The 72089-nt window shown below is 34.7% G+C and overlaps 2 protein-coding genes and 1 non-coding gene across 8 annotated transcripts; all 3 read right to left on the reverse strand.

The window, feature by feature from the left end:
• Window positions 1-13898: 13898 nt before the first annotated feature.
• On the reverse strand, window positions 13899-14005 carry LOC112535038. Its single transcript, XR_003079242.2, has one exon. It is a non-coding gene; the product is annotated as a small nucleolar RNA R71 (small nucleolar RNA).
• A 20347-nt stretch (window positions 14006-34352) lies between these two features.
• On the reverse strand, window positions 34353-47058 carry LOC8277782 (probable protein phosphatase 2C 8). Of its 6 annotated transcripts, XR_007216999.1 has the most exons (12): window positions 46659-47058; window positions 46463-46571; window positions 45914-45950; window positions 45785-45829; window positions 44823-44875; window positions 39200-39367; window positions 37323-37406; window positions 37140-37148; window positions 36538-36627; window positions 36397-36444; window positions 34618-34798; window positions 34353-34512 (listed from the first exon to the last, which is right to left on the reverse strand). XR_007216999.1 is itself a non-coding variant. In XM_015719939.3 (11 exons), the coding sequence occupies exons 1-11, from the start codon at window positions 46940-46942 to the stop codon at window positions 34691-34693; spliced, it is 1035 nt and encodes a 344-aa protein (XP_015575425.1). In that variant the 5' UTR covers window positions 46943-47058; the 3' UTR covers window positions 34353-34690. The 6 variants fall into 6 exon arrangements, 4 of the variants coding, with proteins under 4 accessions (XP_015575425.1, XP_015575427.1, XP_015575426.1 ...); XM_015719939.3 differs by having other exon boundaries at window positions 34353-34798; XR_003079239.2 differs by lacking the exon at window positions 34353-34512 and having other exon boundaries at window positions 34696-34798; window positions 37132-37148.
• Window positions 47059-56261: 9203 nt separating this feature from the next.
• Window positions 56262-59677, reverse strand: LOC125370826. The gene is made up of 2 exons (XM_048377686.1): window positions 59007-59677; window positions 56262-56302 (listed from the first exon to the last, which is right to left on the reverse strand). The coding sequence occupies exons 1-2, from the start codon at window positions 59371-59373 to the stop codon at window positions 56262-56264; spliced, it is 408 nt and encodes a 135-aa protein (XP_048233643.1). The 5' UTR covers window positions 59374-59677.
• Between the last annotated feature and the right edge of the window lie 12412 nt (window positions 59678-72089).

Genomic DNA, 72089 nt, shown 5'->3' on the forward strand with positions numbered 1-72089 from the left:
TCCCAACACTTACCCTATGCGTTTGTTTGTGTGCTTTAGGTCCAAAAGAAGTCAAAGAGTGATAAAGGGAAGAATTGGAGTAGAATTAGACGTCAAAGTTGCCGAAACAAGTCGAGTTCGCACATCCCTAATCTGAACAGGGCCGTGTTGGTTTTAACACTGGCCGTGTTCCCAACACGGGCATAAAAATGGGTCGTGTTAGGTGTATTCGACATTAAAGAAGAAGAGGCGTTAGGGAGCACGACCATAGAGAGTAACACGGGCATTAGCACGGGGCCGTGTTCCAAACATGCCCATCAACACCAGCCCGTGTTCCCAACACGAGCATAAACACAGCCATGTTCGCGGCGACGGGATGAATTAATTAAAAGAAAGAAGAGAGGCAAGAAAAAAGAACAGGGGGAGAACGTCCCAAACCCAAATTTTTCTCTTTCTAAGGGTTCTCTGAGCTGAAACCAAGGAAAAAGGAGACTTGGACCAGGGTTTCAACTGGATTTCCTTCAAAGATTGAAGATGGGGTGAGGTTCGTTGATTGGTTTCAATTTGAGCAAGAGGAATGATGTGTGCTACTCGTGTTAACTACAATCTAAGGCAGTGTACCTATCGATGCAGTCTAGCACTAATGGCGAGTATCAAGGTCGTATTCCTCGGGAAAGCAAAAGCCCAGAGTTACTCCTTTGTTCTTTGTTATATTAACCTAAAATGGATGATGAATAAATTCTAAACTAACTATTAACTACGAGCTAAGTTCCGAGGGAGATGCAGGAGTAATTGATAAGTGAAATAATCAAGACAAGAAGATAAACCCAAAGAGAATCTAAACTAGTTGGCAATCAAACAAAAGATAAAGGATCGGTGAGTCTAATTATGCTACCCGTGGGCAGATTTATTCTTAACTCAATTCGGTTTCTCTCTCGAGATAACCGAATTCCTAAACCTAATAACCTGAAGTTGGAATCTCTTCCTAACGATTGATTCTTAAATTAGCTTTAAGCTTTAATCCGCCTCTATTAAGCTTTGTTAATTCTTAATCCGGCTAGTTAATTATCCTTATCTCTAAGCGATTATTAACCAGTTCTTGTTATTCAAAATTCCAATTGCCAAACGGATTTCTCAATCTCATAAAGCAATCTAAACATCACAATTCACAACGTCTCATGAATAATGCATAATCTTATTAATACTGAAAACAAGAAGAATACAAAACCAACTCAAACAATCCAACAATATAATATCAAGCCAACATAGTAAAGAAATCCCAATGGATTAAATCAGTCTAGCTAAACATGTTCATATTTAAAACAATCTAGGAAATCAATTACAATGAAAGAATAATGAAAATAAAACATGTACACCCTTTTCTCTCGAATTGGATGAACTGCTCCAAATCTGGATCTACACTTTGATTAATCTCCCAAACTGCCTCTTGAATTGCTCCACTACTGTTTTGCACTCGGAATCTTACGATTCCGGGATTCTTACTCACTGCAACTCTCTCTCGCACTCAGTATTGTGCATAAACCGAACCAGCCACTAGGGCTCAATATCACTCTTTGTCCTCTCTCTCCCTTAGAAAAATTCATTTTTTCTTATATATTTAACTCAGCACGGCCGTGGTCAAGTCCGTGCTGACCAGCACGGCCGGAGTCCATGCCGTTTTGATGGTTGGTCACGGCCAGAGTCTAGGCCGTGCTCAATGTGTGCAACGCGGGCTCTTGTCCGATCTTGATGAATTCTCGTCCGTTTCCACACGTATTGATCTATAATTGCTTAAACACCGATGATGGTCCTATAAATGTTCCTGAAATACAAAAGAACATAAAACACGGGTGATCTGGGGATAAAAGCATAATAATTGCTAAGAACATACGCAATAATATGCAAGCAAATATGTATAAAACTATGCTCATCAAATTACCCCACACTTAAGCTATTGCTTGTCCTCAAGCAATTAACAACTCACCTCATAAAACTACAGTTAGCAATTCCTTTCAGTTTATGCCCCTAGTCCACAACAAAGAGTATTCAACACATCTCAAAGGATACTCAATCATAAATCAAATTACAAATCATTAACAAAGAATGGAAATAATATTAATGCATGAGTAACTTAAATGACAACTCAACACAAACATCATGAACCAATGCCTCACAGAGATCACTCAAGTCGCTCAAAGTGTATATTAGGTGAATAACAAATCCCTCAAAGCAAATGCACAAGACCCGCTCACCATAAGCTTGCTCATAAATCATATCTTCGCTACTGTGAATAAGTAAATACCAAAATCAAAGGGTCTTTACCAAGGTTGTAATGGGGCTAGGGTAAAGGTACGGAGATTTGGACAGAAGTATGAAAATGCTGGAATTCGTGCGATAAACAATATTATATGCTCAAAGGATTAAATGCCTAAGATCACGAAAAGAATCATTCACTAAAATCCCTACTTCATAGAATAACGCTCGCAAATGCTCTAAATCCAATAAAAAAATAATTAAAGAGATTTGTTTATTATATATTCTTTTTTTTTCTTCTTCTTCTTCTTTTTCTCTTTTTTTTTTATAATAATGAACTAGCAGCTTATTAGCGACCGCTGCATACAACTCGAATAAACATAAAGAATAACAAATACAAATTGGATCAAGGGGAGCATTTAAAATATCAAAAAGATTTAGTGAATTTACCAACATAGCAACTAGCATTTTAATCCCACATCAAGTCGAACATATCACAGAAAGAAATTCCAGCATAAGGGTAAAGGAAAGATAAATGTAAAGAATGGTATAATTGAAGTGTATAGGTGTAGATTATGAAGAAAAGGTTAAGGCTCAAAAATTGGCTAACTAATGGAAACATAAGGTGGTAGGCTTTTGGTCAAATGTGGGGAATCCTAAATCGCCCAAATCATCTCATGGTATTCACAATATTCATGTAACTTCAACATGCATTACAAAGCAAGTTCTAGAAGCAAAGTCAAGTACAATGCACACTCAAACAAGAAATATAAAGAGCATAAGCATAATGAATGCTCAACTGGCTCAAAATCTCACTTTTAGGTGTGGTATTAGGTGCAGTTGGTTCGCAACATCATTAATTGAATCATTATTTAAGAAACACATGCATATGATATTATCAACGTTCTAAGTTAAAATTCGACAATTCGAAAAACAATTAAATAACACCGGTTTAACCCGGCAGGGTTGATGTGTAAAACACCATAAATTGTTTTCCAAGGACAATGAACAACAAAGAAAAGTAACTACAATTCTATAAATCAAGTCATCAATCAGCTCAAAATTAGCATACTCAAGTGCATAAAAACACAATGTCCTAACATCTCCTAAAAATACACAACACCTAGCCATAGCAATTAAAAATCCATATGAGAGATTAGGGTTTACCCATAAGCACCCCACACTTAAAGAACACACTGTCCTCAGTGTAAAATGTTATGGATACCCCGCATGGAATGCTCAACTAAGAGAACAAAAGCAATACAATCCAAGTGCATGACATGTATGAAAAATAAAGTAAATAAATACAGAAAAATAAAAAGATCTAGGGAACTGCCCTGATCATCCATCGAGGCTGATGTTGTGGAAATTCAGTGCCTCCTTGGTACAATCTGAAAATAATAAAATAAAGAAATAAAATCAAAACTGAAAATATGAAAACTAAAACTAATAAAATGTTTCAAAACAAAAAGGTTAAAAAAAATTAGAAATTAAAGATAAAAATTGGGGTGCCTCCCAAAAGCGCTTCTTTTTGATGTGATGAGTCTTCTTAGCTGGACTCATGGTGAAAGGCAAATGGGCGTGATCGACGACCATCCATCCTTCTTCCAAGCAAATAGCTTTAAGTATCCGCTTAGAGGGATAATCGTCAATGTCCTCTTCCCGACTATCAAGCAAGCTGCCAGTATGATGGGCAAGACTCGCTCCTCGTATAATTGCATGTAGTCATGATGCTCTAGGGGCTCTTCCAATTTGAAAGCTGAAGTTTCACCAATTGGAAGGATTGACGGTTGGGCAATTTCTTCAGGAACGTCAATGGTTTCCTCTAGTCCTTGTCTTGGTTCACTTGCTAGAAGAAACTCGAGCTCCTCCAAGACTTCTTCATTGGATAACTCATGCTCATCTTCCATCATCGAACGGACTTGTGGAAAATCCACCAAAAATTCCTCTAACTGCAACTCAGCATCATCAACTGTACATTCCAGTTGGTAGTCTTTCAGAGGGATTATGTTTGCCTCTTCCTTTTCTGGTTCCATCTCCATGTTCAAGAAATCGTCCTGCACATAAGCATCATCGTCAAACATAATAGATAAACCAGAAAAATTCTCACCTGAACGCAAAGTGACGGCGCTCAAATGTTCCTCGGATTCAGTAGCGTTTGATAGAGTTCTCGATTGCTCTTCAGCTAGTAACTTGAAGATTAAGCCTACTTGATGCTCTATGTTATTAATCGAGGCTTGTTGATCTTCAAGTATCCTCTCTGTTTGTTGGAATCTATCATCAAGACTTGTAATGAACCTCATCATCAGCTCCTCCGACACTAACTCTTCATCTTGAGTTGAAGGTGCAAGAGTAGGCTGCTGATGTGGTTGCTGAGATTCTGGTGGTTCTGGGCCATCTAAGCTCCATCCATAGGGTGAATGAGTACTCCACTCTTGATTATAGGTGCTTCCATACGAGTCACTTGGCCAATTGCCCGTATAATTCACCTGTTCACAGTTATAAGAATAAGGAGTAAAATCAGTGCACAATGGACAATCATTACTCAAATGTAAACCACAACAAAATTCATAAAAGACTTGAGATGAAAGGATAGGAGAAGAGAGTTGATCGGTAGCCCTGCAAAACGATTCCACTCGAGCATCTAAAGATGCACGGGCATCCCAATTTTTAGCACTCTCTTGGTTCCTATTCTCATTTTCCAATGCGTCATACAAAGATTTTGAGTTTAGCATTGAACCTCCTTATCATTCACTATCTGAATCATAAACTTAAGCTAAATAAATATGTACAAATAAAATAAAATAAATAAACAAATAAAAATAAAAATCATAAAATAATAAGAAAGAAAAAAAAATGGCTAAATTAACAAATAGCAAATTTCACTCTAGTTTTCAAACAATTCCCCGGCAACGGTGCCAAAAACTTGATGTGTGCTACTCGTGTTAGCTACAATCTAAGGCAGTGTACCTATCGATGCAGTCTAGCACTAATGGCGAGTATCAAGGTCGTATTCCTCGGGAAAGCAAAAGCCCAGAGTTACTCCTTTGTTCTTTGTTATATTAACCTAAAATGGATGATGAATAAATTCTAAACTAACTATTAACTACGAGCTAAGTTCCGAGGGAGATGCAGGAGTAATTGATAAGTGAAATAATCAAGACAAGAAGATAAACCCAAAGAGAATCTAAACTAGTTGGCAATCAAACAAAAGATAAAGGATCGGTGAGTCTAATTATGCTACCCGTGGACGAATTCTTAACCGAATTCGGTTTCTCTCTCGAGATAACCGAATTCCTAAACCTAATAACCTGAAGTTGGAATCTCTTCCTAACGATTGATTCTTAAATTAGCTTTAAGCTTTAATCCGCCTCTATTAAGCTTTGTTAATTCTTAATCCGGCTAGTTAATTATCCTTATCTCTAAGCGATTATTAACCAGTTCTTGTTATTCAAAATTCCAATTGCCAAACAGATTTCTCAATCTCATAAAGCAATCTAAACATCACAATTCACAACGTCTCATGAATAATGCATAATCTTATTAATACTGAAAACAAGAAGAATACAAAACCAACTCAAACAATCCAACAATATAATATCAAGCCAACATAGTAAAGAAATCCCAATGGATTAAATCAGTCTAGCTAAACATGTTCATATTTAAAACAATCTAGGAAATCAATTACAATGAAAGAATAATGAAAATAAAACATGTACACCCTTTTCTCTCGAATTGGATGAACAGCTCCAAATCTGGATCTACACTTTGATTAATCTCCCAAACTGCCTCTTGAATTGCTCCACTACTGTTTTGCACTCGGAATCTTACGATTCCGGGATTCTTACTCACTGCAACTCTCTCTCGCACTCAGTATTGTGCAGAAACCGAACCAGCCACTAGGGCTCAATGTCACTCTTTGTCCTCTCTCTCCCTTAGAAAAATTCATTTTTTCTTATATATTTAACTCAGCACGGCCGTGGTCAAGGCCGTGCTGGTCAGCACGGCCGGAGTCCATGCCGTGCTGAAACTGTGGATCTCACCAACTAGGGTTTCACCATGACCGTGTTGCTCCCCGTGCTGGCCACCACGGGCCGTGCTGGAGGCCGTGGTGGCTACGGAAACCGTGCTCAAACTATTGTTTTGAAGACCAAGTTTTGATGGTTGGTCACGGCCAGAGTCTAGGCCGTGATGGTCAGCACGGCCTTGACTCAGGCCGTGCTCAATGTGTGCAACGCGGGCTCTTGTCCGATCTTGATGAATTCTCGTCCGTTTCCGCACGTATTGATCTATAATTGCTTAAACACCGATGATGGTCCTATAAATGTTCCTGAAATGCAAAAGAACATAAAACACGGGTGATCTGGGAATAAAAGCACAATAATTGCTAAGAACATACGCAATAATATGCAAGCAAATATGTATAAAACTATGCTCATCAAGGAACAAGAATCGATTCAATTCGAGCAAGAGGAATTGGGGTTGTTTACTCTCATCCAAGGGTGTAATCGGGTTTCTCTACCTTTACTCATTGTTGTAATTGAATTCTTGTAGGTTTTGATAATGAACATGTTTAGCTAGATTGATTAAATCCATTGGGATTTCTTTACTATGTTGGCTTAATGTTATATTATTGGATTGTTTGAGTTAGTTTTGTATTCTTCTTGCTTTCAGTATTAATAAAATAATGCATTATTCATGAGACGTTGTGAATTGTGGTGTTTAGATTGCTTTATGTAATTGAGAAGTCCATTTGGCAATTGGAATTTTGAATAGCAAGAACTGGTTAATAATTACTTAGAGATAAGGATAATTAACTAGCCGAATTAAGAATTAACAAAGCTTAATAGAGGCAGATTAAAGCTTAATGCTAATTTAAGAATCAATCGTTAGGAAGAGATTCCAACTTTAGGTTTTTAAGTTTAGGAATTCGGTTATCTCGATAGAGAAACCGAATTCAGTTAAGAATTCATCCACGGGTAGCATAATTGGAGTCATCAATCCTTTATCTTTTGTTTGATTGCCAACTAGTTTAAGTTCCATTTGGGTTTGCTTTCTTGTCTGGGTTATTTCATTTATCCATTTACTCATGCATCTCCCTTAGAACTTAGCTTTTAGCTATTAGTTAATTTAGAAATTATTCATCATTCATTTTAGGTTAATATAACAAAGAACAAAGGAGTAACTCTAGGCTTTCACTTTCCCGAGGAATGCGACCTTGATACTCGCCATTAGTGCTAGACTACATCGATAGGTACACTGCCTTAGATTGTAGCTGCATAGATAGCAACCATCAAGTTTTTGGCGCTGTTGCCGGGGAACGTTTGAAAACTAGAGTGAAATTTGCTATTTGTTAATTTAGCCATTTTTTATTATTATTTATTTCTGTTTTTTTTGTACATATTTATTTAGTTAAGTTTATAATTCAGGTAGTGAATGATAAGGAGGTTCAATGTTAAATTCAAACTCTTTGTATGACACGTTGGAAAATGGGATTAGGAACCAAGAGAGTGCTAAAAATTGGGATACCCGTGCATCTTTAGAAGCTCGAGTGGAATCATTTTGCAGGGCTACCTTTCAACTCTCCACTCCTATCCTTTCATCTCAAGTTTTTTATGACTTTTGTTGTGGTTTACATTTGAGTAATGATTGTCCATTGTGCAGTGATTTTACTCATTGTTCTTATAACTGTGAACAGGTGAATTATACGGGAAGTTGGACAAATGACTCGTATGGAAGCACCTACAATCAAGATTGGAGCACTCATTCACCCTTTGGATGGAGCTTAGATGGCCAAGAACCACTAAGATCTCAGCAACCACATCAGCAGCCTAATCTTGCACCTTCAACTCAAGATGAAGAGTTAGTGTTAGAGGAGCTGATGATGAGGTTCTTTACAAGTCTTGAGGATAGATTCCAACAAACAGAAAGGATACTTGAAGGTCAACAAGCCTCGATTGAGAACTTAGAGTATCAAGTAGGCTTGATCTTCAAGTTACTAGCTGAAGAGCAATTAGGGACTCCATCAAACTCTACTGAATCCGAGGAACATTTGAGCGCCGTCACTTTGCGTTCAGGTGAGAATTTTCCTGGTTTATCTATTATGTTTGACGATGATGCTTATGTGCAGGACGACTCCTTGAACATGGAGATAGAACCAGGAAAGGAAAAAGCAAACATGATTCCTCTGAAAGACTACCAACAGGAATGTACAGTTGATGATGCTGAGTTGCAATTAGAGGAATTTTTGGTGGATTTTCCATAAGTCCCTTCGATGATGAAAGATGACCACGAGTTATCCAATGAAGAAGTCTTGGAGGGTCTCGAGTTTCTTCTAGTAAGTGGACCAAGCCAAGGACTGGAGAAAACCATCGACATTCCTGAAGAAATTGCCAAACTGTCGATCCTTCCAATTGGTGAAACTCCAGCTTTCAAATTGAGGAGCGAGTGTTGCCCATCATATTAGCAGCTTGCTTGACCGTCGGGAAGAGGAATTTGACGAATAGTCCTCTGAGCGGATAATTGAAGCCATTTGCTTGGAAGAAGGATGGATGGTCATCAATCCCCACTGTTTGCTTTTCACCATGAGTCCAGCTAAGAAGACTCATCACATAAAAAAGAAGCGCTTTTGGGAGGCACCCCAAATTCTATTTTTCAATTTTAATATTCTACCCTTTCATTGTGAACTTAGTTTGATTAGATTTTACAGTTTATTTTTGTTAAGTTTTATTTATGTTGAGTGTATGATTTGAGGACTTATTGGTTGTGCAGGTGAGAAAGAGTGAGAAAGTGCTGAGAATCTCAAGTTTTGTAGTTTTTAGAGCTCAACACGGGCGTGTTCAAGACCGTGTTACCAACACGTTTATCTATGTTGACCGTGTTGATTAACACGGACCGTTTTCTAATTGCAGAAATACAAATTAAAGATGGACACATTCACAGAAGGTAACACGGCCCTAAACCCTAAACCATGTTGCCAACACGCCCCGTGTTTATACAACACGGACCGTGTTCCATGTGCGCAATATCAAATTAAAAATGGACACGTTCACAGAAGGCAACACGGGAATTTATGCCCGACCGTGTTCCCAACACGTTCCCGTGTTTCCTAAACACGGGCGTTTTCATAGAAGTTGGTAAGTTAGCACGTTTAAATTCACTTAACACGGCCCGATATCTAGGGCGTGTTCCGGTCACTACCTATATATACCATTTCATTTCAAAATGGCCAAAAATTTTGGCAATTCTCTCCTCTTTTGCTCTCTCCTTTTTTCATTCTCATCTTGAAAGCTTTGGATATTGCGTTTGTCAAGTAAGTTCCCTCTAACTTCATTTTCCATTCTTTATCTTTTATTTTGATATTAGTTCGAATTTGTGTTTTCTTTGTGTTCGAATTTGTGTTTGAATTTTTTTTATGTTATTATTTGGTGCATGGATTTACATTCATATTTATGTTTAAATTTTCTTTTGTTTTCTTTAATTTAGTTTATATACTTAACTTGTTCATATTTCCCATTTTTCTTTTCTACTATTATTCATGTTTGTGATTAATTCCTTATTTTCCTCTTTCTTATTATTGTTGGCCGCTAAACAATAGGCTTTGTCATATGTAGTCGACTTTGTTTGTGTCTGTTCTATATTAACTTTATGGTTTTCCTTGTGATGGATTATGGCGAAGTTAAACTTCATATGGATGAATTGAAAATTTAATTGGTTAGCATTGGTTGGCAGTGTTGTGGATTAAATTTTCTTTGCAGGACATTGAGCGGTTTAATTTTATCGAGTTAAATCATTTGGTTTGTCCATTTTATGCCGTTATGCTGCCAGAATCTTGTTGATCCTTAGTACTAAAAAATTCTTTTTCAGGTACCATGTCCACCAGACGAGGATTAGGAGTTTACAAGAGGAGGCGGATCGATGGTTCCTCTTCCTCTCGATTGCTAGGCGCTGCACCGACTAGTTCAGGCCAAATTATATCACCGCAGCGCCATCAATTCCTGCTTTTCCAAGAGCAATCCACCTTCGAGCAGAGATACCAATCGATGAGGCACAAAGATTTGGGAAAGGGGTGTAGGATAGACTGGCCAGCACTAGAGACCGTCGGACTTGCAGCTGCAGTCCACCGATATCTTGAGACGCCCCCATTTCAGCATTTCTTTGAGATAGTTGAACCAACATATAGGGAGTTGACTGTGGAGTTTGCCAGCACTTTCTTTCTGCAGAGCCAGTTGCGGGACTTTCAACAACCGGATGCGATCAGTTTCAGACTAGCAGAGCAGACTTTCACGATGAGTGTACAACAGTTTGGGGTACACTTGGGCTTGTGGACTGACGAGGATGTAGCTGGGGAGGTTTATAGTCACTGTATACACACGCCTGGTGTGTCATATCCGCAGATGTGGGCTGAGATTTCTGATGACACTGAGGGGTAGCCAGTCCAAGGCATCTAACTTGCCTGAGGGACTGCGGTACTTGCATGCATTGCTGGCTAGGACCATCACTGGCAGGGGAGATAGCGGTGGTGTAGTTACCCAACCGGACCTGTTTATACTTTACAGCATGCATCAGCACCAGTCTGTCGACATGGGATACTTGTTGGCCAGACAGATCAGTGCCTTCTGCAACAACTCAAAGAAGGTATTTTTCTGTTTTGGGACTTACATTACTCGACTGGCTAGGAGCTTAGGAGTTTTGGAGGAGGTGATACCACATTTGATAGAGCTGGGGGTGATGGAGACGTTGGGACTTCCCCAGTTGGTTAGTATGGGGATGGTGACTCGTAGGCAGGGTCTGCTAGGACCAAAGTATAGAATGAGGAGTGCTCTCTTGGCAGCACTTAAAGAGGAGCAACCTGCACGAGCCCCTGGTACACAGAATGTTCCACCCCTTCTTCTGATATTCCAAAGTCTTTCTCCAGACCGTCTACTTCAGCTCCTTCTGGGTCTTCTTCTGATATTCCAGAGTCTTTCTTCAGACCGTCTACTTCAGCTCCTTCTGGGTCTTCTTCAGCTGTTCTAGGAGTCTCCCCAATTGAGTTTATAGAGCTGCAGCTTAGAGTGCAGAGGTTGGCAGAAGAGCAGCAGCAGCACTTCATTCTATAAGAGGCCTTTCAGTAGGACTTTTACTGCATCAGGTTGAGTTTCAGAGCAAGATGATGGCTCAGTTTGAGAGGCAGAAGGCTATGCTTCAGGCCCTGATTGTGCAAGGAGGTAGGTTTATATAACAAAGAACAAAGGAGTAACTCTGGGCTTTCACTTTCCCGAGGAATACGACCTTGATACTCGCCATTAGTGCTAGACTGCATCGATAGGTACACTGCCTTAGATTATAGCTGCATAGATAGCAACCATCAACGGTCCGTGGTGGTCAGCACCGGCTTGGGCACAGCCTAAAAGAGGTCAACACAACGGAACCCTAGGGATCAGCACAGCCTGGACTCCGCCCGTGCTGACCAGCACAGGCTTGACCACGGCCGTGCTAAAGAGAGTATTGATAAGCATCATACTACACATGTTTTCATGCCCGATTGTTTACAATTTCTATGCATGATTATCCCGTTTTATGCTAGAATCACGTGTCTTTTGTTTCCTTTCTCGTTTTAGGTCATTTTCGATGGACACCATCAATAATCAAGGGAAATACGTGTGATTACGGACCAAAATCTATCAAATTGGGCGAGGACTAGCACCCCGAGGGTTTAGCATGGCCTAGACTATGGCCGTGCTGAATTGCCAAGAAGCTATCCCCAATTGTGCCATTTCAGCACGGCTTCCGAAGCCACCACGGCCTCCAGCACGGCCTGTGGTGCCTCGGCACCGGCTTGGGCATGGCTTGGAAGGAGTCAGCACAATAGACTCCACAGATTCAGCACTACCTGGATTCTGGCCGTGCTGAATCATCACAGCCTGGACTCCGGCCATGCTGAATCAACTATATAGGCAATTTTGAGTTCTTTTGGAAAGGACATGAATTTTTGACTCAATTCCATGACACACACTCAATCAATTGTTTCCTATACCTCAATTGTAGACCTTGACAGATCAAATTCATCAATTGAAGGAGGGATTTCACTTGTTCCAACATCGAATTGAAGATCAAGACAAACTTTGGGAGCATTCAAGAGGCAACTAAGGTTTGAGATTACGAATTTGCTAAATTAGGGTTTCTCATTCAACTTGAAAGAGAAGGGTGTACATGCCTTTAATTTTCTTTTCATTATTTTGTTCCTTAATTACTTTAACCATGAACATGAGTAGCTAGATCTTTTGAACCCATTGGGGTTCACCTTTGTTGATGGATTATGCTTAATTGTTAGATTTGTAATTGTCATTCTTGCAATCTTCTTGCTATTTAGTAATAAAAGTTTGATTCAGTTAATTTGAGACGTTGAATTAATTGGTTGTGGGTTGTTTCTTGACATTGAGAAATGTTTGTTACAACTGGACATTGAATAGTAAGAACTGGTAGTTAACACTTAGAGATAAGATTGATTTACTCGCCGGATTAAGAATTAATAACTCTTAATAGTTTTAAATCATGCTTAATGCTAATCTGTAGTAATCCGATAGGAAGAGATTCCATTAGGTTAGTGTAGGTTTAGGAACTCGGTAAGCTCGAGAGAGGAACCGGGTTTAATTCAGGATTTAGGCACCGGTAAGCAAGATCGGCAATCCATAAAATCCATCTTTAGAATTCCATCAGTTAGGCCCCCTTTTGGGTTTGTTTCTCTCTTTGCAATTGTTTTTTTTTTATTGTTTGTTGTCCTTCATTTACTTATTTGCACTCATAACCATTAGCTGGTAACGTTAGAACTTTCACACCCTATTTCAGACTAGATAACATAGCAAACAGTAGTAACTCTAGGTTCACCCGATCTCCAGGGATACGACCTTGATACTCACTAGTGCTAGGCTGTATCAGTAGGTTCACTACCTTAGGTGTAAGTTGCATAAATAGACCATCGAGTTTTTGGCGCCGTTGCTGGGGAACAATAACGGTGAACTAGAGGATTGTTTTTTTGTGTTAATTTAGTCATTATTTGTTTATTCATTTATTCTTTATGTTTTTTATTTTTTTTATTGTTATATTATTTTTGATTGATTGGTGGTTGTTTGGTTGTCTGTTTCAGGTAGTATATGACCAGGAGCTCTAACCCTGATCCCATAGCACCCTTATCTAACCCGGGGTGCTCTCTCAGATTATTGAGACGATGTTTGCAGGCAGTTGAGGAGGAGGACAAAGTTACAGTTCAGGTTCAAGGAATTGACGCGATGGAGAACCTCAACCCCCAAGCTGATGAGGATCAGAGGACGATGTATGAGTTTACTCGACCATCTTTGGATGGGACGAAAACTAGTATAGTTAGACCTGCTGTAGCGGCCAACAATTTTTAAATAAAAGCCAATGTGATCCAAATGATGCAGCAGAGCGTGCAGTTTGGAGGATTACCCAGCGAGGATCCCACATATCTCTAATTTTTTAGAGATTTGTGACACATTCAAGATAAACAGAACAACCGATGACACCATTCGGCTGAGATTGTTTCCATTTTCCTTGAGGGACAGAGCTAAGAGATGGTTGCAATCCCTTCCACAGCAAACAATTACTACCTGGAGGGCGTTGGCTGAAAAATTTTATATAAGTATTTTCCTCCCGCTAAAACTGCTAAACTTAGAAATGACATATCTTCTTTTGTGTAGTTTGATGATGAAAGCATGTATGATGCATGGGAGAGGTTTAAAGATCTTTTGAGATGCTGCCCACATCACGGATTGCCAGTGTGGATGCAGGTTCAGACCTTCTACAGCGGGTTGAACCTTGCAACGAGGCAGATGGTGGATGCTGCAGCAGGTGGGGCGCTAAACAGTAAGACGCCCGAGCAGGCTCAGAACCTGATAGAGGAAATGGCCATGAACAACTATCAGTGGCAATCCTCTAGGAGCCGACCAGGAAGACAGGGAGTGGTCAACCAAGTGGACTCTACAGCAGCCTTGGCAGCTCAGGTGGAGCTTCTAGCCAAGAAGATTGACCAACTCCAGATGCCGGTTCATGCAGCGAACGTTGGCTGCGAGTTTTGTGGTGGCCTGCATTACAGTGCGAACTGTACTGCGGGAGGTATGTTTGCTTCATCCTCTACTACTTTTCCATCTAATTCTGCTATGTCTTCTGATGTTGAGCAGGTTGACTATATGGGGAATGCCCCAAGGCAGCAGAATGATCCTTACAGCAATACATACAACCCTGGGTGGCGCAATCATCCCAACTTCAGTTGGAGGAACAATAACGCTCAGGGTCCACCTGGTTTTCAGAGACTTCATCAGCAGCCGCAGCAACATTCAGCTGGGCCTGCACAAGCTCCTCCTCTACCAGAAAAGAAGTCAAATTTAGAGGAGCTTATGATGAAGTTTGTGACGTCTACGGAGATGAGGTTCCAGCAAACTGATAGTGCACTTAGGAACCAGCAGGCCTCGATTCAGAACTTGGAAACCCAAATTGGCCAAATCTCTAAGATGTTGTCTGAGAGGCAGCAAGGAGCGCTCCCGAGCACCACTGAGTCTAACCCGAGGGAGCACGTGAATGCCATCACTTTGCGTTCAGGTAAGTTAGTTTCAGCTCCTTCTAAGCCTGTTTTTTATGACGCCACTATTGATGTGCAGGTTGAGGCGAGCAGTAAGGTTAGGGAACCTGAGGGAAAAAAGGTGAAATCAATTCCAGTCAGGGAATATGAACCTAAGATTCCTTATCCTGCTAGAGCTAAACAAGCAGAGGCGAAAGAGCAGTTCAGTAAGTTTTTAGATATTTTTAGACAACTGCATATTAACTTGCCTTTTATTGATGCATTGGAGCAGATGCCGAAGTATGCTAAGTTCTTAAAGGACATACTTAGCAAAAAAAGGAAGTTGGAGGAGGTCGCCTATGTTCAGCTTAACGAGGGGTGCTCAGCGGTGTTTTAGAGCAAGTTGCCAAAGAAACGCCATGATCCAGGGAGTTTCATTATTCCCTGCACTTTAGGTAATTTGTGTGTTGATGATGCATTAGCTGATTTGGGAGCTAGCATAAATGTCATGCCCACTAGTTTGTTCAATAAGCTAGGTTTGGAGGAGGTAAAATCTACTAGGATGTGCATTCAATTAGCTGACCGTTCTGTTAAGCTTCCTATGGTAATTGTGGAAAATGTGCTAGTTAAGGTAGATAAGTTCATATTTCTTGTGGACTTTGTGGTTTTGGATATGGACAATGAGCATGGTGTACCATTAATTTTGGGGAGACCTTTCCTTGCCACAGCTAGAGCTAAAATAGACGTATTTGAGGGGAAGTTAGAACTTAATGTAGGGGATGACTGTGTCACTTTTAGTTTACCCTCATTTGATAGTTCTTCCACCGATCATGTTCATGCCATTTGTAGTATTGATGGAATTGATCTTGCATGTAATACACAACCACAAGATGTACAAATGGATGATGCTATACATGTTTCTTCCCCTATTAGTATGTTTTATTCATCCGGAAAAAAAACTTGTATCAATATGAGACTTTGTGCTATGATAGACCCGAGAAGGGTAGTTGCAAGTTTGTTTTTGACAGGTCACTTAGCCGGAATTCGGAGTGGATGAATGGACATCCCAAATCGGTCCAGAGAGAACCTTCTTGGTCATTTACCGCACACATCGGACCTCCTCATTGCACTTATATGCCTCGAGCCCCAACTTACATTGAGCCTACCTTCTTAATTTGCCTGCGATGCAGAAATGCTGATGCAGAGTCCAGCTAGACGACTCAAACAAAAAGAAGCGCGTTATTTTTCTTTGACTTTATTATAGTTGCTTAACAGTAATTAGGGTTTTTAATTTTATTCAGACTTATGTAATCGGTGAGGACGGACTATTCCGTTTGACCATATTTACTTGTTTTATAATCTAATTATGTGCGTATATATGTCAAATACAGGTAGGGAGTAAGGCGACTCGAGATGGCAAAGGAAAGCCTGGAAACACCCCGTTTCACCACAGTTTCTATGGCCATCACAGGCTACAACCCCAGGCTGTGCTCCTCACCACGGCCGGAGTCAAGCCCGTGATGAAAGATAAAGAATAAGTGGTCACGGCTTCCGAAGGCATCACGGGATACAACCGCAGGCCGTGGTCATGAGCACGGCCGTGCCACTGCCCGTGCCAAGGTGCTCACAAGAAGGTTGAAGGCTCAGCACGGGCTGAGTCCTAGCCGTGCTGGTCAACATGGCCTTACCCTCACCCGTGCTGACCCCGTGCCTATAAGAAGGGGAGCCCTCCAAAAATTTTGCTTCCCTTTTGTTTTTTTTTAAGCTCAAAGGTGTTGTTCTTATACCCTTATCTCACCCTTCTCACTTTCCTCAGCAAATTCAAGTAAGTCTCTTCACTTGTTGCTTTATTTTTTTCATGATTTGACTTTTATTTTATACATATACTTGTTAGGACATGCTAGGATATCTCGGTGGCTTTATATTGTAACAATATGACCTCGGTTAGGATAATTTACGTTAGTTGTTGTGTTTGCGGTGAAGTCAGTTATGAAAATGATAAGTGTGGGGTTTGGCAGAAATAAAATTTGCCTACAGCATGCAAAGCATGAATAATGGTTAAACTAAAGTTGCAATTGCTGGTTCACGATAAATTAGATTGGTATGTATCGGCTTATTAGTTTATACAAGTTTTCGATTAGTCGAATTATAATCATTATGCTGTTGATTTTTGGTAGATTATTTCTTTTATTAACTTGAATTCTTGCACAAAAAACTAATAATTCATTGCATTAAATGATATGACGGACCGCGATAAATCTTGTAGAAAGCAACTGAAACGCGTCGCTACCAGCAAGCGATCGCGTGGTGAAGGAACGTCTTCCTCCACAGCACCAGAACCAGCACCAGCACCAGCACTTCCACCTCCACCATAACAGCAAATAGTCCGACCTCGGAAAGCACCTGCTGTGAACCCATCCACACCTGGTCATCATCCATTGTGGACACTCCCTAATGCAGACAATGAAAGTAGATTCCAAGTCATGAGATGGAAGCAAGTGATGGCGGGCCGTTGCATAGACTTCACATCCCTGGAGAGAGTGGGATTGGCTCAAGATGTGCGCACACTGTTCGAGACTCTGCCATATGCGAGATTCTTTGACATCATTGAGCCAACCTACCGTGAGCTTACGATCGAGTTCCTCAGCACCTTCTTCCTGCAGCAACAGATCACAAACTGGCATCAGCCTGATGCAATTTATTTTAGGCTTGGGGGAAGGGAGTTCTCGATGTCGGTCCCACAATTTGGCATGCATTTGGGATTATGGACTGAACAGGAAATCTCGGGGGAGGAGTATTAGGGATGTCTCTACATCCACCCAATTTCATACGACACCATGTGGGACTCATTGGTAATGAGGCCGGAAACATACTACCCAAGCAGGTCTAAGGCGTCTAGCCTACCGGACCATCTCCGCTACCTTCACACCCTACTAGCTTACACCATTACAGGCCGAGGGGACAGTTTTGGGGCAGTAACACAGACTGATGTCTTTATTCTCTGGGCTATGCAACATCAGAAGAAGCTAGACTTGGGATATTTATTGGCTCGCCAAGTCCGTTCATTTATAGTAGACGCCTAGAAGAAGATGCATTGTTGTTTCGGTCCGTACGTGACTAGGTTAGCTAAGAGACTGGATGTATTGGACGACTGTCTGTCGGAGCTTTCAAATATTGGTGACATGACACCACTAGGGATCAGACAGATGATCAACATGCAGATGATCACGGCCACTAGACATCCACATGGTATAGAATATAGGCTCGTGAGCACAATAGTCAGGGAGGCTAGAGAGGCAGCGGCTAGAGGAGCCCAACATCCGTCGGCTGGGATTCCGGATGTTAGGATTCCTAACCCAGCTAGAGTGTTTATGCCCTCATCTGGAGCCTCATCCTCTCATTCGGCAGGGACATCGAGCGTTCAGATCAGTGCTATGGCCGACCGTCTAGATCGAGTCTGCGATCTACAGCAGCAGCAGTATACTGAGTTTGTGCGGTTTCAAGAAGAGACGAAGGCACAGTTTGGCGGTTTGAACAGTATGCTTCAACAGCTCATGAGTGGATTAGAAAGGCAGGCCACCCAGACAGACTTCATAGTAGAGCAGATTCAAAAGATGGCAGAGACTGGAGCACAAAATCAGCGGCTCATTGATGATATGGAGTTCGATCTGGCAACATGCTTCACGGACCCTGATCCACCACCGCCCCCTTCCTCAGCAAATTTCCCTGCCCCCCATCTTCCAGCAGATCCAACCAGTGAGGATACACCATCAGCAGACTCCTAGCGAAAAAAAAAATTTGTGATATTTTTCTCTTTCCTTTTTCTTTTTATTTTCTTTCAGTTTATTATCTCCTTTTACTTTTTTACTTGTAGCATGCTTAATTTTATGTTATTTCCTTGCATTTATCTTTTTATGCCTTTCTAATTATAAAAACAAAATCAGCATGATCTTCAATAACCATGATGTGTGAATCATATGCTTGCTCAGTTTTAATCTCTCTAACACTGTGGACAGTGTTATACTCAAGTGTGGGGTAGGTACCTACTGATGTTATGACTATCTTGAGTTTTGTTTCAATTAAGTAGTTGATGACTTCTTCTCCTTTGAATGGATTCCCTTATAGCTTTTATTGAACCTTGTTGGAAGAAGGCAATGAACAAATCTCTTAGTTTCAATCAAGCCAGGTACAACTGGTGTTTTTCCTTAATCCTTTCATTTTACTTTATCTTAGATATAGAACACTGTTAATATTGCTGCTTATTATTGTGATTGACTGTTTAAACTTTGGTTTGAGAATTCATGCAATTTTAACCCACTCAAATGGTGAGATTTTGAGCCAATTTGTGCATCACTATTTTTATGCTCCCTTTTGTTTCATTAGTGAGCATTGTACAGAATCTCTGTTTCTAGAACTTGCTTTACGATGTTTTTTAAGATTACATGAATTGTCAATAATCGTGAGATGATTTGGGTACTTAGGATTTACACAATTTGGCCAAAAGCCTAACCCTGTTTTTCCCTTAGTGAACCAATTTTGAGCCTTAGCCTTTCCTTTCGTGATAATAATAACAGTGACACTCATTTTATCACTTCTATTCATTTTACCATTCTTTCTACCATTGTTGCTGGAAATTATGTAAGTTTATGCTGCATTTCATTTTGGATCAATCTGCATTCATATATTTCACTAAGTTGCTAGATTTTTCATAGATGCTCCTTTCAATTCAAAAAAAAAATTTGGATATTCAGTCTTATTGTGTGTGTCAATAACCAACAACCCCTACATAAGCTATTGTAATATATATTCATAGTATATAAATTGAAAAAAAAAGAGTATTAATTTAGTTCATTTTGAGCATCATCTTATTTTTAGAGCAACTTAGTGTTCATTTTGGTACAACACTTAATCCTTCGTTACTTTCTTGCATTACCTGCTTAATTTCCAGCAACTTGTAGCCTACTTTCCATATTTATCCATACCCTATCTTAACCCCATTACAACCTGGCTCAAGACCCTTTGATCATGATTATTGATTATTTCGTAGTAGTGGAGATTGGATCTATAAGCAAGCCTATGGTAAGCACTTTTTCTGTATTTTTGTGTTGAGAGCTTGGCGATCTTCTTTCACCTATATACACTTGTGTGTTTTGAGTGACATCTTGTGAGGCATGGTTCTCAATTTCTCAATCTAGATGGTTTATCATTTTAACTTTAGCAACTTTATTAAGTTTGTTCTCTCTCTTAAGGATTTAGTCATTTGGGGATTTTGGGGAAAATTATTACGGAGTTTTGAAATTTGTTTTGAGCTAACCTCCTACAATGCATTTGATTGAGTTATTTGGTATCTGTTTGAGGAGTGAGCTGTTGATTGCTTGAGGACAAGCAAAAGTTTAAGTATGGGGTAATTTGATAAGCATCATACTACACATGTTTTCATGCCCGATTGTTTACATTTTTATGCATGATTATCCCGTTTTATGCTAGAATCACCTGTCTTTTGTTTCCTTTCTCGTTTCAGGTCATTTTCGAAGGACACCATCAATAATTGAGGGAAATACGTGTGATTACGGACCAAAATCCATCAAATTGGGCGAGGACTAGCACCCCGAGGGTTGAGCACGTCCTGGACTACGGCCGTGCTGAATTGCCAAGAAGCTATCCCTAATTGTGCCATTTCAGCACGGCTTCCGAAGCCACCACGGCCTCCAGCACGGCCTGTGGTGGCTCAGCACCGGCTTGGGCACGGCTTGGAAGGAGTCAGCACAATAGACTCCACAGATTCAGCACTGCCTGGACTCCGGTCGTGCTGAATCATCACAGCCTGGACTCCGGCCATGCTGAATCAACTATATAGGCGATTTTGAGTTCTTTTGGAAAGGACATGAATTTTTGACTCAATTCTAAGATACACACTCAATCAATTGTTTCCTATACCTCAATTGTAGACCTTGAGAGATCAAATTCATCAATTGAAGGAGGGATTTCACTTGTTCCAACATCGAATTAAAGATCAAGACAAACTTTGGGAGCATCCAAGAGGCAACTAGGGTTTGAGATTTTGAATTTGCTAAATTAGGGTTTCTCATTCAACTTGAAAGAGAAGGGTGTACATGCCTTTAATTTTCTTTTCCTTATTTTGTTCCTTAATTGCTTTAACCATGAACATGAGTAGCTAGATCTTTTGAACCCATTGGGGTTCACCTTTGTTGATGGATTATGCTTAATTGTTAGATTTGTAATTGTCATTCTTGCAATCTTCTTGCTATTTAGTAATAAAAGTTTGATTCAGTTAATTTGAGACGTTGAATTAATTGGTTGTGGGTTGTTTCTTGACATTGAGAAATGCTTGTTAGAACTGGACATTGAATAGTAAGAACTGGTAGTTTAGAGATAAGGTTGATTTACTCGTTGGATTAAGAATTAATAACTCTTAATAGTTTTAAATCATGCTTAATGCTAATCTGTAGTAATCCGATAGAAAGAGATTCCATTAGGTTAGTGCAGGTTTAGGAACTCGGTAAGCTCGAGAGAGGAACCGGGTTCAATTCAGGATTTAGGCACCGATAAGCAAGATGGGCAATCCATAAAATCCATCTTTAGAATTCCATTACTTAGGCCCCCTTTTGGGTTTGTTTCTCTCTTTGCAATTATTTTTTTTATTGTTCTTTGTCCTTCATTTACTTATTTGCACTCATAACCATTAGCTGGTAACGTTAGAACTTTCACACCCTATTTCAGACTAGATAACATAGTAAACAGTAGTAACTCTAGGTTGATCTCCAGGGATACAACCTTGATACTCACTAGTGCTAGGCTGCATCGGTAGGTTCACTGCCTTAGGTGTAGGTTGCATAAATAGATCATCAAGTATATAGGCAAAAGTTCGATTTTCTTAGAGGAGGCTCGATTTTCTCTGACCTAATTCGAGTATACACTCAATTCACTTATTTTTTGGACCTCAATTGTCGACCTTGGGAGATCAAATTCATCAATTGAGGGAGGATTACACTTGTTTTCAACATCGATTTGAGGATCAAAACAACATTTAGGAGCATTCAAGAGGCAAATTAGGGTTTGATATTTTGGATTGGAAAATTAGGGTTTCTCATCCAATTTGAAAGAAAAGGGTGCACATGCCTTCAATCTTCTTTTCCTTATTTGTTCCTTATTTTGCTTTAACAATGAACATGAGTAGCTAGATCTTTTGAACCCATTAGGGTCTTTATTATGATGGATTGTGCTTAGTTGTTAAATTTGTAATTGCCTTTCTTGTAATCTTTTTGCTATTCAGTAATAAAGTTTGATTCAATTAGTTTGAGACATTGAATTAATTGTATTGTGAGTTGTTTCTTGACATTGAGAAATGCTTGTTACAACTGGAAATTGAATAGTAAAAACTGGTAGTTAACACTTAGAGATAAGGTTAATTCACTCGCCGGATTAAGAATTAACAACTCTTAATAGATCTAAATCATGCTTAATGCTAATTTGCAATAATCTGATAGGAAGAGATTCCATTAGGTTAGTGCAGGTTTAGGAACTTGGTGAGCTCGAGAGAGGAGCCGAGTTCGATTCAGGATTTAGGCACGAGTAGCAAGATTGGTAATTTATAAAATCAACCTTAGAATTCCATCACTTAGGTCCCCTTTGGGTTTGCTTCTTTTGTTGTGATTGTCTTTCGATTGTTAGTTGCTATTTATTCCTTTAATTGCATTCATAATCATAAGTTAATTAATTTAGACTTATCACACTCTATTTCAGACTAGATAACATAGCGAACAGTAGTAACTCTAGGTTCACCCGATCTCTAGGGATACGACCTTGATACTCACTAGTGCTAGGCCGCATCGATAGGTTTACTGCCTTAGGTGTAGGTTGCATAAGTAGCCCATCAACTACCAACAGGAATGTACAGTTGATGATGCTAAGTTGCAGTTACAGGAATTTTTGGTGGATTTTCCACAAGTACCTTCAATGATGGAAGATGAGCACGAGTTATCCAATGAAGAAGTCTTAGAGCAGCTCGGGTTTCTTCTAGCAAGTGAACTAAGCCAAGAACTGGAGAAAACCATTGACATTCCTGAAGAGATTGTCCAACCGTTGATCCTTCCAATTGGTGAAACTTCAGCTTTCAAATTGGAAGAGACCCTAGAGCATCATGACTACGTGCAACTATATGAGGAGCGAGTTTTACCCATCATATTGGCAGCTTGCTTGATAATCGAGATGAGGAAATTGACAATTATCCTTCTAAGCGGATACTTAAAGCCATTTGCCTAGAAGAAGGATGGATGGTCGTCGATCATACCCGTTTGCTTTTCACCATGAGTCCAGCTAAGAAGACTCGTCACATCAAAAAGAAGCGCTTTTGGGACGCACCCCAAATTTTGTTTTTCATTTTTAATATTCTGACCTTTCATTTTGAAACATTTTATTAGTTTTAGTTTTCATATTTTATTTAATTTTTATTTTCAGTTTTGATTATTTCTTTATTTTATTATTTTCTGTTTCTATCGAGGACGCACTGAATTTTCACTACACTAGCCTCGGCGGATGATCAGGGCAGTCCCCTAGATCTTTTATTTTTGCATTTATTTACTTTATTTTTCGTACATGTCATGCACTTGGATTGTATTGCCTTTATTTCTCTTAATTGAGCATCCCATGCGGGGTATCCATTTTGTTTTACACTGAGGACAGTGTGTTCTTCAAGTGTGGGGTGGTTGTGGGTAAACCTTATAATCTTTCTCTCTCCTATGATTTTTAGATATATCTAAAATTGCTATCGCTAAGTGTTGTGTATTTTTAGGGGATGTTAGGACACTGTGTCTTTATGCACTTAAGTATGCTATTTTTGAGCTGATTGATGACTTGATTTATAGAATTGTAGTTACTTTTCTTTGTTGTTCATTATCCTTGGAAAACAATTGATTGTGTGTTACACATCAGCCCTGCCGGGTTAAACCGATGTTATTTAATTATTTTTGAATTGTCAAATTTTAACTTAGAATGTTGATAATGTCGTATGCATGTGTTTCTTAAGTAATGATTCAATTAATGATGTTGTGAACCAATTGCACCTAATACCACACCTCAAAGTAAGATTTTGAGCCTGTTGAGCATTCATTACACTTATGCTCTTTATATTTCTTATTTGAGTGTGCATTGTACTTGACTTCGCTTCTAGAACTTGCTTTGTAATACTTGTTGAAGGTACATGAATATTGTGAATACCATGAGATGATTTGGGCGATTTAGCCCTTTATGTTTCCATTAGTTAGCCAGTTTTGAGCCTTAACCTTTTCTTCATAATTTACACCTATACACTTCAATTAATACCGTTCTTTACATTTGTCTTTCCTTTACCCTTATGCTGGAATTTCTTTTTGTGATTTGCTCACCTTTATGTGGGATTAAAATGCCAGTTGCTATGTTGGTAAATTCACTAAGTCTTTTTGATACTTTAGATGCTCCCTTCGATCCAAACTGTATTTTTATTCTTTACGTACATAGTAGTTCTCTTATAAGCTGTTAGTTTATTATTCAAAAAAAAGGAAAAGAAAAGGAAGAAGAAGAAAACAAATAAAATTCTTTCATTATTTATCTCTGTATTGGATTTAGAGCATTTTCGAGCTTATTCTATAAAGTGAGGATTTTAGTGAATAATTCCTCTTGTAATTTTTAGGCATTTAATCCTTTGAGCATACATTGTTGTTTATTGCAAGATTTCTAGCATTTTCACACTTCTTTCCCAAATCTCCATACTTTTACCTTAACCCCATTACAACCTTAGTAAAGACCCTTTAATTTTGGTATTTACTTATTCACAGTAGCGAAGATATGATTTATGAGCAAGCTTATGATGAGCGGGTTTTGTGCATTTGCTTTGAGGGTTGGTTTGTAATGTTTGTATTGAGTTACTATTTAAGTTATTCTTGCGTTAATATTATTTCCATTCTCTGTAAATGATTGCAATTTGATTTATGATTGAGTTTACTTTGAGATGTGTTGAATACTATCTATTGTGGACTAGGGGCATAAACTGTAAGGACTTGCTGATCGTAGTTTTGTGAGTTAAGTTGTTAATTGCTTGAGGACAAGCAATAGCTTAAGTCTGGGGTGATTTGATGTGCATAGTTTTACACATATTTGCTTGCATATTATTGTGTATTTTCTTAGCAATTATTATGCTTTTATTCCAAGATCACCCGTATTTTGTGTTCTTTTGCATTTCAGGAGAATTTATAGGTCCATCATCAGTGTTTGAGCAATTTTAGATCAATACATGCGAAAACGGACGGGAATTCATAAAAATTGGACGAGGGCTCGCATTTCAAACATTGAGCACGGCCTGGACTCTAGCTGTGCTCAACCCATTAGCCTTTGATCCTCAAATGTGGTGTTTTGACATGATTTTCGGGGCTACCATGGCCTCCAGCACGGCCTAAGGTGGCTCAGCACCATTGAGGGCACGGTCAGGGAGAAGAGGCTGATTTTTCAGGACTCGGAGGTTCAGCACAGGCGTGAGCATGGCCGTGCTGACCAGCACAGGCTTGGGCATAGCCGTGCTTACCAGCACAGGCTTGAGCACAGCCATGCTGAAACATTTATATAGGCAAAATTGAGTTCTTTTGGAGGTGGTTCGATTTTCTGACTTGATATCACAAATACATGCATAAGCCATCTTTTCCTAGACTTCAATACTCGACTTTAGGAGACTATTTCATCTATGGAAGGAAGAATTACATTGGTTTTTACATCCAATTGAAGATCAAGAGGAGATTTGGAGCATTCAAGAGGCAATTTAGGGTTCATCAATCAGATTTGGGGATTTTGAGTTGTTCATCCAATTCGAAGGAAAAGGGTGTATCTATTTCATATTCTTTATTCTTTCATTGTTATTGAATTCCAAATTGTTTTGGACATGAACATGTGTAGCTAGATCGATTAAACCTATTAGGATTTCCTTATTATGTTGGCTTAGTACAAAATTGTTGGATTGTTTGAGTTCCTTTTTTGTATTCTTCTTGCTTTTAGTATTAATAAGATATCGCATTATTCATGAGACGTTGTGAATTGTGTTCCTTAGATTGCTTTATGTAATTGAGAAATTCATTAAGTAATTGGAATTTTGAATAGCAAGAACTGGTCAATGATCACTTAGAGATAAGGGTAATTGCCTAGCCAGATTAAGAATTAACAAAGCTTAATAGAGGCGGATTAAAGCTTAATGCTAACTTAATTATCGATCGTTAGGAAGAGATTCCAACTTTAGGTTCTTAGGTTCAGGGATTCGATTATCTTGAGAGGGAGACCGAATTTAATTAAGAGTTCATCCACGGGTAGCATAATTGGATTCATCAATCTGTTATCTTTTGTTTGATTGCCAACTAGTTTAGGTTCCCTTTGTGTTTGCATTTCTTGTCTTGATTGTTTCCTTCATTTATTCATTCTTGCATCTCATTTAGAACTCACTTTTTGGTTATTAGCAAATCTAGAATTCATCCATAATATATTTTCGGTTAGATAACTAAGAACGAAGTAGTAACTCTAGGTTTTCACTTTCCTGAGAATACAACATTGATACTCGCCATTAGTGCTAGACTGCATCGATAGGTTCACTGCCTTAGATTATCACTACATAAATAGCTTATCAGTATGCTTCAAGGTCACTTTGCCTTGGAATCTTAGAATTTATATTTTGACACCTCCTAAGTTGTTGTCTATGCACGTCCATATCTCTCTAAATTATTCATTTGGTCACCATCTTCTTAATCATCTCAGATCTCCCTTCTCCCATGGAATTGATTATTGTATGTACTATGCTCCCCTTGAGTTTGAGATTCAAACTTGTCAAATTTGTCCTCAAAGTGACTTAGTCTCTCGATGAACCTCATCTCCATCTTCTCCATCATTTGTTGGATGGACTTCAAATCTATATTCCCTTCCTCACTTAAGTGCCCTTTGCTTTATCTTGAGAGATGTTGTACAACCTGCCTAACAAGAAAGAAAATAAAAGATACGTCACCTAGTCACTCCCTTACATATTTCACTTCTTTGATAGAATTGCTTGTGTTTTCGCTCAATTTTAGGCTTTTACCCTTTTTTGAACTCACCACTCGCCTTTTACCATTCAAATTCCTTTATCTAAGTTCTTATAAAACTAAAACAAGCAAACAAACAATTGCAACAAATTACTTATCAAATTAACATAAGAACTTGAATTTTAAACTTTTAAAATTCAAATGCAACACATAAGTATCAAATAAAAGAAAGTAATTAAATGAACAAGAATTAATTAAAACAAATAAAAACAAAGTATAGGTTTCCACAATCGTGAAGGAATGGGTAACAAAAGGTATTCAACAAGGAATTACATTTTGTAGTTACAAGGCCACTTCCAACTCACTTTTGTTGCACCAAAGAGTTTTTTCCTTCTCTTTTTTTTACTAGGTGCAAACTGAAATTGCATGAACTCTTTTTTTTAATATAGGGGGAAGTAACAAAAGAACTTGCTAGGATGGTATTTTGCTTGAATCTAAACCCTTTATCAATAAGAAATCAACTTTTGGCCTTTTAGTGTAAAAAAGATAATTTTGGCCTTCTTTGAATTTTTTTTGAATAAGGTAAAGAAATTGAATGAGTAAAAAAACCAAAAAAGAATTAAAATTGGATAAGTAGACCTGATTTGAAGTCGAAGTTCGGATACCAAATAATATGAACTCTATTAACCCAAATCGAAATTGATGCTAACTTTAGAATTGTAAAATTCATATCTAAGATGAAGTAACTAAAACCCTTTGATCATAACGAATCAAGAACTTTAGTTATAACAAGATGTATGTCGCCACAATTCTAAAAGCTTAAAAGATTAAGTTTTTGAAAATTGATAAGATAAGAAATTTGTAAACAATGTAAGAAACCTTGAAAATTTCATAAAGAACAAAGTAAAGAAATAACTCTCACTTTATTAATAAGAAAATAATTCATACAAGATTGATTGACATAGGTGACCGAATACAAGATATTTATAAGCCTCCTACAACCCTAGAATGACACTAGAAAAGGAATAAAATCATTTAGGAAATAATAGATTACTTTCTAAACTAAATAAGAAATAAAAAAAATCTTAAATAACTAACAAGTATATGTCACATATAATTGAGCTAGAAAAAAGAAAATAAGTTATTTAGGAAGTACCTAAACAAAATAAAGCAAATAAGAAATTTCTTAAATAATAAAAATAGAAGATCTCGGCCCCCTTGCTCACTAGTTAACATTTTTAAGTTGAAACCCTAATTACTTAAGGAGGCCACACGCATAAGCTTGCTCCTTAAGTCCTCCTTAGCACAACTTGCTTCTTTAATGCCTTATTAGCTTGATTTGGATAATTAAGGCCCAATTAGATTTAATCAAGCCCCTTGGTATTGGATCAAGCTAATAAGTCTTGGACTTGATTTTAGAGTTGACTCCTCATGGATTGTAGTGTCTTGAACCCAAATATTCTTGATGAGCCCAACAACTGCTTCCTTCATCTTCTTAGTCTTTGATCTTGTAATTAGTCCTTCTTGGATTCTTAAAGGGTCTTAGCCTATTGATGTATATGGACTCTTGGCCTTGGTCACATCACCTCTATAGTAGAGAGGAATGCTCTGATAACCTCGACAACAGGTGTTCTTACGCATAGGCAAGAACCTTAGCAAATTAATAATAAATTGGTCTTGAGCATCGGACCTCGAATCATGGACGGTGTCATCGAAGGGTATAGGGGAACCCGAGAAGTCGATCCTTGTGATGGCCAAGAAGGCAAGTGGAGACAAAGTTAGCTTTTCCATCGGTGTGCGAAAGGTGTGGGTTGTATCAATCCATCATTTGATCAGTGCATAGACCGAGGTGTGATTAGTCCTTCCAATAGTAGCTACAAATCAGTGGAACCCGATGTCACCTATTCGAGCATGAATAAAACTGGAATCCTTATTAAAACACTCTTGGGCTCCATAAAAGCTGCCGACAAACCAGATTGATACAGTATTAGTCTGAAAAAGCACAAAAGCAGGTTTGAGTGAACGTGCACATGCATTAAATTTAAAAATCAGGTATGAACATTAAAAAGTTCAAGTTTTTAAGCAAATTCGTGTATATGAGCTGTTTCGGCTCCTGCACGGCTGATTCAAGCTGTGTAGAGCCTATCTGCTATGCACACAGCCAATTGGCTGTTCATTTAGGGCAGTATAATTTTACACAATTTTTCGATGTTTTACATGTTTTTTGAGTATATAAAAGACAGATAAGTAAGAATAGCAAGAAAATATACCTCATTGACAATCGAGAAAGCTCGAAGTGTGCTCAATTTAGCCAAAAAGGGAATTTCCTCCCCTTTCACCAACTCTAAGTCATTTTGGCAAGAAATTGGCGGTGAAAGTGCCAATTTGGTATGATAAAGTGCAGCCTGCTGATCTTGAAGAACTCGCTATTTCAAGACAAATTTGGGTGGATTTGGTTGAGAATTGAGAGAGAAATCAAAAAGGAGAGTAGAGAGGGTTAAAACAAAAATGGGTGAAATGAAAAAATGAAAGGAAAGATGACAGATATATGTCCTAAAAGAGGTAAGCTACCATTTTGGTCCATGACTGACAAATTACGCTTAGGTTTTTAGTTGGCAAATTACTAGTTTAGTCTCCAAAGAGCAAAAAACAGTCAAATTACATCCCAAAGTTGGAAAGCATCATTGTATATCTTAGAAGTGATAGATTAACCAGTTTGGTCCCTAGAATGGGAAAACCACTAATTTTATCATGAAGCAAAAAATCATAACTTTTTATGTTCCATAGTGGAGAGTGACTTAGAAATGGACAAACGTGGTCCCTAAAATCAAGATGGATGAGCATGGTCCCTAATCAAAGTGTGCGAGTGTGGTCCCCAATTAGAGTAGACTAGTGTGGTCCCTAATCAAAGTGATCGGGCATGGTCTACAATTAAAGTAGACAAGCATGGTCCTTAATCAAAATGTGGGGGCATGGTCCCTAATCAAAACGTGACAGGCATTGTCCCTAAGTCAAAAGCTTTCGTGCATATCGGAGGGTGCTCTTTGAGATGCCGAGCCTATGAAGCATGGCTTCAACAACTCAAATATCCTTTTATCTGTATCCTTGATGTTTATGATTTATCTCGATTTATTTAATAATGCACATATTTATAAATATCGACAAATCAAGGGCAAACTGTTAGCACCTATTTTTCAAATTTAAATATCGAGGGAATTATGGCAAACCAATTATAAAATTTGTTACTTCTCTTGGGTCTCGTAGGGTTAAGGCCGATCAAATTCTAATTAAGATTACGAGTAATTAAGCCAAATTTTTTTTTGAAATCAAATTGGATTGGATCGATAAAAAGAAATAGTTTTGGGGATGAAATTGAACCAATTGAAAAGTTTAGGGATTAAATTGTAAAAAATCTTAAAAAAATTGCAAACCCAAAGCCAATCGGCTCTGTATAGAGCTGATCAGCTCTATATAGTTCTAATTGGCTTGAGACTCGAGTCTTAATGTCACTTTGGGTATTTTGCGACTTTAATCATCAATAATAGGTAAAATATATTTTCTAGAAGGTTTTATTGATAACCATTCAAATTTTAATTCTTTTTATGATTAAATTAATTTTTATCCATAATTATCGTTTAAAGAGTTTTGATAAATCCTTTAATTAGTTCTTCCTTCTATAAAATTTGAAAAGAAAACCCTAAGCCAAGGGGTTGGCAATTCTAGACAGAGAACAACTGATAAGTTTTTTGGTAAACATACTAAGATTTCTTAAAACTAAACACGATACTCTAAACACTTTAGATACCTATCCGATCTTTGAATCAACCTCCTGCTCTACTCTTATGACTCGATGATCTCCTCAATACACTGACAACCTAAGGATTTCTAAACTCATTGCATCAAATGATGCTTTTCTTCTCTTAATGCTTTTCTTTATGAATCTAGCAACATGCCTAGGGTTCATATGATAAATTATGTTTATTGATTGTTTATATATTTTGCATTATTAGATCTATGAATGCCATGTTTAAATATGATAACTTGTCAGTTTCATTTGAAAAGCATATTAGGAATTTGAATCTGATAACTTACATTCTAGGGTTCCGAATCTAATAAATTTATGAGTTTGCATAATAGATCTAGGTTCTAATGTGTTTCTATTAGAATTGCATGATTAAGGCATTGAATTTTCTTCTTTTATTTGTTTTGAATAGTGGTCATATTTGGTTAGGTTTTATTACTATAAGTGTATTTTAAGTTCAATTATGCTATTTTGTCTTAAAAGTTGGCCCAATTATGTATTTTGATGTGTTTCTTACGTGTATTAAACATATTTTTATATTTTTGTGCATGTTTTGCAAAATTTGGAGCATTGGTGTCGAAATCTAGCCTGGAACCCCCCTAAAGCCAATAGGCTCTATGCACAGCCAATCGGCTGTACATAGTCTATCAGCTCTGTGACAAAATCAATCATTCGTCTGACTCTCATTTTGCAGATTTTCAAAAAATTTAGATGATCTCTAGCTTTTTAGGTATATTTTAGTCAATTTTGAATTATTTTAGTTGTACGAAGGTTGTAATAGCTTAGTAATTTTCCTGCTTCATTTTATTTTGTTTAATTTTTGTAACCTGTGATGATAAATGCATATTTGCGTGATTGATAATTAAAACTGGTCACTTAGACTTCAGGTTTTTATTTTGGATTTTGGCATAAAACTTATAGTCCATTAAGTTAATAAGATGATAATTAGACCTAAAAGTAAAACTAATTAGACTTATATAGGTTCTGCCACGGTAAATAAGTAAACTGATCCACTTAGACTTAGGTAACTAAACCAGGCCTTGGCATGTAACATGTAGCTCATTTAGAATTAATAGTTAGTAATTGGAACATAACTTATAATCGTTGGGCTAGACTAAACGAGCTTCTTTTGCATAACTAAATGGTTAATTGGGTTAATCAGATAAATGGAGAATTACATTAAGTTTAATAAAATGGGCTAAAATGAGGTACCTAACATGTTATATTGTTTGAAGTGTAAAAAATTATTATACTGCATCTATAGGAAATTGGTTATTAATTAATAAAAGTGTCCTGGTCAAGTTACACGGACGATTCCCTTTCTCAGTTTGCACTAGTCTTTCTGACTAGTTCATGTGTTTCTAATTAGGTTGAAAAGTCTTGTAGTGCCGTATTCGCTAAGACACTTGAATACGCTCAGAAATCGCTGCCCAAACTAGTATAATTATAAATTAAATTATATATTCAATATAAAATTAATTAAATAATCATACATGAGCAAATTGCTAGTATCTGACATAACAAGTAAACATTTAAAGACTTAATGATATGTGGCTATTATTTCAAATGATGAAATCCTCTCCAATCAAATCAAACTTCACTAGTCCACTAACCCTTAAACACAGATCATCTCAAGTGGTATAGTACGAAAGCTAAAAAATTATAACAAAATAATACAATAAGTATTTTTACACTTATTATAGAATAAGGCGGGTTCATTGCATAATTAGTTACCAAAATTTATACTTTGTTTCAATTTTGATACCAAACTTCAATTTGTATCGTTTTGATACCTTAACTACAAATATAATATCAACAAGATGTCATCCACTAAATTCCGATGATTTTGTGCTTATATAGCCATCGAAGGTCCAAAAGGCAACCCTCTAAACTCCATCTTATTTTAATTCACAATACCTATATCCTAGTCAATTCCCAGTCATATTTACCTCTAATTCTAAACCTAAACTTAGTTCTAACTCTAATTTTCTTTATCTTTTTTTTAATCTCTTTATGTCATCCTTCTTTGAAATTTTTGGCATTCTATTTTAATCACAAATCTTTAAAGTCCAAGAAACAATAACTCTCTTAATCATTCTATTAAACATATTATGTGCATATAGACATCCACATTTACAATACAAAGATATGACTAGAACAAACCAAATTCTAGATCTAAGAAGCAAACATAAAATTAGAATATCAAATCTTTGCATTTCTCTAAAAACTAACTAGAAATCCAACCTCAAAACATAATTGATTATCATAATACACATGAAAGTTGAGAGAACTAGTCATCTCAATGACTTGACCAATTGACATCAAGACTCAAATGACCTTTGATGAAGATGAGACCGGTGGTAATCGAACTTGTGACTCAAGAGACTTGACCAATGGTATTAGAATGCCAAACAAAGAATTTTTCAGAATCGAGTCAAATTCCGACCTGACAACGACAAAACATCCAATAGTTCTAGCTAAGCCGACTGGTACTATCAACTTCGTTTGATGTGGCAATAAAAATGGTGCTGGCAATGAGGGAAGAAGGTGAACTTTGAGTAAAAAAGCTCATGGTTTTAAAAATTGTTTGGATAACAAGTATAGTAGTGGGTATCGAGTTTGTCCAGAGAGTAAGTTTCATGTACTGGTTTATAATTTCAGAGGATGTTTATAGTGGTGGATAACGAAATTGTTCAAAGAGTAAGTTTCATGTACTAGTTTATAATTTCAGAGGATGTTTATAATAGTAGGTAAGATTGAAGATGTTTATAGTGGTAGGTAAGATTATGGCGGACTACTAAAATATTTACAATTAGATTTAGAAATAAAAAATGAGATCGAAGTATTTAAGATTTAGGATTAATTTCAAGCTAATATAAGTAGGATTGATAGTCCACAATCAAACTGACATAAAAATTAGGTGGCTGCCATGTCGACTTCAGGTGACCACACTGGCACAAAGTTATCATAATTTAGTGGGCAACATTTGACTGATAATATAGTTAAAGTTTAAATATCGAAATGATAGAAGTTGAAGTCCGATATCAAAATCGGAACGAAGTGTAAAGTTATACCTTATTAAATCTTAGCCTGTAAAAGTATCGAGCGTTCCCCCGAAATATCACGATCATTCCTCCCAAGCACAAGGTGCGAGTTGCCAGTCAAGTGCCTACTACTTAACTAGCGCAACTGTACATCACATAGCCTTGATGTAAGTTTGTTCTACTGCCAAGGCGTTCTATTTGCCTCTCCAAAACATAAGACTAGGTGAATAATCGACAGATTCGAGCCCAAGATAATGCGCCAATCAAATCTCACATGAACAGGACAGCAGAAATTGGGGGCAACAAAGGAAATAACATTTTCATGTGGAAAATGCTAAAGTTGTACATCTTAGAGGATTTCCAGCAAGCTTAATTTCTATTAAATAAAAAATCTTTTCAATTCAAAGAATGCAAAAGCATTTGAAATCCAATACTTTACATTCTTGCATATGCAAACTGAAAACTCCTTTTTGCTTAGTCTTCTTAAGAGGATCTTTGTGATTATTATTTAAAAGAAACTAAAAAGAAAAAAGAAAACACGTCTAATTTGTTATAACATTCACACCCCTCTTCACAAACCACACTTAGAAGCTACATGTTCATGCTCTCACATGCGTGGGCGTTCTGTAAATGACTGGTTGCTCATCAGAAAAATTATCAACAAGAGGGTGTAACAATACAAGTTGCCATGTTACCTAAATGTATACATAATAAGCCTTAAGAATTATTACAGATCATGCAGCCACAGACATATCGAAACCCAAGAAGTTCAGTGTCTTCTTATACAGATCGGCATCAGCCTTACACGAGCAACTGTGCCGCTGTTCACAGCTAGACATGACGATATATCAACTCACTCGATCAAAAAATCATGCATATGGAGAATATAAAAAACATTTGACAAAACAGATAAGTCCAGGATGATGTGGGGAAAACCTCTTTGCAAGTGATTGCCAGCAGAAAGATTTTCTTGGATAACAAAATGTCAAAGCTAGTAGCTCAGCAGTCTCTAGTGCCTAAAGACAATGACTATAGCAGTGCAGTTGTCTTTGCAGCGGCGCTCAATTACAGCTTCCCTTACTAGACGGCGGCTCACAGACTTAACGGTTAAACCCTCCTGCCAATTATATATAAGCTTTCTGGTTATTCATTTAAGATACGAAGTGCTAGTATATTATGAATGGAGAACAAATGATAACAATCTCTGGAAACTAAATCCATGTAAGCAATGCTAGGAAATATTTTCCATCGTAAATTTTTCAAAGACCAGAGAGCACCTTTTTTTTCTGTGGAAAAAGAAAAGGCCAAAACTCTATTTTGCAGCTCAGGAAAATTGTAGCCACATAGAGGATGAATCATGATGCACAGAAAACCCAAAAACAAAACTCATTTTAGGCCTAAAAGAAACACCTGGGCTTTAGACATCTTTTCAAATATAGACAATGCTTTTGTTTTTTATTCATTTCTAGTAGTGACTCACATTTTAGCCAATCTTAACATCAGTTCAAATTAATCTCCTCCTAACATGCTGAGCTGGCACCAGAATTGAAGAAGCTTGTTAATTATCTGAAACTTCATCACTCTAAATTGATTTATTTCCCTTTACAATTTTCATCCATGCCGGACACTCGTCGACTGCAGACAGACAAAAGCCTACAACCATGGCTAGAAGGGGAAAAAGGGTATAGTTTTGCTGCAGTGACCATGAAATTTTAGGTCTCTCTTGCTTATTTAAGAATTTAACTGTTGGAATATTAATCACTCTCTTTATTCTTCCTTTTCAAATCAACTTCAATCCATTTGAAGTAATGGAATTAAAATGGAAGCATAAGAACCTAAAATGAGCCAGCACCTGCCACCATAACCACCAGGAACACCTCCACCTCCATCTTTCAAGAGCCTCTTAATTGTCCATAACACTACAATCTAAGATACAATCGGTTTCCTCTGCTACCAAATCCTTCCTCTCCTCATTCCCTCTAAATCTTCTACGTTAACTAGGAGAGTTGTGGCAAGGAAATTCTTCTCCTCGTTCACCTTACATCACCATCAACAGCAACAAGGATCTCCTTCCTATTTCCTGTTATTCTTAAATTACCATCAACAATGAGGAGAGCTACAGGCCTTCATTCTCGAGCTGAAATTTATAGTTATGGAGGAGAGAGGATTGTGTATGTTGACAGTGGTGGCTATGAAAGCATGTAGTGTTCATGAAGGATTACCACGACTATTAAGGGTTTGGGTTCCATGATAGTGTTTGTTTCAATTAATTGAAGAATGGTAAGGAGACAAAGAGGGAGGCGGTTTATGTATCTAGTCAAAATGGTGAGTTACACTGTAACCAAGCTGACTCATCACTTTTTTTCCAAATTTTGGAACCTGAGTCACTTCTTCTTTTAAAAAATAATCATATTTCGGTGCCAACTCAGCAGAACTAATTTGACTGGATTGTAAGTGGTTAGATTTGGCAAAAATGTGATAGTACACAACTAGAAATATATACAAATATATATATATATATATATATATAATATTCAAAAGTCATTTTTGTTTCAGCAATGAAGGCTAAAGTCTTTTAACAGATATTATTCACATCGCTTTTCAATTCAAGGGATAAACTATGGGGTGACAGGCTTATAACAAATTTGAAGGGAAAAAACATCACATAAATGAAAGCAAATTGTGCTAAATCACCAAGTAGAAATGCAAGTTTACCTTCAATAATCTTTGAACAAATTCAACAGCATCACTTGGCCCAAATACCTGAGGATAAGAAACAATTTGATCATGTTTACCAAAGAACTCAATAGAAGATCAAATGACAAAGAACAAGTTGATATCATGAGGAAATCATACCCCCCACAGACCATCACAACCCAGAATGATGAAGTGCTCTCTGTCTGTCAGGTCAAAAGAATGAATATCTGGAGTTGCAATAACACCCACCTGCAACTCACATGCTTATTTTTGAGATAGCAACATATGCTACATTGTGGATTCATTCACATGCTTTCTCGCTCAAATAATATTCAAGCGCATATGCTGAAGAACATTCCACAATGGAGACAAAAAGTATAACAAATAACAAAAATTACAAATTAAAAAGTAAGAAGAACATGGTATATTAGGGAAAAAAATTGAACTCGTAGACGCTCTACATTGATAAGTTATAGCATAAACAATACTCATTCTTATTCAAAGCTTTGATCCAATAAAAGCCTATCTATGACTGGTTAATTGTTTACTAGGTGCATCATCAACGTTTTGCTAAAGTACATTAAATTACAATAGCATTTGATTAAGTATTAGTATGTGAACTGTTTTTGCACAAATTCCTTGGCTTGGTATGTTTCAGCTAAATTTTCTTTTGCCCATCAGAATAAAGTTCCTAAACTTACACCATTAGGCTCAAGCAATACCAATAGTTTTTATCCTAGAGAAAAAGAACACCTTAGTACCCTTTCCACCTGCATAACAATAACATGCACAATTAACCTCTAAAAATAAACACAACAACATGCACAAACGTAGACATTATACATGGCACAAATTGAAAATATCTGACATTCTCTCAGAAACCTATACTGTTCTGTCAACATGAAACTGCAGTGTTAATTATGCATAAATAGAGCACTTTTGACCTTCTTGAACTGGCGATCTCCAAGGGCCCTAGAAACTTCAAGGCGACCTTGTAATCGTCCATTTGCACTTATGCTACCACCAGCCTGGAAAGGGCAACCAATATACGCAGAAGGGAATTAAGGCTTACAGAAAGCAGATTCACTCAAAGAAGAAGTAAGCACGCGAATAGCTAAGAGCCATTGACTCGACTCCTAAGATGCTTGAAGTCGGATACAGAACACAAATAAGAAATTATGCAGGCATGAAACACCAGTATTGCTTTTTGGTAGGATATGATCCCAATGATAAAATAAGACATAGTGTAATTATTTTATCAATCAAACACGTAAAACAGCCTATTCAATGATTACAGATGACGACAAAGTAGTAATTTTGTATATAATAGATTCCTACCCTTTCTTTTCTCCCCTCTATCTTACTATTGTAGCTAAAATCACACCATTTTATTTGAGGGTTTAACCATAAGAAGATATATAGTTTGTTTTTTTAAAAGAAAAAGAAGAATAGTGTAGTGTAAATTAATAATGCAACCTACTACAGTCATAACATTAATTAATAACATATTCGCTTAGATTAAAAAAGATACTAAATGCAACAACTAATAAAATTTTGTTCTTTTTTTTTTAATATATTAAGAAAAGTAATGGTTTTCTTTCATGTCCTATTTGGATTTGATACAGGATCTAAACATATTTGAAATGGCTTTATATAGAATATACATTTTTATTCAGCACCTTTAGTCAGCCAACTATATGTAAGAGCCCTGTTGAGTATATCTTTCCTTGTCCTTTTCTTTTCTAATTTGGTCAGAATCCCATTTCTCTATTTCGCAATAATCATCATCATCATCCATTCTGGATCACCCTTTCTTTCTTTCGAATTCTATTACTTTGTTTTTTTGGTTAATTTTTTTCAGAATTACCATATCTCCTATGAGCACTTTTTTTTTTTACACTATCATTTGAAAGTCTTTTTTCAATAAAAACAAGAAAAAGAACTTACAAAATTCCAATTTCAAAATGAATAAATAGAACACCTAAATCAGCAAGAAATGAAAGCAATTTACATTTCCAATGTTTGGAATAACTATTAACTTGGAATTCACGTACTATATTAACAACGCATGGTTAGAATGTTGATCTCACATGGACAACAAAAGGTTACTCTGCAGATGAGTTCTTTTATTATCTAAAAGCCAATTGATCCATAGACAATAGTATCTATGTGATATAAGCTTTACCAAGATGTGGCATGTCATGGGCAAGAAGGTATAATTTCACGCCATAAGAGAGAGAGAGAAAGAGAGTTGAATATAGACACTCAACGACGTTAATGAAGTATAACAATCTTCACCCTTCAAGATATTTCATGCCTCATTCCACTGAACTGACCATTAATACCAAGTTAATTTGGATTAGCTATATTGATTCGTTTTCCCCATTCCAAGATGATTTTGAGCTACATCTTTGGAAAGATGTAGAGTCACCTACAATTGTATGAACACGAGTGACCGCTATGTCATACAACACTTGTATATATCTAACAGATATCCATCTCCAAAACCCACAATAGAACATCTCTTGATCAAAAGATTGTGAATACAAACTAGTTAAGCTGATCCGTGGATGTGGCTGAAAAAATTTGGCTACACTGCAGAACTAATATCTAACTCGAGCATCATCAATAACCAATTTGCAAAATTTGATTATATCAGGTTTAAATAAAATGAGCATAAGCACAATAAACTGAATGAATTGAACTAGAACCCGTATATTTTATGTTGCAAGATTAGAACAAAATGGTCTCCATTCATCTTTATAATTTATTATGTTCTATTTATCAAGACAATTTCAGAATACAAATTATTAGTTTATACCTTCTGTATGCGTGCACGTTCCACTGGATAAATAGCTTTATGTTCTCTTGTCAAAACAAGGGCCTTTAGTGGACTTGTTTCATTTGAATGATTTTGTGATCCACTTCCACCAACTTCAGATGATCGAGCTAAAACCGCTTTAGCATCCCCTATGTTAGCAATAAAAACCTGAACCATGTTTGGTAGAATTTAAAAATCAATATGATCAATTATCCATGAGGAAAATAATGCAAATCGTAAATTAAGCTTTTGAGCTAGCTATATATTGCTTTCCATTTTGTTGGCTTCATTGTAACATAGGCTTGTACAGCTGTAGGTATGTATTTAATAACACAAATCTGCATCTACAGATCAGCCTCAATAACAGGATAAGGACTAAAGGACGAGGAAGAACACAGTAAAATGGAAGAAAGGTGGAAAAATGACTAAAAACACAAATAAGTCAGTCACCCTTGCAAGAGAAACAAAAAAAATAAAAGATAGTGTTTTCTCTGATACAGCAGTTATACTGTGGCATTTATCGAAGCTCAAAGAGAGGAAAGGTAGGAAGAGGAAAGAGAGAAAACAGAAAGGAAATTACAATCTCTCACATTACTCAGAATAATGATTAATAGCTTCAGTTTGTAAAGAAAGAATGCAAACCTGAATACTGATGCAGGCATGCACTCATCTGTGGGACTATAACAAAAATTGCTTCTAATGCCGCAACCAGAATGTCAAAAGTATAAGATGCAAAAAAAAAAAAAAAAAGAAAAGGAGAAGAGGAAAAGAAGAAAAGAAACTCACAAAACATAATCTCGCAGTGTCAAAGATATGAAATGCCCACTTTAAAATAAAATAAGAACACATAATTGGCTAGTTGTGTATGTGGATGACATTATGACTACTAGGAGTAATGCTTCAGGGATTTCATCTCTTAAGTCCTTTTTTCACAGTCAATTGCACACGAAGGATTTAGGGATGTCAAAGTACTTCTTAGGTGTCGAGGTAATAAGGAGTAAGAGAGGGATTCTATTATCTCAACAGAATTATGTGCTTGACCTGTTATCTGAAACAAGTAAGTTGGGGGCTAAACCATATAGTACTTCGATGATGCCTAATTTGCAACTCACAAAAGATAGTAAATTGTTTGAAGACCCTAAAAGATACAGAAGATTAGTTGGGAAATTAAATTATTTAACAGTGATCCGTCTAGACATCACATATTCAGTCGGTGTGGTAAGCCAATATATATCTTGCCCAACAATTGATCAATGGAAAGCAGTAGAACAAATTTTGTGTTATTTGAAGGAAACTCCTGGACGAGATATCACATATAGAAATCACAGGCATTCTAGGATTGAGTATTTTCCAAATGTTGATTGAACAGGATCCAAAGATCAAAAATCTACTTTAGGGTATTGTCTATGTTGGAAAAAATCTAGTTTCATGAAGGAGTAAGAAGCAACATGTAGTCTCGCATTCTAGTGCAAAATCACCAGTATTGAGCTATGGCTCAGTCTACATGTGAAAGAACATGGATTCATCAGCTTCTGTCTGAACTCGGTTTTAAGATTTCAATACCAGCAAAGTTATGTGATAATCAAGCAGCTCTTCATATTGCTTCAAGTCCGGTATTTCATGAACGAACTAAGCACATCGAAGTTGATTGCCATTTTGTTCATGAGAAGATACAACAATGACTGGTTTCCACAGGATACGTGAAGACTGGATAATAATTGGGAGACATCTTTACTAAAGCTCTAAACGGAGCTCGAGTTGATTATCTGTGTAAACTAGGCATGATTAACATCTATTCTCCAGCTTGAGAGGAGTGTTACAGCATGTATATAGGATGGGTTGTACACCCTAAATAGGAGTGCTTGTATAGTACACCTACAATGTTTAGGAGTCTTCCTACTTGTGCATATATATGTGTGTGGAAAAATTAAATAAATGGAGCCAAACAAATTCAAGTAGTACCCACAATTCCATTAGTTCTACAGCAGCCAAACAAATTAGATTGCCAATCCAACCTTAGACGGGGGCTAGTGGGTCAGTGGTCGACGGGGAGAAAGTTTGCTCTCTCATCCATGTCTATAAGAATTTAAGAGAAGCTTGAAAGTTACCAGCTAAAAACATCACTTTGTTGTTCTTTCATAGGTTGCTACACTCAATTGTTAGTTTTAAAAATTCAACCACTCAATTGTCATTTCTTAACAAGTTCAGACACTAAAAATGCAATTGTCCCTTTCCTAAATAAGAACTTATAATTAGGAAATTTTCATAAGACTAAATTATGGTTTTCCTATTTCTATGTAACTTCCCTACATCTATATAATAAGCAAGTCCGATTTAAAGGACGTAATAAATAAAAATGAGACAAGCAAAATTTTACCCAAACTTAAGAGATCAGCAACTCTTCTTTCAAACGAGTTCTAAGGTTTCAAGCTCCCTTTTAACGAGACAGAGTGATCCAAACAGATTAGGGCGAACAAGGAATAAGAATAGAGAAAAAGCCTTGCAGGATTTTCCAATCAATCATACTGTGACACAATCTTTATCTCACAACCATAACAGATACTCAGACTCTTCATAATATAAGAGGTACCAGTGTTGATACGACACGACACGACACAACAATGGAAATGGTATGGGATCCTTCCCCAATCCTTCATTTTAAAAGTTGACACGACACACATGGACACATCTTATACAACAAGACATGAGAAGATTGTTTGCATGAAAAACTCTTGTTGGTTGCTTCTATGGAAGAGAAGATAAACAATTTTTTTAAAAATTTTTTTGGCACATCTCTTTGAATTAAAAAAAAAGGGTGTGAAAAGCTGGTTGTTGGGAAGATAAGAACTATTATAGTTGTGTTGTATACATGTAAAAGACTTGTCATTTTACTAGTTGTTTGTGTTTGTGTTTGTGTTTGTGTGCATGTACAACACTACTGTACAACTAATTATTCACTTATTTTATTTAATTAATTAGTATTTACCAATAAGTTTTAAGTTCAAAATAAAATTTAGAGTTTTTTAAATTATTTAATTGTTAATTATTACTTTTTGAAAATTAATTATCATGACACTTGACTAATATTTATCAATTGAATTTCAAATAAAATAAATCTAAAATTTTTTACAATATTTAATGGTAAATTGTCTTTTCTTTTGACAAGTTAGAATGTGTATGTATATGAAACTTATCCTCGTACTCGTATCCAAATTTTGGATCCTTTTTAGCCGTGTCCACGTATCCTAAATTTTAAAAGTGCAAAGTCCTATTCCCAGATATGTATCTATACCAGATAGCTATACCCGAGTCCAAGCAACATAGGTTGGACTCACAGTAAATCTCCACCTATATGATACAAAATGCCGAAACAGTTTTTCTTCCATCCACTTTCCACGATAACTCTACTTATTCCAATGACTCCAACTGATCCAAATGATAAAAAAGGAATAAGTGTATCCCAAGTTTCACCACATACCCCAAATTCACTAAGTCTTTATACTGCCATCACACATTATTTTTCTATGTTTCACGCTCCTTCAACTTTCAATTAGCAATATCTAGTAGGATCATAGGAGCTACTCTTTCGTCAAAAGTTCAAACCAAAAGTTTTGGAACAAATATAAAGGGAGCAAATAAACATAAAAATTATAAACATAAAAATCTTTTAGTGAATCCTTCCCTAGAGTATGTACCACATTCCCGTAGCACTTCCTATGCTAATATCTACTATAAGTAAGGGTGAGCAAAACCGAACGAAATACAAAAACCAAACTAAAACTGGTTTGGTTCGGTTTGTTTATATTTAAAGTTTGATTTGATTCAATTTAGAAAGGGAAAACCCGGATAATATTTTGGTTTGATTCAGTTTTTGCTCAAGAAATTTTGGTTGTAATCGAACTGACCAAAATATCCATAAACATCCAAAACATTTTATATATTCATTTATATAAAGAAAACACAACTTAATCCTAAAAGATGTTTATTTATATATTTAAACATGTTTTATCATTGTTGATGTTAAACAAAGATTTCTTTATATACTTATTTATATACCAATATTTATATGTTCAAATTTTTAGTTATAATCGAACATGTAACTTGTTGACTTGCTATTTACACTCAATCGTAAATATTTACTAAGTTCATACACTAAATTATAATTTTTGAAAAATTTTAACACTTTAATTGTCAAATCTTAACAAGTTCAAACGCTATTTTTGTAATTAGCCCTAAAAGAATCAAAAAGGCTCAAACCGAACCAATCTTTCGATTCGGTTCGATTATCAGCAATATTCTGGTTCAGTTAACAAAATCAAAAAATTTGATTTTTGGTCAAAGCTAAACCGAACTAATTGTTGCTCACCCATAACTATTAGTATCTATTTGTCGAATATGTACTGAAACAATTTTTACTTTGTTGTACTTGAATAGTTAATAATATCAATAGCTTCATGCTCAAGTAATATAATTATTTTTCAAAAGCAATGATTTTAGGGATACCAACATATAAACGGGCTCAAGACGAGAAAGTAAAGAATGAGAATGTTTCAGCAATCTATTGTGTGTCACGACTACTCTACACTTAGTAAGGTTTTTCAATGATGGCCGCGCCATAAGATCGCACAAGACCACTTCCATTTTGAGTTTGCTAAGTTTTCAAAGTCCAAAGAGCGCAGAGTGGCCACGGAGCTATTTTCTTGCAAGACCCGTTCGGATAAGGGAAAACTCCAGAGAAATTGATCTTCTAACGGATCCGGACTCGCAACAGATCTTCAATTCTTAGTATTAGAACAGTAGGCTAAGAATTCAAATTTATTGTCCCTCAACAAGACAACAAGAAGATGGGCCTTCAAGTCATCTCCAATTTGTCCATTGTGCCTCAAAAGACCAACTTCTCCTATATCAATTTTTAAACATGCAAGCATCTATTTCCATCCAAATTGTACGCATGATGCGTACAATGAAAATATCAACAAAAATAAAATACAAAGAGTACGAGAGATTTAGAATTTTGGTCTAATATTTACAATTTCAATGCCCAAAGGGTATTTCTCTCATTTCCAACTTTGCCAGAATAGTAGTTTAAATGTATAATAGGAGTCTATATTTTATTTTAAGCCTGATTCAGGAGTCTTAATAGGTTTACTATTTCCTAGTTAGTTCTAGTCTAGGATTCCTAATCCAAATAGTGCTATGATTACTTTAGTTTATATATACATAGGCTTGTAATAGTTGAGGTTTCAGTTTTATGGATTCCTAATTCTGTCTATATGGTGATATTGAAGAGGATCAAGGGTTGCAAGTATGAGTAAAAGTAAGGAAAGCTAAAGGCATCATCTTATCTGTTAGTCCCACTCATAATCGTTGTAGACCTTAAATATGCCCCCAACTTTAACAATTCCCCTCCCCTCTCTCCAGTCTCTCTTCTAAACAAAACTTTTCTAATAAAAATTTGTTTGCAATGCATGGTAGGAATTGCAAGACCAATCTTTATAAATCTCCATTAAACAATGGGACAAATAACAAGAGCTATCTCTAACCACCTTTAACTAGGGGTTCGACTTAACAAAAAAAGAAAAAAGAGGCAAATTTAATCTTAGAAGAGTAAAAGCAAACTTACTGTGTCTTCCAATATCCAGACACATACAGCTGTAGCACCATCCTGCCATCCCCCTGATAAGAATACACACAAGTCAAATGCCATGAATCCTTAGATGAAACTTCAATTTTTCTAAGCATTTTTTCTGCTCGCTAAATGGAATGGAGCTAAAAGCATAGGAAAATCTAGAAATAGTATTCCTCATTCAAGATGTCTAGAGAACAAACAGCCAATAAAGGAAATAAAGATAAGTTGATTGATTTAAAAATGATACATAAAAAAGGCAGTTGAATTCTGCCAAAATTAATTGAATCAAAACATATCAGCACAAAAGAAAAAGACTAACAAGGTAGTCAAAACTCAAAAACCATGGGTGCGCGTACGTGAAACATAGACATGTGCACATATATATATATATATATATATATATATAGCAGTAAATTGGAAGTGAGGAATTTAAGAAGACTAAAAGAAGAAGAAGAAGAAGTGAAGAAAAGGTAATAATAACGGATTGAGAGATAGGAGCAATAAACTGGCAGTAGTAGCAATGGTGCAGAAATCTGACAGTTGATTAGATACCCAGCAGCATTACCAGTTTGCTGAACAGTAGTTTTCTGTATCTATAATAACCTTTCTACATATCTTTACAAACTCAAATTTTTGGCACAATAATCTTTTCTTTTGGTAAATAAAACGATGAAACTTAGCTGATTCTGAAGTGAGGTATAGAAATTAAATGCCTGGCAATTGCCATTTGATGCACAATAAGCATAATAAGGAAGTGCCTGGCAGGAGTAAGGGCCCCTAGGCTGCACACTATAATGGTCTATTCGAATGTGTAATACAGAAAGCATTCAAGCCTCTAACACAGTGCTGCTACCGGATCCCGGAGTCCAACTTCTGAAACTTGAAACCATAAAGAAAGAGCATCGCTTCCTTTGAAGGAGCATTCATATTTTGGCATGATTCGAGCATTTATTTACCTGCAGTACTTTCACGAAGGAGAGACTCGTCGGTTTTTCGAAAACCTAAAAAAAATGTCAAACATATACCTTAGAAAATATAACAACAAAAAGAATAACAACAAAGATGCATATACAATGATATAATACCATCAAGTATGGCCTTTTTGGCAGCTTTTACATCCAACTGCAATACAGAAAATTAACAGCACCTTAGATTATATACTAAATAGCAATAGTTAACCGTAACTGCTGTGAGTCAGGAAACAAGAAATCTGATCATGTTCCTAGTGCAATATGAATGGTGAAAAAACAACAAAATTTAAAAGACATGTCAATAGTAAGAACAATACAAAAACAAGATAAGCACATAAGGAAATCAACAGAAAATGAAACCGTCTGAGTTTCTGCATTCGATTCTGTTCATCCGGTCATGCATAGTATAAATTTTTCTTATTTCATGAAGAATACAAAAAAAAAAAATGGAGAGCAATAATAACTTGACATGCATGAACTCATTAACCAACATACTCTTAATCATCACTTTCATTTGGCTATCTAAATCCAAAATGATTCAATCCAAAAGTAATGGTATTATAGTCATTTGAACTTGCATAAGTTAAATACAATGATTAATGCTATAACAAAATGACCGGACAAAAAAAAAAGCAGGCATGAAATTAGACCAAGCAAACACACCAACTCACGTGGTAAGCCAGCTGAAACAACATTTTTATGCAAATGCTTCTGAGCATACTCAGCTGCTAATCTCCCTCCATGACCATCATAAATTGCAAAATGAGCACATCTGTCCCCAAAACAACAATAACAACTTCATTAAAAGTTTCGGTTTTCTTTATGATTAGAAAAAGAAAAGAGTTAAATCAATAAGAACCTCAATGTGCCTGGAGACTCCAAGGAGGCGTCAGAGAGAACAATCCAAGCATCCTCCATAGTGTGCCTTGAACCTTTATCTTCCGCGCCATCTGCCTCGATCTCTGATGTCTTCTTCTGTTTCTCTTCTTCAATCACTTTATTTTCTACTGTACTTGTTGTTTCTGTTCTCTGCTTCTTTGCTATCCCTAAATTTGATTTCTCCAAATCCCCCTCCCGCTTCTTGTTGTCGTTTGAACTCTCACTTTCAGCGACTTGATTACTGCTTTGTGCCGCCTTTTCCATTAGTTGTAGGACTCCAATCAATTTCTTTATTAAATTGGTAAACTGGTTGCTCACGAAATTGAGAAAAGAAGAACAACAATTCTTTTATGTGGGAAGGCAAAATTACAAATATGGGGTTTTAACTTTTCTCCCTTTTTTCTATTTTGGTTTTTAGTTATCCTTTTTATTATATTAAGTATTTCTACTTACTAAAAATATTTAGAATCTATTTGTTCCTCGTCAATACAGCGGGTAGTTAATAGTTGTAGTTGGTATTTGGTAGTTAGTGGTTGATAAATCAAATTGTTTGATAAAATTTTATTAGCAGTTGCTGTTAGTATGTTAAATAACTATTAGCGATATAATTTATCGTTAAATATATTTTATTTTATAGTATTATATTTAATGATATAAATTAATAAAATAATTTATAATAATTAAAAATATTATAACTAATTTTTTTAATTAAATTATAATTATTATTAAAAATATTTAAAAATTAAATTTAAATTTTAATAATAAAAATTTCAAATTTAAATACCATATTATAAATATTAAAACTATTTGACTATAAGTATAATTTAAAAATAATTAATATTTATTATAAAATATTAAAATTTAATTATATAAAATCAACTTAAAATAAGTTATTATTAATAAATTTTAATAAAGATAATAGTATTCAAATAAATAAATAAATAATCAAATCAGAGTTCATTAAAAAGTACTTTAAAATAGAGCTGTTACAATGAGTGGCTGATTGGATTAGGACTAAATCAGCTATCAGCTGCTTTTTTTAAGTCTTTATCAAAGACTTTAATATAATTGTTCAGTGAGAAATCAATTAACTGCTGCATCAAACCTCTGAACTAAATATTCTTTTAATATAGTGTTTGTAGCCAGTTTTACATCTTAAAGTGTTTATATTACTTATTTTAAATAATATATTTACTTAATACATTTCTTTAGATAATTTCAGATCTTTCTTTATCTATTTTTAACCCTATTTTCTTAAAAAAAATTATTTACTTCTTAAAATATTAAAAATTAAATTAATTTTTTTCTCAATAATGTTTTCTTTTTCTTTTATCTTCTAGCATGTATCTAAGAAATAAAATATATCTTTCTCTTTAAAAAAAAAAAGAGAACTAACAAATTCTTTTATAAAAATAATATTTGAGAAAGTGATGAATAAATTTTTAATAGAATAAGTAAATAAAAAAAAATTAATCCAACATCTTACATTTTTAGTGTTAAAAGAAACTTTAATAAAAATAGAAAAAAGATTTAAAAAAGAAAAGAAATAAAAAAAATTAAGTAAAGAAAGTAAAAAAATACTAAGTTATTTTATTTGTAAAATGAGTTAAATTATTACTTTGATATGTAAAACCTAGAAGGGAGACTATAAAATTTTTAAATTAGTAAGTTCGGACATTTGATTGGACAGAAAAATATTTTTAATACTGAAATAGAAAAAATTGAAAAGTTAAAATACTAAATTTGTAATTACTACATAAAAAAGGGGTAAGTACAAAAAAATACCACCATGTGGTTTCACCATTTTACAAATTTTAGTATGTTTTTTTTAAACAAAAAGAGATACGTGGTTAAAAATCGTGACAATCAAAGATATCTAACTATTAAAAATCTCGATTTATAATAATTCGGTCACTTTTACTCCAAAAACTTGATGGTTGCTACTTGTGCTAGCTACAATCTAAGGCAGTGTACCTATCGATGCAATCTAGCACTAATGGCGAGTATCAAGATCGTATTCCTCGAGAAAGTGAAAGCCCAGAGTTACTCCTTTGTTCTTTGTTATATTAACCTAAAATGAGTGATGAAAAATTTCTAAACTAACTAATAGCTACAAGCTAAATTCTAAGGGAGATGCAGGAGTAATTGAAACTAAAATAACCAAGACAAGAAAGCAAACCCAAAGGGAACCTAAACTAGTTGGCAATCAAACAAAAGATAAAGGATTGATGAGTCTAATTATGCTACCCGTGGACGAATTCTTAACCGAATTCAGTTTCTCTCTCGAGATAACTGAATTCCTAAACCTAACAACCTAAAGTTGGAATCTCTTCCTAACGATTGATTCTTAAATTAGCATTAAGCTTTAATCCGCCTCTATTAAGCTTTGTTAATTCCTAATCCGGCTAGTTAATTATCCTTATCTCTAAGCGATTATTAACCAGTTCTTGCTATTCAAAATTCCAATTGCCAAATGGACATCTCAATCACACAAAGCAATCTAAACACACAATTCACAACGTCTCATGAATGATGCATTATCTTATTAATACTGAAAGCAAGAAGAATACAAAACCAACCTAAACAATCCAACAATATAATACTAAGCCAACATAGTAAAGAAATCCCAATTGATTTAATCAATCTAGCTAATCATGTTCATTATCAAAATATACAAGAATTTAATTGCAACAATGAGTAAAGGTAGAGAAAATCCAATTACACTCTTGGATGAGAGTAAACAGCCCCAATTCCTATTGCTCGAATTGAATCGATTCTTGTTCCTATTGCTCGATTTGAAAATCATTCAACGAACCTCGCCCAATCTTTAATCTTTGAAGAGAATTCGATTGAAACCTTGATCCAAGTCTTCTTTTCCCTTGGTTTCAGCTCAGAAAACCCTTAAAGAGAGAAATATTAGGGTTTTGGGACGTTCTCCCCCGCTCTCCTTTTTCTTTCCTCTCTTCATTCTTTTAATTAATTCCCCCTGTCACCGCCAACACGGCCGTGTTGATGCCCATGTTCCCAACACAGTCTGGTGTTTATGCCCGTGTTACTCTCTGTGGTCGTGCTCCCTAAAAACTTCTTCTTTGATGTTTCATGCACTCAACACGGCCATGTTGGTGCCCATGTTGGGAACACGGCCAATGTTGAAATCAACATGGCCATGTTCAGCTTCCTCATGCTCGTACTTAGCTTATTTCAGCAGCTTTGACGTCCAATTATGCTCCAATTCTTCCCTTTATCATTCTTTGACTTCTTTTGAACCTAATGCACACAAATAGACGCATAGGGTGAGTGTTGGGACCAATTCACATCCAAATGTCCATAAAATCAATCTTAAAAACCCTATTTAGATGTGTGTATTTTGCGCACATCAAATAACCCCACACTTAGCTCATTGCTTGTCCTCATGCAATCAAAAGTAAAATAAGAAGAATAAACCACTAAGGAACAACATTTAAACTGACAGAAAAGCTAGAGAGCTCCTGCATATATCCTTAACAAGTGTAAGTCAAACAAAAAGAAACGAAGCAATCAATTCAAGTATCACAACCAAGATGCCAATAATTCGCAAAATACTGTCTCAACAAAATTATTCAGAACCAAATCCTCACCAGATTCACTCTAAGTCACTCAAAGTGTTTAAAGGGTAGTGTTTAATCGCTCAATGCATCAACTACTGCCTTACTTACTATATGCTTGCTCTTAAATCCTACTCTTACCACTTATGGAGAGTCAACAACCATGTCAAGAGGTCTTTATAAGGGTTGTAATGGGGATTAGGTAAGGGTAGGTAAATTTGGTAAGAGTTGAACCTATGGTGTTCTGCAATGAGATAAATGACATGCACACAAGCTACAATAATTATAAGGGATAAACAATGAACAGTAGTCCAATGTGGGAAATAGGAATCAAGTCAAAATGTTTAGCTCACTTACTTTCTTTCTTTTCATCATCCTTCCCTCTTATTTTTCTTCTTATTATTTTTTTTCTTTTTTTTTATAAGGGAAGAACATTCACATAATAGAGTGAATTTCTTTTGGATTGAAGAAAGCTGCTACAAGATTCCAACGCTATTCCCAAGACAAAAATTTCCAATAAAAATAACTCATATGCAAAATCATAACCCAAAGCAGAATAAAACTAAGTGGTAATGGAATATGATAAAAAAATGGTAAAAGAAGGGGTTATCTACAGAATTAATAAACTAATGAAGGCTATTTGGCTAGAATGAAAAACCTAAGTGCCTCTATCATACCAAAGTGTTAAACTCTCCTTATGCCCCTCATAAGCATTACCGAGCAAGTTCTAAAAGTAAAGACAGTAATTGGCACTCTCAACAAGAAATAAATACAAGCATATAAAGTGTATGCTTACAATTTAGGCTCAATTTCTCACAAGTGTGCTTTTGAGTAGGTTCCAAACAAAAATCATTAAAACAGAATTAAATAAACCAAAGCAACTTAGTGTAAAAAATTCAAACTAATTATCTTACATTCTTCCACAAAACTCAACATCATTGGTTTTACCCGATCACATGGACATAAACAGGATTTCAAAAGCAAGTCAATAGTAAGAGCATTGAAACAAAGTGAAAATTTTTTAAAATTTTACAAACAATTGCACAAAGAATAAACAAATAACTGAGATGGGATAAATATCACCCACCCCACACTTGAAGGACACACTGTCCCCAGTGTACAAAATATATGAGAAATGAAAAAGGAAAAAGAACTAATACTGCCTTGACTATGGCTCCGGAGTAAAAAGAGGTGCATCGTCAGGTATATCAGGGCGTTGGTTGATCTGTGGTGGAGGAGTGGCTGCAAATAATAAAATAAAACTTAAAATCGAAACTGAAACAAAAATTAAATAAAATATGAAAACTTAAACTAATAAAATGTTTCAAAACAAAAGGTTAAAATATTAGAGATTAAAGATAAAAATTGGGATGCCTTCCAAAAGCGCTTCTTTTTGATGTGATGAGTCTTCTTAGCTGGACTCATGGTGAAAAGCAAACGGGCGTGATCGACGACCATCCATCCTTCTTCCAAGCAAATGGCTTCAAGTATCCGCTTAGAGGGATAATCATCAATTTCCTCTTCTCGACTATCAAGCAAGCTGCCAGTATGATGGGTAAAACTCGCTCCTCGTATAATTGCATGTAGTCATGATGCTCTAGGGGCTCTTCCAATTTAAAAGCTGAAGTTTCACCAATTGGAAGGATCGACGGTTGGGCAATTTCTTCAGGAACTTCAATGGTTTCCTCTAGTCCTTGTCTTGGTTCACTTGCTAGAAGAAACTCGAGCTTCTCCAAAACTTCTTCATTGGATAACTCATGCTCATCTTCCATTATCGAAGGGACTTGTGGAAAAGCCGCCAAAAATTTCTCTAACTGCAACTCAGCATCATCAACTGTACGTTCCTGCTGGTAGTCTTTCAGAGGGATCATGTTTGCCTCTTCCTTGCCTGGTTCTATCTCCATGTTCAAAGAGTCTTCCTGCACAGAAGCATCATCATCAAATATAATAAATAACCTAGAAAAATTCTCACCTGAACGCGAAGTGACGGCGCTCAAGTGTTCCTCGGATTCAGTAGCGTTTGATGGAGTTCCCAATTGCTCTTCAGCTAATAACTTTAAGATTAAGCCTACTTGATGCTCTATGTTCTTAATCGAGGCTTGTTGATCTTCAAGTATCCTCTCTGTTTGTTGGAATCTATCCTCAAGACTTGCAATAAACCTCATCATCAGCTCCTCTGACACTAACTCTTCACCTTGAGTTGATGGTGCAAGATTAGGCTGCTGAAATTCTGGTGGTTCTTGGCCATCTAAGCTCCATCCAAAGGGTGAATGAGTGCTCAACTCTTGATTGTAGGTGCTTCCATACTAGTCATTTGGCCAACTTCCCGTATAATTCACCTGTTCATAGTTATAAGAACAATAAGCAACATCACTATATAATGGACAATCATTACTCAAATGTAAACCACAACAAAATTAACAAAAAACTTGAGATGAAAGGGTAGGAGTGGAGAGTTGATTAGTAGCCCTGCAAAATGATTCCATTCGAGCTTCTAAAGATGCACGGGTATCCCAATTTTTAGCACTCTCTTGGTTCCTGATCCCATTTTCCAACGTCTCATACAAAGAGTTTAGCGTTAAACCTCCTTATCATCCACTATCTGAATCATAAACTTAACTAAATAAATATGTACAAACAAAACAAAAATAAATATAAATAAAAAAAATGGCTAAATTAATAAATAGCAAATCTCACTCTAGTTTTCAAACATTCCCCGGCAACGGGGCCAAAAACTTGATGGTTGCTACTTGTGTTATCTACAATCTAAGGCAATGTACCTATCGATGCAGTCTAGCACTAATGGCGAGTATCAAGGTCATATTCCTTGGGAAAGTGAAAGCCCAGAGTTACTCCTTTGTTCTTTGTTATTGATATGGACATGGCCAAGCTTAAAGATGGACTTGATGGAGAGGACAACAAGAAAACCAAAGATAAAGCTAAGGATCCATTGAGCATGCTACAAGGCCCAATTACAAGGTCAAGGTCCAAGAAGCTACAAGAAGCCTTAATTGGCTATATGCAAGATTGGGCTAGTCAAGGAAGCCCAATCGGTCATGCTAGGATAGGCCCAAGTAAAGACACATCTGAATAGGCTTTATTTAATGTTTTGCAAGTCCAAATACATGAAGACTAATGTGGGCTAATATTTGGGCTGAAATCTCTTCTTTAAGTTCAGAACAATATTATTTCCTATTTTTCTTATGTGGCAGCTAGGGTTAATAGTTTTACTAGGGTTTATTATGTTAGGTGGCTATAAAAACGCCCCTTAAGTTGTGTTTTGAAAATTCGAATTTTGATAAAATTATAGTAGTTGTTTCCTTTGCATATTTGCTTGAATTCTTGAATTCTTGTTGAATGCATAAACCACTTATCAAGGAATTGATCTATCCTTGTGGCGTGTTAAGGGTTAAGGTTTAAAGAACTTAGTTTTCTTTAGGTTCTGATCTTGATCAACCATACCTTGCAATCTGATTTAAGCGGTTCTTGGATTTTGAAACTCAATTTGTTCTTGGGTTTCTAAGATAGTAATTCACGGGTTCATAATCATTAGGGTTCGTGGTTCTAATCCTTGGAGGTTCTTAACAGTTATATTAACCTAAAATGAGTGATAAAAAATTTCTAAACTAACTAATAGCTACAAGCTAAATTCTAAGGGAGATGCAGGAGTAATTGATAATTAAAATAACCAAGACAAGAAAGCAAACCCAAAGGGAACCTAAACTAGTTGGCAATCAAACAAAAGATAAAGGATTGGTGAGTCTAATTATGCTACCCGTGGACGAATTCTTAACCGAATTTAGTTTCTCTCTCGAGATAACTGAATTCCTAAACCTAACAACCTAAAGTTGGAATCTCTTCCTAACGATTGATTCTTAAATTAGCATTAAACTTTAATCCGCCTCTATTAAGCTTTGTTAATTCCTAATCCGGCTAGTTAATTATCCTTATCTCTAAGCGATTATTAACTAGTTCTTGTTATTCAAAATTCCAATTGCCAAATGGACTTCTCAATAACACAAAGCAATCTAAACACACAATTCACAACGTCTCATGAATGATGCATTATCTTATTATTACTGAAAGCAAAAAGAATACAAAACCAACCAAACAATCCAACAATATAATACTAAGCCAACATAGTAAAGAAATCCCAATGGATTAATCAATCTAGCTAATCATGTTCATTATCAAAATACACAAGAATTTAATCACAACAATGAGTAAAGGTAGAGAAAACCCGATTACACCCTTGGATGAGAGTAAACAGCCCCAATTCCTCTTGCTCGAATTGAATCGATTCTTGTTCCTCTTGCTTGATTTGAAAACCAATCAACGAACCTCGCCCAATCTTCAATCTTTGAAGGGAATTCGATTGAAACCTTGATCCAAGTATCCTTTTCCCTTGGTTTCAGCTCAGAAAACCCTTAGAGAGAGAAATATTAGGATTTTGGGACGTTCTCCCTCGCTCTCCTTTTTCTTCCTCTCTTTGTTCTTTTAATTAATTTCCCATGTCGCCACCAACACGGCCGTCTTGATGCCCGTGTTCCCAACACGGTCTGGTGTTTATGCCCGTGTTACTCTCTATGGCCGTGCTCCCTAAAAACTTCTTTTTCTTTGATGTTTCATGCACTCAACACGACCATGTTGGTGCCTGTGTTGGGAACACGGCCAGTGTTGAAATCGACATGGCCATGTTCAGCTTCCTCATGCTCGTACTTAACTTGTTTCGGCAGCTTTGACATCCAATTATACTCCAATTCTTCCCTTTATCATTCTTTGACTTCTTTTGAACCTGATGCACACAAACAGACGCATAGGGTGAGTGTTGGGACCAATTCACATCCAAATGTCCATAAAATCAATCTTAAAAATCTCATTTAGATGTGTGTATCTTACGCACATCATCTAACTATTAAAAATTTCGATTTATAATGATTCAGTCACTTTTACTCCAATCAGCTATCATTATCATATTTTTCGTATTTGATAATATAAGTTTGGAGCTTAACAACTCAAAACATCTTGTTTGATAGAAACTCCACCACTTTTAAGAAGAAAGAAAGTTAAAAGGACAACAGCTCGATTTGCCCATAAATTTCTATTAAAGGAGCAAATGTAACACCCCAACTCAAACTTCCCATTGAATAGCAATATATATATATATATATAACTTTATAGACATAATTTACTACTTAGTTACAATATACATTCATACAATTTAAGTGGCATGACATACTTAATATATATAAGAAATATTTATACAGTAGTTTAATTCACACAAGTTTCCAAAATGCCCCAATGCTTTAGATAACTCCTCTGGCCCACCTGATAATATTGACTGATGCAAAAAGAGCAATGCAAAGCTAAGGCTATCTACAACTGCACTAACCTGAAAAAAAAAATTGCTAAGGAATGAGCTAGCGACTCAATAAACATTTAATTTACTAAACTATAGTATATTAGGCTAGAATTATCAAATCTTTATCAATACAGAAAATTATACCAACACTTAACTAACAATCACAAAATCAACCATTTCAGTTATTCTCATAAACATATAATTTCATCTCACTTAATGCAAATAATCTCAAACTCAACCAAGTCAAATAATTCAATTCCACATTATTTATATCAAATTAGGATCGGATGACTCATCCTTACATTTCCTCACATTTTTAAATTTCAAGACCACTTGACAAGACTATCCTTGCCATCTCACATACTCGGGTAGCTATCCGCCTGCCTTTCCGATCACACAATATCCATACAAAAGTCATCAATCCTTAATCACAATCATTTCACTTCACAACACATCACAATCAATTCACTTCACAACACATCACAATCAATTCACTTTATAACAAGCCAATAACATAACTAATATCAACTCAGTCAACCAAGAAATTATCAAGTAATCAAACAGCAGTCCCTACTCAATATACACAAAGTTTAGTCTATTAAATACTTACCAAAAGTTATAGGATAACAAAATAATCCTATTCTTTTTCTCTTACCACTTCCTTGCCTTTGGATGAACCTATTCACATATTCAATACAAATACAATTCAATCACAAGGCATAAATATATATATATATATATATATATATATATATTTACTATCAATAAAATATCACATTTCAACAAAATAACATATATTCTAGATATTAATATGATGCATGAGATGAATGACAACAAATCAACATATTTGTTGATGAAGGCAGCTTGTAGGTACTGACTTAGAAATTACACCAAAACTTATGTACAATTAATAAAAATCTCATATTTTCCAGAATTACACTTCCATTTTCATAGAAACCATAGCAGAAAGAATCACCTCAAAATCATTGGTATAGAAATAGTTATGGCATTTTCTATACAGCTACTCAAATTTCCATCTAAACAGAACAGAAAAAAGTTTCCTATTAAATGACCAATCAAACGAATGAATTTTCTGATGAAACTCTCCAGATATAAAGTAACATTCTAAAGTTTCTATAGACACTAATTTTACTCAATTTGGACTTTTCTAGCTCAAGTTGTGAAACACACAATTAGCAACAAATTTCTGAATCCTAAGCCCGATTTCTGCTTAAAACAGTTTCGGGCAGGCCATATTAAGTTCAATATATCTCACGTTATACTCAACCAAAAATTATGAAATTTTTCAGACATATACTACATATATAAATGAACAACTTTCATGTTTAACTCTCTGCTTGGTTCAGCCTCTAAATGCCTCAAAATGTCAGCACAAAAACCAGGTCACCTGCTGAACTAAAAACAGAGCAGCAGCAAAATCGAACCTCATAAGTTCCTACTCACTCAACAATCTGCAAAACCATTTTACAGAGATATTCTTGAGACATATACCTACAACTTTCATGTTTGAAAATTTTCGAGATAAAGCCTCTAAGGTCACGAAATCATAAGTGAAAAATCTGCCTAGAAATTTCAGCTTCAAGATCACAAGTAAAAGCATGTTTACTCTTGATTAAACAATTCCAAAACACATAATCATCAACAATTTCATATCATTAACCCTAATTTACAGCAAAATCAAGCAATTAAAATTACTCACCTTTGTTTTCCTTGATTAAGAAAGCCCAAATCTTTCAAGCTTAAAAGAAGAATTTGATTTTCACTTACTAAAAGTTTTGTAGAGTTTGATTTGGAAAATCAAAGTTGAAGAAGGAAAGGAGAAAAATGAGAGAGACAAAGAAGAAAAGGAAATTGGAAAGCATACGTAGATAAGAACAAATGAAAGAGGTGGTATATTGGTGTGGAAATAGGCAAATTACAATTTAATCCTCTTTCTTTCTAACTTTTCAATTTAGTCCAAAATCATTACTTTTCAATTAAATCAATATGTAACTAAATAAATTATTTATCTACCACATAATATAATAAAATAGATCATATATAATCATGATGTAAATGACATGTTTAATGACATGCTAATGAATATTAATTATTAATAAAAAGAAATAAATAAATTTGGTTGTGACAATTCCTACCCACTTAAAAAATTTCGTCCTCGAAATTAACTAATCGCCAATAGACATGCCAAATAAGCTCGGGTATTTATCCATCATATGCTTCTCTACTTCCCAAGTTGCTTCCTTAGATGAATGTTGACTCAATTTCACCTTTACCATAGGAATTTCCTTGTTTCTTAATTTTCTAACCTGTCGGTCTAATATCTGAATCGGTTCTTCAACATATGTGAGTTTCTCAGAAACTTCAATTTCTGGTATCTTGATGACATGGCTAGGATCAGATCGATATCGTCAAAGCATAGAAACATGGAAAACATTATGTACTTGAGCTAACTCTAGGGGTAATGCAAGTCTATAGGCTAAAGGACCAACCCGCTCTAAAATCTCATACGGCCCGATATATCGATGACTTAGTTTACCTTGTTTACCAAATCGAAGGATACCCCTCCATGGTGATACTCTCAAGAAAACCTTATCCCCAACTTCATACTCAATTTCCCTTCTGTGTTTATCTGCATAGCTTTTCTGTCTATCTTGTGCGGCCTTGATACACTGCTTCGCAACTTGTATCTTGTCTACTGTTTCTTGAATAATTTCAGGACCTTCCAATTGTCTCAACCCTTCTACATCCCAACATATAGTGCTTCTACATTTTCTCCCATATAATGCCTCGTATGATGGCATACCAATACTAGAATGAAAACTATTATTATAAGCAAATTCCATAAGTGGTACCTGTTCATCCCAATTTCCGCTATACTCTAATGCACAAGCCCGCAACATGTCTTCAAAAGTTTGAATAGTTCTCTCAGATTGCCCATTTGTTTGAGGATGAAAAGCAGTACTGAAATGCAATTTAGTTCCCATTGCCACTTGTAAGCTCTTCCAGAAATGAGATGTAAACCGAGGATCCCTGTCTGAAACAATGGAGATAGGTACACCATGCAACCTAACAATTTCTTTCACATACAAGTTGGCTAGCTTATCCAATGAATCATTCTGTTGAATAGGTAAAAAGTGCGCTGATTTTGTTAACCTAAAGATTCAATGGCACAATGCATTTTCAATGAATCATTCTGTATTCACCATTATTACTCCTCCAGCAGGCATCGAAACACAAATATCATGTCCTAAAGATTCAATGGCACAATGCATTTTCAATGCAAAATCACATGAAATGAATGAACATGTAGATCCGGGGTCAACTAACACATATGCATCATGCCTACAAATAGGAATTATACCAGTTATTATCTCTGGAGAAGTAGTTGCTTCCTGCCTCGTAACAGCATACACTCTTGCCTGCGGTAAGGATTGGTTCGCATCTTCAATATGGACATATGCTGCTATAGCTGCACTTCTACCTCCCCTACCTCTACCACGACTAGTCGTTGTAGGTACTACATTATCCCCAACACTACTTTGTCCTCCTGAATGGTAGGTACTCGATGCTCCTCTACCTACCACACACTCATTGGCATAATGCCCAGGTTTCCCACATCTATAACAAACCTGCACTCTCGGTCCCCAACACTCTCCTGAATGGGTCCTTCCACAAGTGCCACAAACGGGTCTATATCCTCTACCAGTAAACCCAGAATTACCTCGCATGTTCACTGATCCACCACTTCTACCCAAAGTTATACTACTTGGCCCTCTAAACTGATAACTACCCCTTCCTCTAAAACCTCTTCGCTGACCTCCTGATCCTCCCCTAGGTGTAAATGAGGTACCTCTAGAGAAAGATGGAGTAAATGTCCCAATTATCTTCTTTTTCTTTGCTTCTAATATATTTCTTTCTAAGAATAATTCTTCTGCTCTTGTTGCAGCTTCCAATAAAGCAATAAAGGTAGGTGGTTGCACTGCCAACTTTTCACGAATCTCCAATCTCAAACCCCTCTCAAATCTATTTCTCTTCAGTCACTTGCCACTTCCTCCGGTGCATACCTAGATAACCTTGTAAATTGTAATTCATAGTCAAAGAATGACATCTCATTTTGTTTCAATTCAAGGAATTCAAGTTTCTTCCTCTCTTGATATATTGGTGGCATATACTTCATCTTGAACTCCTTTAAGAATTCTTCCCATGTCATTGTCAATGGTTGTGTTTGGCTACCCGGGACTGCCTCCCACCGCTTCTAGCATCCTTAAGAAATAATGAGGTTGCATACCTCACTTTCATTTGGGTTGTCGGTTGGGTATTAAATTGTGTAAACACACCTTTAACAGACTTTAGCCATTCCTCTGCTACAATTGGATCAGTTTGTCCCCTCAAACTCTTTCCCGCCATGCTTTCTTAACTTTCCAAAGTTTGCATCCAATGCAGTGCACGTTTAGTGGAGGTGGTGGTCATTGTTGAGCTAATCTTCTTAACTCTTCAGTATTTGTCGAGCATACCCTTCAGCTTTTCCCTTGACTGCTCATTTTCATGCATCTGTTCTTGTTCAATATGATATGCATGAACTGACGAATGTGAACCTACTGGGCCAGTGGAGTGCTCATCCATGCCTATATCATTAACAAACTTCACAACAATAAATGGTTGTGCATAATTACTATATGCTTGCATGTTATGCTCTTAATCCCCTCTATTCCCATCAATTCAATCACACAAGCATTTAACATATTGGAACATATTAAAAATTCCAACTCACTTTAACATATCACAACACATACACACCTTCATATAACATAACATAAACACAAATATAAGTACTCAAACTTATGTCCCAATGGTCTAATCCCCGCTCTGATACCAAAAACTGTAACACCCCAACTCAAACTTCCCATTGAATAGCAATATATATATATATATATATATATATATATAACTTTATAAACATAACTTACTACTTAGTTACAATATACATTCATACAATTTAAGTGGCATGACATACTTAATATATATAAGAAATATTTATACAGAGTTTAATTTACACAAGTTCCCAAAATGCCCCAATGCTTTAGATAACTCCTCCGGCCCACCCGATAATATTGACCGATGCAAAAGAGCAATGCAATGCCTAAGGCTATCTACAACTGCACTAACTGAAAAAAAAAATTGCTAAGGAATGAGCTAGCGACTCAATAAACATTTAATTTACTAAACTATAGTATATTAGGCTAGAATTATCAAATCTTTATCAATACGGAAAATTATACCAACACTTAACTAACAATCACAAAATCAACCATTTCAGTTTATTCTCATAAACATATAATTTCATCTCACGTAATGCAAATAATCTCAAACTCAACCAAGTCAAATAATTCAATTCCACATTATTTCTATCAAATTAGGATCGGATGACTCATCCTTACATTTCCTCACATTTTTAAATTTCAGTAACCACTTGATAAGACTATCCGCCTACCGGGCCTTGCCATCTCACATACTCGGGTAGCTATCCTCCTACCAGCTTTCCGATCACACAATATCCATACAAAAGTCATCAATCCTTAATCACAATCATTTCACTTCACAACACATCACAATCAATTCACTTCACAACACATCACAATCAATTCACTTTATAACAAGCCAAAACATAACTAATATCAACTCAGTCAACCAAGAAATTATCAAGTAATCAAACAGCAGTCCCTACTCAATATACACAAAGTTTAGTCTATTAAATACTTACCAAAAGTTATAGGATAACAAAGTAATCCTATTCTTTTCTCTTACCACTTTCTTGCCTTTGGATGAACCTATTCACATATTCAATACAAATACAATTCAATCACAAGGCATAAATATATATATATATATATATATATTTACTATCAATAAAATATCACATTTCAACAAAATAACATATATTCTAGATATTAATATGATGCATGAGATGAATGACAACAAATCAACATATTTGTTGATGAAGGCAGCTTGTAGGTACTGACTTAGAAATTACACCAAAACTTATGTACAATTAATAAAAATCTCATATTTTCCAGAATTACACTTCCATTTTCATAGAAACCATAGCAGAAAGAATCACCTCAAAATCATTGGTATAGAAATAGTTATGGCATTTTCTATACAGCTACTCAAATTTCCATCTAAACAGAACAGAAAAAAGTTTCCTATTAAATGACCAATCAAACGAATGAATTTTCTGATGAAACTCTCCAGATATAAAGTTAACATTCTAAAGTTTCTATAGACACTAATTTTACTCAATTTGGACTTTTCTAGCTCAAGTTCTGAAACACACAATTAGCAACAAATTTTTGAATCCTAAGCCCGATTTCTGCTTAAAACAGTTTCGGGCAGGCCATATTAAGTTCAACATATCTCAAGTTATACTCAACCAAAAATTATGACATTTTTCAGACATATACTACATATATAAATGAACAACTTTCATGTTTAACTCTCTGCTTGGTTCAGCCTCTAAATGCCTCAAAATGTCAGCACAAAAACCAGGTCACCTGCTGAACCAAAAACAGAGCAGCAGCAAAATCGAACCTCATAAGTTCCTACTCACTCAACAATCTGCAAAACCATTTTACAGAGATATTCTTGAGACATATACCTACAACTTTCATGTTTGAAAATTTTCGAGATAAAGCCTCTAAGGTCACGAAATCATAAGTGAAAAATCTGCCCAGAAATTTCAGCTTCAAGATCACAAGTAAAAGCATGTTTATTCTTGATTAAACAATTCCAAAACACATAATCATCAACAATTTCATATCATTAACCCTAATTTACAGTAAAATCAAGCAATTAAAATTACTCACCTTTGTTTTCCTTGATTAAGAAAGCCCAAATCTTTCAAGCTTAAAAGAAGAATTTGATTTTCACTTACTAAAAGTTTTGTAGAGTTTGATTTGGAAAATCAAAGTTGAAGAAGGAAAGGAGAAAAATGAGAGAGACAAAGAAGAAAAGGAAATTGGAAAGCATACGTAGATAAGAACAAATGAAAGAGGTGGTATATTGGTGTGGAAATAGGCAAATTACAATTTAATCCTCTTTCTTTCTAACTTTTCAATTTAGTCCAAAATCATTACTTTTCAATTAAATCAATATGTAACTAAATAAATTATTTATCTACCACATAATATAATAAAATAGATCATATATAATCATGATGCAAATGACATGTTTAAGGACATGCTAATGAATATTAATTATTAATAAAAAGAAATAAATAAATTTGGTTGTGACAACAAATGGATTCATAATCACTTCTTTTGTCTCAACACATGTTCCAAATATATAAATTACAGACCATCGCCAATACTGTAGGCTAAATATTATTTGTTTTATAATACGGTATAAAGATATTATCGATATTGTATTTAAAATGAAAGTAAGAAATATGGTGTAATAACAATATAAAAAAATTTAAAATATCTGAAACATGTGGTGTAATAATAAAAGTTGCTCTTCAAAATAGTGTTTGCACCACCAATTACGTAGCAAAAATGGCTTAGAGTTGCAAAGATCTACATCAAAACAAATAATTAGTTGTAAATTAACAATAAAAGATAACAAGAAATTAATATGTTATCTTAAAACTAAAGTTTATAATGATTCTATTGCTACTCATTATCATTTACGACTGTTGATTATATTTTTTCTATAATTTGAAATATAAGCTAATAATTAGAGTATTTAAAGAAAATTTTGACAATAAAAATTATATCTAGACGATTAAAAGAAACAGGTCCAATATATTTTTATTTTAATGAAAATATTTAAAAGAAATTATTTAACTTTTTTTATTGGCGACTCTTCTGAAAATAGCTTTGCTTCAAAATTCTAGGACGACACCATATAGAACAATTTCATTTATAGAAGCCAAATTTGGTGCTGATGACAATTGATCATCTCTTTAATTGGGAGTAATCAATACACCTTTTAACTGTTGGAATTGATACAAGATATAAGGAAAGGCGCAGTAGAAGCAAAAAAAAAAGAATCTTAATTCCCACCAAGGATCTCATTGATGTAAAGTAATCATAACATACAAAACAAATAAAAAAATGGAGAATGGTTGCGAATGGAGATTCAGTTAATCCAAAGGGAGCTTCTTGCTTTATTGATTCTTGATTCTTCAAGGATGATTGATGCACTTTAAACCTACTCAAGTGATCAGCTTTTTTGGTGATTCATGTTGTCCCTTGGAACCAAAAAGGAGGGGTTGAATTAGGTGACCTCAAATTGCAGAAATTAAAAATTTTAGGTAAAAACACAAGAGATTAAAGAAAAGGTAAGGAGAGTAAGGGTTAGAAAAAATGACATAAAGAATTTATAGTGGTTCGGGAATAAACCTTCCTACATCCACTCCTCAAGATCACACTTGAGTGTTTCACTATAATCACTAAGATTACAACATTTGAATTTTATAAGTTTACCCAACAACTTGGTATTTTGAAGGCTCACAATAAACCTCTTCCTCAATGAAACCATTTAAAAAAGCACTTTTCACATCCATTTGAAATAACTTAAAGTTCATGTGATATGCATATGTTAAAAAAAGCATCCTAATAGCTTCTAATCTAGCAACTAAGTAAATGTCTCATCATAATAAATGCCTTCTTCTTAGTTGTAACCTTTTGCACTTTTCACATCCATTTGAAATAACAAGGTTGAGTCCTTTGGGGTTAGCATTGGAAAATTCATTCATGAAAAGATACATTTTTCTTATTTTGCATTTTATATTGATGTGTCTAATTCTCATGCAATAGTGGCAATTGACCTTAGAATTCTTAAAAGAATTTGAATTTCTTCTTAGCCACTTTTGCTCGAGCATTAAACCTTATGTGATTACCTTCACACATGCATGAATAAGGTTTATCAATATTTGTGTTCTTATACATGAATACATACTTTGTTCCTCTTGGCTTAGCCTTTAGAACGTGTGCCTTTCCCTTTCTTTTGAATGGAAAGTCTAGTGTGTGTATTGCTTCTTGAAACTCCATTTGAGTTTCTCTCAAATGTTTGTGGTTGAGTGGCTTTGATAAATATTATTTTATAAGATGAGGATGATGAAGCTCCTTCAAACCTAAGTCTATGTCTCACAAGGGGAGGTATTTGAGATACAACTATTGTGTCAAAAGACTCTTTCCCTTTGTGAAATTTTAAGATTGAGTTCCTAAGCTCTTCAACTTCATTTTCTAAAGGATTGTTCTCTTTAAAAAGTTTTTCTTTTGAAATATCATCCAATGATTTTCTTAAGTCATCAATGGAGGTTTTTAAGAAGGCAATTTCATTCTTTGAAGTTTTAAGGTCTTCCTCCAAGCTAGAACATTTGTTTCTGTAAAAATTTAATTTTGAAAGCATATTTTGTAAAAGCTCATCCTCATAATCCAACAAGTCATCACCAAAAGAATGAGAAGCTGAACAAGGAGAAGAAGAATTGCATGAATAAGAAGTAGAATATACCTCTTGAAATTCGCCATGAAGTAAAGATTGGCCTATTATTCTCTTTCACTTTTATTGTCGGAGGATGAAGATGCATCACTCCAAGTAGCCTTCAAATTCTTTTTCTTCTCCTTGTTTCTCTACTTCCTCTTCAAGTACTTGGGATAATCCAATTTGTCATTGCTTCCCACATTCATAGCAAGTAATTTTCTCCTTCTTATCCTTATTTATTCTTAATTTGGAGGACTTTTTGCTTGTAAAGGGCTTATTGCTTCTAAACCTTTTGGCTTCAAGTATCCTCTTGGCATGTTTGGTGATGAGCGTCACATCATCACTTTCACTTAGAGCTTCTCCTTAATCCTCATCATCACTTGGGACATTAATTGTATCTTGAGTTCTTGTACTAGCCTTGAGAGCTAGGGCTTTCATCTTCCCACAATCCTTATCAACTTCATCCATCATAAGACACATCTCATGAGTTAGAAACTTACCTATAAGAACATCCGCAGGAATCTTCTCTAAGTCTTCATTTACTTCTTCAATGCCAGCAACTCTAGCACCATATTTATCTAAAGAAAGGCTCCTAAGAATTTTTGTTGATGTTCACTAGCACATAGTGCTTTCCAAGCTTTCTCATCTTGTTGATGATGGTGAGAAGTCTATTTGTCATATCAGTGACAGACTCATTAGGCTTCATCTTAAACATCTCATATTTGGTGATGTAAATTTGGATTTTTCTTGATTTTACTTGCTTCATGCCTTCATGATAGTTCTCCAAGGTAGTCCAAATTTGATGAACCATGATGCAATGTTACATTCTCCCACACTCTTCTCTAGAGAGGTAACTCACAAGTATAGCCATTGCGTACTTATTCTTGTGGTTGTGTTTCTTATGGGCATCAACCCATTCTTCTCTAAGAAGGATTCTTTCTTCACTATTTTTTTTATTTCGGTGGGAGCTTTCCATTCCTTCACCACATAGTCCCACACTTCAATGCCATAGGTATGCAAATAGATTTTCATACGAAATTTTCCAAATGCATAGTCGGATCTGTCGAAGAACGGGTTGAGGTGTTGGGCTTCTTCATTGGTTGTCATGATATTTATACTCGCAATTAAGCTTGATGGAAGTCAACTTGCTTTGATACCATTTTTTGTCCCTTAGAGCTAAGAAGGGGAGGGGGGAGGTTGAATTAGTGACCTCAAATTGTGGAAATTAAATATTTTAGGTAAAAACACAAGAGATTAAAGAAAATATAAGGAGAGTAAGGGTTAGAGAAGATGATATAAATGATTTATAGTGGTTCGAGAATAAAACTCCCTACATCCACTTCTCAAGATCATACTTGAGTGTTTCACTATAATCACTAAGATTACAACATTTGGGTTTTATAAGTTTACCCAACAACTTGGTGTTTTCAAGGCTCACACTAAACCTCTTCTTTTAGTGTATCAATCTCTCACTAAGTCCCTTAACCCTTGAGTATTAATGGTTACTCAACTATCAATATGTTTTTATGTTTTTAATACCTAAACTCACACAACAACCCTTTTAAGTTTTAGTTGAATAAAGATTTTCAACTTAATACACTTTACAAAGAAAGAAATTGAGTGTAAAAAGTTGAGAAATAAATTTGTAAGAGTTTTGGTATATTTAAGTCAAACACTTAGTTGTAAAGTCTTTAAAAAGGGTATTTATACATATGCCAACCCTTTGGAGACATTACAATAAGGCCAAAACTCTTAAATTGCAAGATATGATGCTTTTGCAAAAATTGCCTAGAGTCATAGAAAGCGCCCCCGTGCTCTGAAAAGAGGCATTGGAAACTCCAATGGCTCCAGCCACATAGCACTGACAAGGTGGCTGATGTCTCAACGGTTATTGATATCGCATTAATTGCGAAAACCACTCTTGCACTACAATAGCACCCTCGCGCTTGTTTTGATCGCGCCTAGAACCACCTTCGCGCTATCTTCTGCCAATATTTGTCTCAAGACCTAAAAAGTGGCGCTGCTTGGAGCTTTGACACTTTGACTGCCAAGTCTCATGAGGTGATTAACTTGCTGTCAGGTGGACTTTTCAATGTCTTATAAACTTTTAGTCATATGAAAAGTGCCCCCGCACCTTGGAAGCGCCCTCACACTTTAGGCTCTTTTTATAAGACTTGTTCAAGGCTTAAGAATGTTTAGGATAAGCTTGGTTCCTTTGATGCTCTTTCACATAGACACTCAATCGTGATGTTAGTGATAATTAATTTGGCTGTTAAAATTAAAATAGAAATCAATTGCACCTTATATCAACAATCCACATAAGCTTTCAAGTAAATATATCTTAAACAACTTTTAAGAAATAAAGAAGAAATATAGGAGATTGAATGTTAGTTCCAAGCAAGGGTGATGAACCATTTTTTCATAAAAGCATCAGTCATACTGCCCCATGCACCTCTTTTTATATACTATTTTTTTTACTCATGTAAATATTAACTATTTCACTCATTATCATTTAAAAATAAAATAATTTATATATTTTTAAATTTAGCATTATAAACATTTTTAGTGTTAAGAATGACAAAATCCTTTTATTATAGTAAATTCATCTAGAAATAAACTATTTTATAACCTATAAAATTTACTAATTATTTTTATAGTTATAAATAAATAAATTTAATATATCATTACAGAAAATTGAAGATTCATATATATTTTAAAAATATATTAATTTCAATGAAATAATATATATGATAATATTAAAATTGATATTCCTAATAAGGATAATATAATAGGACTAACTCTATTGAATTTTTCTTTCATTAAATATTTCTTTTATTAAAGCTCTTATTTAGCACCGATGTACGTTAAACTTGGACTTATCAATTTTTCTTTCAATCTTTTTTCTTTTTTATTTTTTTCATGTTTTTTATTTGATATATATTTTTATACAATTACTTATTATTATCCTTATAAAATTTGTATATTGTTGACCACAACATACAATTATAATGAAATATATCAATTATCATTAACATTAATTTTAGATAATGATATTACAAGAGTACTAATCTATTTTAAATTTTTTAATTTCATTCTCTTTTTTATATTTTTAGTTATTTCATTAAATATTTAAAGAAATTTTGATTTTTCATAAAGGATAATTAACATGCAAGTTAAGGATTTATTTCAAATTTCTCATATCAGTTATAAATATACGTGCAATTAATTAGTTAATAGATTTAATAGATTCAAATTTTAGTACTAATAAATTTAATAATTATTTAAATTATCCTAATAAATAGAACATCAAATTATTTCTTTATTATAATTAAATTTAACTTCTTTCTCATTTGGATAATATAAATTTTTATCAATTAATAACAATATTTATAATTAAAAATAGCTACTCAAGCTAAGAGATTTATTCAAATAGAGTCAAAAAAAATCTTCAACTTCTCAATTGCAAGTGAAAGAATCTAAGTTTAAGTACATTCTCAATTGCAAAAACTAGTTGCCTATAATATATTATTGGAGCATAATAATAATAAACTATCTATAAAATTGACTCAGTATTTTTCAAAATAGGTACTAATTATACTAAAGCCTAAAGTTATATATATATATATATATATATAATAATCCAGTAAGTCAAAATATTAACAAAATATATCCAAATTGTAATTTTTTTCACTTTCTATCGAATTATTTTTAATTTTCTTGTTGACAATAAGAACTAAAGAAAAATATGCATAAAATCATCGACACATTTTTAAAAAGAAAATTATCAATGATAGAAATCACTTAAAAAATTAAAAGGTGTATATATTCTTATAACAATTTTTCTGACTTATGAAATTTATACCGATTATTTGTATAACTATTAATAAATAAATTTAATATATTGTTAAAGAAAAATCAAGATTCATATATATTGTAAAAGTATTTTAATATAATTAAATAATTATATAATAATAGTAATACTTTATTTTAATAAGGTAGAATATAGCAAACATTTTTAAGTATGAACTTTTCTTTTATTTTCTATCTTTAAGAAATTATAAGATTAAATTTTTTAATTCTATTATTAAATTTAGATTTAGACATCTAAAATATATTTAAGTTATTATCACTGTTTATGATAAGTATAATTAAATGACAACTTACTCATTTATCTTTCAAGAATTTTTAAAATGTAAAGAAATTATTCAAATTATTATAAAATCTTTTATAAATTTTTATGTTTAAATTATATCAATTACTTTGAAATTAGTGTTAATACTTAATTATGAGTTAATAACTTATTATTTTAGATAATATGCATTGCTCATAGCACTGTTAAATAAATAAAACTTAATTGTGATTCTTTTCTTCAAATGTTTTATTTTGTTATTTATCATTACAAGATTAAATAAAAAAAGAATAATTTTTCATGCACGTTTGATGCACGTGAATATTAATAATTAAACTCATTAATGCATTCTTTTATTAGCCTAATTCTAGTCTAGATATTATATATTTAATTATAATTTAAAATCTAATGAAAGATAATATATGTCATAATTTTTCTATATAACTGAAATTCTACTTTAAAAAATTTATATTCCTATGTTCTAAAGAAATATTTCATTAGTAAATTTAATAAAATTATATAAAATTTTAAGTAAAAGATTACAAATTATATCAATATTTCTAAATAATAAATATTCAATAAATAATAAATTGTTTTTAAAACAAATTAAACTTTTGAAAGAAAGATTGAAGATTAGTTAAAAAGGTTCACAATAAATAATTGTTACTAATAATTACCAATAGACTATAGTAATAATTTTAAAAATGTCTTTAAAATTTATTATTATTATTTTTATCATTGTCGTCGTTGTTGTTATTAACCATTATTTTTTTGAATATGTTTATTATAATTAATAGTTCAATGTCACTTTAAAGAAAATGTATTTATACTTATCCAAGACATTTAATAGAGTGATTTGAAAGATTTTATAATATAATTAAATGATCTATTGTCTAATTATATAATAATAATAATAATAATAATAATAATAATAATAAATATTTCAATATTTTTATGCATGTAATATAAGTAAAACCAACAAATAAGAAATCATCTCATTTGTAAGTTTTTCTAGCTAAATATAATTTTAGTTTGTTACATTATAGAATTGACAATAAAATTATAATATGTTAATTATTTCATATTAACTCTTTAATGGTTAATAATGAATTAATTTATTTAACTTTAGTAATATATTAATACATTCTTATCTAATAAGTTAATAATTTTTTCTAACTTAAGGTACGGGGGTTCTTTTGAGTTAAAATTAGTTATAAAATTATTTATACTTTGTGTTTATATTTTATAATTACTTTCGATAATTAGATTTCATATTCATAGAAAAAATTTATGGTTGAAATTAATTATTTAATTTTATTTAAATAACTAGTGTCAGCATTCATTTTCTAGATCCAACTATCGAGGGAATTACAGAAAATCTAATGATGAAATTCGTTATCTTTCTCGAGTCTTAGGAGGTTGAGGACGGTCGAATCTCAGTAAGGTTTGAGAATAATTGAACTGAATTACTTTTTAGAATCAATTTGGACTCAATTGTCAGTAAAAAGTTAAGTTTGAGGGGTGAAATAGCAAATTTTAAAAGTTCAAGGACTAAAATACAAAATTTTCTAAACTTTTTTACTTTTGAAAGTTAATCGACTCTTTGTACAGCTGAATCGGCTCTGCATAGAGCCAATCAGTTGAGCGTAGAGCCGAATCGGCTCTGTGCAGTGCCGACTGAATCTACACAATTGGCTTATGTTATAAATCTGACGTCGTTTTATGTGTAATTTGACTTAAAATTGCCAAAAGGTAATAAAAAGAACATTCTAGAAAGAATTTAATGATAATTAATAGATTTTATTGATATCTATTTAAATTTTTAAAAATTTATTGGATATTGATAATTAAAAATTGATAAAAAAATCATTTTTCTTTAAATTTAAAATCGATAGGAGTCTATATGTTGCTTTAGGGTTTCCTACCTCCATAAATATATCATTAAGTCAAGTTTCTAGGGTGAGAAATTCTTAGTTGGCGTTATTAGCTACTATTATACTGGAAAAAAAACATCCATCTTAGAGGAAAGCTTTTTGGTAACTAGAGAAGTCACTAAAAAAGAACTTAGATTAGGAAAGTTTTTCTTTAGGACACTAGAATGTTTTTTGCCAAAATCTAAACAATACTGGATTCTCATATGATCTTCGATTCAACCACCTCGTCATCTCTAGAGACTCATAAATTAGCAATCTACGATGACAACTTGAGGGTTCCCCCAAATCTAACATCATCAACATATTTTTTTCTTTACTAGTTCTGTCATTTTATAATTTTAGAAACATGATTCGGTTGATTTTTTTGAATATTTTATATTATTTATATAGTTAGCTTTAGTTTTTTTTTTTTTATGAATCAACATATTTTAATATGTTAAATTTTGAATTTGTTAAGATATTCTGTGTAGGATTTTGAATCTGATAACATGAATGTATTAGATTTTGGATCTCATAATTAGAATAATTAGAGTAACATGTTAGATTCATGGCTTTTTTTTTTAATTATTATGTGATTATATCAAATTTCTAGTTTGAATCTAAAATCTACCATGTGATGTTTTCTTATTTTCTATTAGTTTATTCTTTTTTATGTTTGTATAATTTAATATGTTTTAGTCTATTTAATTCGTTTTTATGCCTTTTATTTCATTTATTTTGAGTTTTTAATTGGTTTTTGCCTTTTGTATGTGTGAAATCAGTTCTTGGGCGAGGGAGGATCGAGAAATTGTAGAGCCGACCGTAATCAAGTCCTAGAGCTGATCGACTATATGACCTAGAATAACTGTCTTTACACCATTTCATGCCTTAGTTTCAGATTTTATGTATTTCAATATAT

This window comes from Ricinus communis, chromosome 8 (genome assembly GCF_019578655.1).
Source record: "Ricinus communis isolate WT05 ecotype wild-type chromosome 8, ASM1957865v1, whole genome shotgun sequence".
NCBI lineage: Eukaryota > Viridiplantae > Streptophyta > Magnoliopsida > Malpighiales > Euphorbiaceae > Ricinus > Ricinus communis.

Bases quoted from the DNA above. Each gene is read 5' to 3' on its own strand.
- LOC125370826 (XM_048377686.1), bottom strand. From the start codon at position 59,373: ATGCGAGGTAATTCTGGGTTTACTGGTAGAGGATATAGACCCGTTTGT. The intron at 56,303-59,006 runs GTATAATTCCTA...ATATGTGAATAG, and splicing joins TTCTCCAGAGATAATAACTG to GTTCATCCAAAGGCAAGGAA.
- LOC8277782 (XM_015719939.3), bottom strand. From the start codon at position 46,942: ATGGAAAAGGCGGCACAAAGCAGTAATCAAGTCGCTGAAAGTGAGAGT. The intron at 36,445-36,537 runs GTATGATTTCCT...TCTTATCCTCAG, and splicing joins GTTGTGATGGTCTGTGGGGG to GTATTTGGGCCAAGTGATGC. The intron at 34,799-36,396 runs GTAAACTTGCAT...TATAATTGGCAG, and splicing joins TTGTTCAAAGATTATTGAAG to GAGGGTTTAACCGTTAAGTC.